Below are 72,089 nucleotides of genomic sequence, written 5' to 3'. Positions count from 1 at the left end.
TCTTGGAGGGACTGCTCTGGTTGGGTCTTAACTGTCTGTGCAAAGTGAAGGCCGTCAGCTCCTTGTCTTATTCTTCACCTTCTTCTCACAGACCCAACCTCTTCTTTATTTGGAGTCACGATGAACCCCCAAATGTGAGTCTTGTAAAATATTTTGGTAATGCACTTGTATGTGATGGACCCAGATGTGGCTGCAAAGCAGATTAAGGCAGCTGTTACTATATTTTGGACTATATGTTGTATAAGAGCCTCTAGCAGGGACTCTGAAGGAAAAGCCCTCTGACATGTAATAAAGCCATGCAGGGATCTTTACCTCTCAAACTACTAACTATTGGTGCAGGTGTATAACAGAAAAGAGGAAAGAAGTAGGTATGCCCCAGGAATATAATCAACCACACCAAGAAATGCCTCTGTTTAAATTATTTATCTGGTCTTTTAATAGCTCATTGCTCCAGAATGTATTTTTCTCTTATCAGCCTAATCCTGGAAGGTGCTAAATCACTTGGTTTTCACATGCCTGAGGGTATGGAGCCATAATGAAGCTTTTCTCTGCTTTAATAGCTTAAGATCTGGTTCTCTCTCCAGCAGTGGTACAATATAATACAAGGGCTTAGCCATGCATGGAAAGTTCTTTGAAGGGCAATATTACCTAAGTTGTGTTTTCCTTTAAGTGATCCTCTCAGAAGCATGCTCCTTCATGACACCAGGCTTCTCTCTCCAACTGTCTGAAATGTAATTTGTGTTGCCTGAAATATCAGATATTCATTTGGGGTGTAAATTTCATGGGACAGGAACTAGAGCAGTACTTTTGTGTATGGTTCCTCCATAGCCTTCAGTTGGATCAGAGGCTAAGTGTAAACCCCATGGAAGTACACCAAGACCCAGACTATCCAAAATTGATCTATTTTCTGGGATACTTTCTAGCCCATATGTTTAATTTTGGGAATGTTATGGATCAGATGAACCTACTGTGCAGTAATTGGCTTTCACAGTAGTTGTGACATTCAGAAGCAGGTTGTTTCAGTCAGTTACCAAACAGGGACCATATCCTTCACTGCAGGCACTCTGAAGAAAATAATGGGGAAAGAGGATGGTGACTGGGCAAGAAATCAGACATGAATTCTTGGTGTAATAGCCTAATATAAAAATACCACATAGTACCATAGTAAGAGACATGGTTAGAGTGTGTGATCAACTCTCAGGGAAGAAAAACACCAGGTTTAGAAGTCTCTTCTGTAGCAAAAGGTATAACAGAGAAGAACCAAGAGAAATTTAAATGATAATTTAAATTTAAATGATAATTGAAATTTAAGTGATAATTAGACAAGTGCTTTTAATAATGAAGAAGATTTGCACTGGAATGAGCTGTAAAGAACAGTAGGTCTGCCAAATCTTGGTACCCTCCAATACAAACAGATTGTCTTTGTAGGAGACAGACAGAAGCAGAGGAGAAGCCACTAGACAAAATTCAAAGGCATCCTGGAAGAAAAAGAAGTGTTTGGATGTGAGATGAGAAAGAAGGACATCTCCTAGCTTTAAACTGTATTAGTGCTGTAACATTCTAGGAAAGGGCTTCAACGTGGAGCGTTTTGGTCAACATCAAGTTTTCATATTAATGGTAAGTGCCAAAATAAACACCACGTGTACATCTGCTTTTTCTCTGTCACAGAATTGTCAGGGAATGGGTTAAAGATCTGATTTAGGGCAACCTGCCTTCATTATTGCTTCAGCTACGTGTCACTGTCTCACATGCCCTTTTTCTCACATTCAGCACTAATAAAGCAGATAATGTTGTAAGATCTAGAAGATTTGCAGAGCTGTAAGTTTCTAAATCAAACTTCTTACTTTTCCTTTTCTTCACCTCCATGAACAACTCCCTTCCTTCTCCCAGCTTCCAGACATGGGTGATAGGAACACCCTGAACTCAAGGTCTATCATGCTTCCATAGATGTTGATGGATCCATCCTTCAGGCATAGGTCCAGCTCATCTTGACTCCCTGAAATCCTGTGGCAATTAATTTCAACATTTAATGGGTGTTGAGAGGATGTGAGAAAAAGATCATTTCCCGTTCTAAGCCTCTGGCTTAAAAGCTTTTGGCACCTCTAGTTCTTGCTCTATGAAAACCAGCAGATAGTCTCTCTCAATTATTCTCTCCACATCTTCCATGGTTCTGTGCATTTTTGACCATTAAATTGTTTTATTCTATGCTGTTGATCATCTCTTTCGTGCTTCTCTGCATGCTTTATGGTTCTGCTGTCTGTTGTTGAGCTGTGATTACCAGAGACACAAACAACTCTGGACACACCAAAGGATTTGAACATAATGTCATAGTGATGTTTTGTTTAAGCTAGACTTTCTTCAGTGATTCAGTTTGCTTTTTTTAGAGTCAATGCATGAACTAGCACTACAAGATCACTTTTCTGTGTGGTAAAATCTTGTTTAGAGCCTATCACTGTATATAGATAGTTGTGTTTGTTTTTATTTATGTTCATTGGTTTGGATTTATCTAAGCTGAATTGCATCTGTTACGTTATCACTCAGCCACTTAGCATCTTATCATTCTTGCACAGTTCTTCCAGGGCTTATTAATTTTAACACATCACCATGTGAACAAAAGACATCCTGTTTGCAGTTAGCTTCTGTTCAACCGGGGCACAAAAGGTGTGCAGAAACTTGCAGCTACCTGTATCGCTCCATGCGCATGTACATTATAAGGCCTCTTAGTATACCTTGATGGTTACAGAACTGTTGGAGACAATGCCATCAGCTTGGGCATGGAAAGCAGCAGAAGAGGGAAAAGCCAAAACTTTTGTAAATAGTTCTCTGTCTCTAATTTTCCATCTTCCCAGGCAATCTGGCCCAGGCAGTAGATGTGCCTCTTTGAGGTTAACACCTATGATCTAGCTCCAGAAAGTGAATGGTTGAAGGATTACAGGGAACTCTGAACTGTACTCCACTAAATTCTACATCTTTAAGAAATATACCCTGTAGTTCATCAAATTCATCCACACAAGAGGCATGCTCGGGTTCTGCACTGTCCAGTTTTGGTTACTGCAGGTGAAACATGCATGTTCCCACCATGGCACCAGCAGGCTCCTCTGGCAGCATAGGGTGCTAAGAAAAGGCAAACAGACATCATTCCTTGTGTGACAGAACTGACAGGGTAGCTGTGCCCTCACTGTGCACATAAAGCTCATAGGATCTCAATTATTTGAATTCACAAGTCGCCCCAGCCTCTACAATGCCCAGATGATAAATGCAAATATAAATTAGCCAGTGAGAGAGAGGTCCTATTAGTCAGACAAGCCAGCTAAGCTAATGCTTGAAAATAGGACTATGCCTTATTAGCTTATTAGCAATGACAGTGACTGTAAGGTTAAAGTGTGTTCATCAGAACACTTTGGTAAAGAGCATCCTTGCCATTAGAGGGCACCAAATCACTTTAAAAACTCTGCCTGGCCTCCCATGAGCCTAGAATTTGTACCCAGCCCATGCAGAGCCTGAGCTCTGAACTGTCTAGCCACACCACAGCTGAAATGATTTTGCAGTCATACTTGCTGTATATCAGTGTCCTCCACTAGATTGCTACCGTTTTGGCCCCAAATCCCACCACTGTAGCTGGCAAGTTTTCATAACTGTCAGATTTCGAGTGGAAGACATGCGTCCACCTGTCTGCCAAGGGGAACACAGGGAAAATCTTATTTACATACATTTCTTCCCCTGTCAGGCATATAGCCTTTGGGGATGGAAGCTACACTGTGCAAACAGCAATAAGCTTGTGAGGTTTGAGGGACATGACAGTGAATGTCACCAATTAAAAGATAAATAGGCTGAAAAATATGGGAGTGGATGGAGTACAGCTGGAGGATGCCTTACTGCTGTTATCTGTAGAGTTACCCTTCTCATCTACTACTCATATTTGCTGCTATTTGTCTGTGGTTTACTTTGGTCACTTTACTCTAGGATGCATTTTTCTGTTTCTATTGCTTTGCTCATCTTATGCCTTTTTATTTCTTCCTGAATGAAAATCAGCTTCAGTTTGAGTGGTGCTGCAAGGGGACTGCCAAAGGAAGGGGTAGGCTGCACAGAGAAGTCTCCCATTAAAACTTTTCCATCCTGGCCATGCTGATGATCTTGGGCTAAGACTCAGTCAAAGCCTTGATTTGGGATTAGGTATAGGACAGAGACAAGGCCTAGAGCGGCAGCTGGGACTGGGCTGCAGAGGAGCTGCTGAAGGATGCTTAGTCCGTTAAGCATCTTCTGAGAAGTGATACATAGATATCTGTTAATATTTGATAGAAAAAAAAATGTATGCTTCAGTCTTTTGGGAAAGTGGAACGAGGCCAAGCAATTAGTTAGACTGCTGGGAACCTGGAGTAGCTCTGCTAAAATTAAATGAGTTGCTGTGGCTGTGATTTACTCTATTTCACAGCCTTTTAATTCTGTTGAGTTTGGCAGGGTTATCCCAGATCTATACCAGGGTGAAAGGTCTTTTGACTCTGCTCTGGGAGCAAAACCTGCTGCAGCTAAGCATAAGGAGAGCCATGTGTTTTACTGGGGAACTGAGTTGTACAACCTCTAAATTATGTCACCTGCTGCGGATCTTTTCTGTAAGGTCTTAAATATTTGAATAAAGAGATATTTCTGAAACATTTCTGGCTGGCTGTGAGGATCAAAGTGTGATGTTGACATTAGTATTCTTTGAAGGGGGGAACTCATCACAGTGTTTGGGAGCTTTTTCCCTTGCTTCCTTTCTTGTGGGTATGTGAGATAAAGCAGTGCCAACTTCTTTAAAGAGAGAAAAGAAGAAAGAACCAGCACTTGCATGAGCATCTCTGAGAAACTCTGAAGAACATAGGTTAACCCCAGCTGAATTTGTAATGCTGAAAAATATCTTTTTGGGGAAGGTCCAGCTTTCCTCTTAAAGCTGCAACGAACAACATGTAGAGGAGGTGAGAGAAGAATATGGGATAAAATTATGTTGGGACTGAGTTAAGTGTGTCCGAGTGCAAGGAATGATGGAAATTTACATTTTAGCTTTTAAAAACAAGAATGAAAATGACAAGCTTTTCCCTTGAGTTTAACAAACGATTTATCTAGAAAGTGGCCTTTCTTTTGTGTTTTAATGAAAGTGTGATCCTGAGGAAGGATTTGTATTTGCTAATTTTAGGTGTCTACAATGCATAATGTGTGTAGGTAAGGTATCTAAACTCCTCTGAAATTCAGTGGAGATTTAGTCAATAAAGTCAATTGCATTTAGGATGTGATTCACTGGACCAGATGTGAGAGTGTATTTTATTATGAAAGCATATCCTAAATTATGTAGAGTAACTCACCACTGACTAAAGCTGAACATAAATGTAGATGCTTACACTGTAAACACTCACAGCTAGTGTGATGAATCCTGCTTTTTAGCATCTCTGAATCTGCTTATTTGGAAGAAAAGCCAAACAATCAATGCTAGAAAATGTTTTCAGAATTCTTTATACATCGGTTTTACAACATAGTGTAAATAATAGTGTCAGAAACATAGCAGAGGAAGATCATTTCTGAGGATACTGTGGCTGGAGGCTGGAAGTTTCAAAAATATAATCTAAATTCTGGTGCTTGGACAGCATTCAAATCAAAGACAGACTGCCAAGGGACAGGGTCCTACTTGCATGGGTCTGGTAAGCTCTGAGATCTGAGTAGCAGCTATAGCCAAAATAAAAGAAACCTCTTGAACAAAGCATTTGATTTGGTAGATCTTGTTTTAGAGTCCAACATCTTCATTTTCTTTCCCACACAGTATCAAAATATGATGTGTGTTCAGTGGATCTAGTGGATTACCTGCTGAAAGTCAGGTCAATTCAACAGCCTAAACATCTTGCAAGGCCCAGAGTAGCCATATAACCGTTTTCGTGTACTGTACCAAATACCTTTCAAGATTAAGGAGTAGGAATTGAAGTCTTGGCATGTCGGAAGTCGTACAACATGAGGAGTTAAGCTCTGTGGCTTCAAAACCTTAGGCCACTAAATTACAACATCATACCTAGCAAAAAAACAAAAAAGCATGGTGCTAGTTAACTCCTAATATCAAGATAGAAAGTCAACCTGGTTTCATGACCCTTGTGTTCACAAAAAGGGTTCATTTCTTGGTAGAGCTTGTCTTTTCTCAAGGGTAGAAGAGCTCTACAAGCAGTCACTTGCCCAACTCGTCAGGCAGGCTAAGTTCTCTGTTTTGCTGCGTTTTTAACCTTCTGACTTTTCCAGTACTTTTCTCTGCCCACACAGATGCTGGTAATGGACATGACAGTTGGTTTCAGACAGGAAGATGATCTCTATCAGTTGGTATCTTGAAGCATTCCTTCTGAAGAAAATAAGATGACCTCTTTTCCTGGTATCTCAGGTTTACTTATTCCTGTGAGGATGATGGCTGCACTTTTGCTGATTGTGTGGATTCCACTTTGAGAAAAAAAATATGCTGAATATAAAAAAGCAGAATTGAACAATTTTGTAATGTCTCATCCCACATCAGGTAAATTAGTCTAGAGAAGAGGTATCAGTTGTCTTGTTCATGTGCAGATGCAGATAAAATTTCCTTTGACCAACTGACATCAATGGATTGGCTTGCTTTAGGGCTAAAAATCTCGTAACATGGCCTTTGGAGTTTATTTCTACACAAACGACTTTGGTGATAAGATAGAACAAGAGTTCAGGTGTGGTGGTACAAATTGGAGGCCAGTTCAAGGAGCTGTACTAAAAATGTGGGCCCAAAAGCAGCTTCTAAAATTTGACAGAATATGATGGGGCACATTTTCCAGACATGCTGAGTACCTTCAACTTTTACTGCCACTCTAGAAATTAATGTCTTGAGCTGCTTAACCAAAATGGATTTTCAACCACATTGTTGAAAATCTCCCTCTCACCAGTTCACCATCCTTAAACTTACAGACCATTCCTTGCTTCTGGATGGTATGTTGTGACTTCACCAAACAATGGTTTTGAGCTGGGACAATATTATGATATAAAGACAAATCCTATAAACTAGTGACTCCCAGTCCAAGCCCCACTAAGGTGAGGAAGGGCATGACAAACCGAGTTTTCAGGCACACTTCCTAAGATCTTGGTGCTAGAGAGCCTCCAGAATTAGCATGATGTTGGAAAAGGGCTTCATCCTCTTCTGACCCCCACAATACCTGGTCTTTCCTGACTCTTGCTACCTATATAAATGCTTTTGGTTATTTTTTTGATTCTCTGGAGTACATGCAAGAGGCTGAAGTATTTACAGTCCTCCTGCTCATAGAGTCAATATAGGCCTGGCAGAGGTCTTCCTTCTTATTATGCAGCAACTCTGAAATCAGGCTGATTTCAAGATTAAGAAAGGTGGGGGACAAATAAATGTATTTCTCCACCACATTCCACATAGACACTGTAATTTCAGAAGTGATAAAGAAATGAGCAGTCAAATAAAACAGTCCTCGCTTGTCGGTGGATAAAGAACTGGCTGGATGGCCGCACACAAAGAGTTGTGGTCAATGGCTCAATGTCCAGCTGGAGACCAGTAATGTGTGGTGTCCCTCAGGGACTGGTGTTGGGACCGGTCTTGTTCAACATCTTTGTCGCTGACATGGACAGTGGGATTGAGTGCGCCCTCAGCAAGTTTGCCGATGACACCAAGCTGTGTGGTTCGGTTGATACCCTGGAGGGAAGGAATGGCATCCAGAGGGACCTCAACAAGCTTGTGAGGTGGGCTGATGTCAACCTCATGAAGTTTAACCATGCCAAGTGCAAGGTCCTACACCTGGGTCAGAGCAATCCCAGGCACAGCTACAGGTTGGGCAGAGAAGAGATTGAGAGTAGCCCTGCAGAGAAGGACTTGGGGGTGTTGGTTGATGAGAAAATGAACATGAGCCTTCTTCAATGTGCGCTCACAGCCCAGAAAGCCAACTGTATCCTGGGCTGCATCAAAAGGATCGTGACCAGCAGGTCAAAGGAGGTGATCCTGCTCCTCTACTCTGCTCTTGTGAGACCTCACCTGGAGTATTGTGTGCAGTTCTGGTGTCCTCAACATAAAAAGGACATGGAACTGTTGGAATAATTCCAGAGGAGGGCCACGAGGATGATCAGGGGACTGGAGCACCTCCTGTATGAAGATAGGCTGAGAAAGTTGGGGCTGTTGAGTCTGGAGAAGAGAAGGCTGTGTGGAGACCTCATAGCAGCCTTCCAGTATCTGAAGGGGGCCTATAGGGATGCTGGGGAGGGACTCTTCATTAGGGACTGTAGTGACAGGACAAGGGGTGGTGGGTTCAGACTTAAACAGGGGAAGTTTAGACTGGGTATAAGGAAGAAGTTATTTACTGTGAGGTTGGTGAGTCATTGGAATGAGTTGCCCAAGGGAGTTGTGAATGCTCCATCCCTGGCAGTGCTCAAGGCCAGGTTGGACAGAGCTTTGGGTGGCATGGTTTAGTGTTCGGTGTCCCTGCCCATGGCAGGAGCGCTGAAACTTGATGATCTTAAGGTCCTTTCCACCCCCAACTATTCTATGAATCTATGGTTCTATATTAAATCAAGGAAGCCTTCCTGCATTTTATCTCTTTTTATCCAGATGTTTTATTGTGATTTTCCTGACAGAGGGTAAGGAGAAATTTAAAACAGTGCTAAAATGGATTCTTTAGTGCGATGCACTCCTGCACTGTGTTTAGGTACATTTGTTCCTATCACTTCCAACAGGCCACTGATTTTTGCTTAGACCTAGTGCGGGGCTAAACTGATCAGCAATGGAAGTGACCAGCCCTTCCAGAACATCCTGCAGGCAGGCTCCCTGGGAAAAGCCCTCCATTCTAGCTGGCCCAGTGTCTCCATAGACATGCATATTCATGACTGGCTATTCTTTAGGGCAAAAGAGAAAATTTCTTTAGCAAATTGCAACATCAGAACAGGGCTGCACTTTCAAGTATTTTGTCTTTCCCAAAAGAAAATAGCTGATGCCGTGAAAAGTTTTGTGAACTGAAAATGTGCTCAGCTGTGCTATAACGTTTCACGGAGGGGGAATTTTCTTTCCCAGCCCAGCTGCTGAATAGTTTGTGCCTCCAGGCTCCATGAGGAATTGAGAAATAGGACCAGGCATCACACTAATTTTTATCATTTTTCACCCCATTTGCAATAATCTGGGACACGGAAGTTCCCTGCGTGACAGAGCATTCCCCTCTTCCTCCAGTCTGAAATCATGTGTGCAGACACACGTACACACATGCACACAAACACACACTTTTGTAACTCATCTCCCCTTCAAGACATTCGTGTGAAGAAATATTTTGGAGGGAAGCCTGCACACCTAACTTCACATCACAATCTGATTGATTATTTATAAAGGGCATTGATGTCAGCTTGGAACTAGTGCTGACTACAGGAAGGTAACGCTATATAAATGAACATGCACCTGTTTAAGTTTCCAGTTTCTGCTTATACATACATTTAATATGTCTTTTTGTTTTCAGCAGCAAAATGCTTCATTCAGTAAAAATGGATCTGATAATGGGTATGGATATGGAAGTTGAGAGATTTGGGATTTTCCCCTTTTGACCAAGACATCTGAGGAGATGAGTGGAACATTCCAGAACTTAGATTCTGAAATGTTTGTATTGTCTGCTCTGATATTCAGCCATTGGCAATAGAAGGCAAAACCTTCTTGTGTTAGAAGCAAGTATAAAACTTTTGTAACAGGCAATTATTTAGGCATTTATGTGCAAATAAGTAAAGATAATTTTCCTGAATTCAGCTGAACTGTATTCCTTGGCCTTGAGGATAAAACTAGTTAAGTTTCCAACAATCTCTTCAACAATGAATCCTCCCATCTGTCTGTTCTCTTACTCTTTGTCATAGTTATACTTGGAGGCTCTGAGCTGCTCATTGTCTCTGGATGTGGAGGGACAGACTGGTGAAAGCCATCATGTTCCATGTTCATCTCATTCATGGCTGATGAGGTGGGGTGAATCAAAATGTTTATTTTTACCCTTTCTGTATTTTTCCTCATTTGCTGTGTTTATCTCCCTGTCCATTAGAGTCTGCAGGAAGGTGCTGTACCACAAAGCCAGGGAACTGCATCTGGTTCCTCACTTTCTTCCATCACCCAATGCATCCTTACCACTGGAAAGGGCCACAAAAGTGTCTCCTCCCTTTTTTGGCCTGTTTTGTGGAAAACAGTTTTGCATTCATACTGATTTTGAAACATTAGCTATGGCAGCTGATGTGGGTGATTTCTTATCTACCCGTCTGTGCTTTGCCCCAGGAGCTGACCTCTCTGTGCACTGTAAGAACACAGCTCACAGCTTCTCAAGGTCTTCAATGGGTTCATTACTTCACACGTGGCTTGTGGGGTGTGAGAAAGCTGTTTCACAGGCTTTTCCTTTAAACCACCAAGATCTCTTGTCTCCATCATCCAAATGACCTTGCAGCTCAAGGACACATTCCAGGGAAGGCTCCTGATGCTGAGGAACTTGTCTCTAATGAAAGGAAGGAATTTGTCATTGCCAAACTAAAGTCTCTTTTGCAAGTTGAGACGTACTTCTCTAGGATGGCATGTTCTAAGGCTTTCATATTCCCTTACTGATTTTCACACCTAAGAACAAGACAGAAGCAACTGTTTCTTGCCTCTGAGATTTCCATCTACAGCAGAAGGGTGATTGTATATGGGAAGGCTTTAAAAAAACCAGAGATTATGTCTTGAATATGATTGTCTGTGTGAAATTAAGTTGTGTTTTTCCACATGTTCTAGCACTGATCAAGGCAATTGTATTATAGAATCAAGCTTTAAGAAATAGGTCTAAGGAAAGAAACAGCTAGGGCTGAGAAGAATGTTATTTATCTGACTTGTAACATCTTGAACTCACATATTTATAATGGCATCAGTTATTATTGTAATTTACCAGAGAAGAAACACACTAAAATATTTCATAATACAAATGAGTCCCTTGCTACATCTACATCTGTTACTCACTGTCATTGGGACTATCTCTTTAACATGAACTGTGTGTGTCATTGCAGCAGCAACAAGAGGCTGCTGGCTGTGCTGCCTACAGGTCCATTTCTACTGAGCCATTGTAAGAAATATCCCAGTCCACTTCTCTGCCCTATATTGAACATGTGATGGTGCTTGCACAGGCTGATGTGGCACAGGAATGAAGGACTCAGCCAGGATGGCCATAGTTGTATTGGCACAGCTGACTCCAGGCTGGGGGAGTGTGAGAGCTTCTAATTTTCTCCTCTGGTTATTCTGCTTAGCAGGCTCCTTTTGAAACAGCATGTATGTGAGGTGAATATGAACTCAGATTGTGCTATGGAAAGGGCTTAAATGACAGCATCTTCATACCTTAAAGCCAGTGCTGGTATTCATTATCTGTCGACACAAAAGCTTTCCTGAAGGAAGGTTTGTCTGTGAATACTCAAGTTTGCAGAGTATTTCTAGGGTACATATGCAGGAGGAACATAAACATCTCCCTGAACAAACAGAAGTGACACATTTAGAACTTCTTCTAAAAAAAAAGAAAACCTGTTTTCAAATATAGATGTTTAATTGTTTGGTGGATGGAAATACTTCACCATTCTTGCTGTTGCAGGATGACAGGGGAACCAGCTTCATCAGGTCCTCTTCGGGTGTGAGAAGATGCTTTAAAAAATAGGTTCAAATATACAGAGAAAAAAAAACTATGCTGAAGACTGGCAAGGATGGATTTTGGCTGGATCAGACCTACATACAATGTAAGCATTGGAATTGAACAAATCCCTTAGCTTTCAGTTGTTGGGGAGCAGCCCCATGAAAAGGCTGTGATCCACAGCTAGTAAGATTAGCAGGAGCTGTGGCCATGTACTTGCAAGCCTAATGTTGTGTGCCTAATGTTACTTCAAGGAAGAGCACAGACATCTGTGCCAGTGGTCCTCTGAGTTCAAGGTTTACCCATGGACTGGAAGTTGTTGAGCTTTGGTGAAAGTTTTTATAAGTACAAGCATACATCATTAGAGTGCCATAGTGTAAAAATCATAGAATCACAGAGTGGTTTGGGTTGGAAAGGACCTTAAGATCATCCAGCTCCAACCCTCCTGAATGGGCAAGGACACCTTCCACAGATCATGCCCATGGCTCTGTCCAACCTGGCCTTGAACACCGCCAGGGTTGGAGCATTCAGAACTTCCCTGGGCAACCCATTCCAGTGCCTCACCACCCTCACAGTAAAGAATTTCTTCCTTGTATCTAACCTAAACTTCCTCTGTTTAACAGTTCAAACCCATTACCCCTTGTCCTATCACTACAGTCCCTGATGAAGAGCTCCTCTCCAGCATCCTTGTAGGCCCCCTTCAGATACTGGAAGGCTGCTCTGAGGACTCCACACAGCCTTCTCTTCTCCAGGATGAACATAGCCAATGTTCTTAGCCATGCAAGTGTCTATCATGCAAGTGTCACATATTTTCATTATTTTGTTTTTCCATGGAGTACTGTTTCCATCCAGTCTCTAGCTCAAAAGCTAGATTGCAATTAGAAGATCAAACAATCTTTGCATGACTCTTTTGTGCGTATTCCATCACTAGCGTAAAATGCCTGTCAGCTTGGTGGCAAGTGGATAAAAAAAGGAACTGGATAGCTCTCTCGTCAGAGCACTGTGAGGTTATCAAATGTTTTAAGACTACCAAAACTGCCTGATCCAACCTTTGATGTAATCAACAGAAAAACTGTTATTGGATTCTGTTGGAGAGAGTCCACAATTCATTTTTCTTATTTTCTTCATGTCTCCTTTTTCGCATTTCCACTTTGTCCCAGAGGGAGAACTGCTGAAAAGCCACAAGAAAAATTACTTTCCTGTTCTTTTAAGTACTTGTGGGGCAGGAATTTTCAGTAATTTGATGATTTCTTCCCTGTAGTCACAAACAACTCACCCCAAATGGTCCTTTACTAGTTTTCATCTATTTCTTTCTCCACTTAAAATGCACTCCAGGCTAATTTTACTCTCAAAAGTTCTGCTAGCAAACCATAGAATATGCACAGTTACAAAAGGAAGCTCTGCTGAGAGATGCTTGTGTGGCATTTCCAGGTACGTAGGCAAACTTCTTACAGCGCAGGGTCTAATGCATGGCTGGACAATATGTTTTAACAAGAATCCAGAGTTTCACAGAGGGAAACCATTCTGAAATAGTAACTGACACATACAGCAGCTGCACTCTGCTTTTCAGTCATTTTTTTTCCCCACTATTTTAATGAATGTTTTATGTTATCTTTTCTTGCTGCCTGATTGTCCCAGCTCCTGTTACTGAATACAAGGGCTGCCTTTCACAACCTGTATCACTCCAGACTGATATAATATACTTATAATTCTGGAAATTCCAAGGCACATATACACTTCGCAGTGACTCCCAGGCAACTAAGCCCTCTTGGAGTTAGTAATTTTACTGTATTTCATTCCACAAAGGAAATTCTACCCCCAAAGGAAGCAGTAAGCTTTGGCCACCCCTATAGCTGATAACAATCCAAGACTTTCATCACTTTTTTTTGACCCATTCTTGGCTTTCAGGAATAACAACAGCTGCTGAAAGCAATACAATTTTTAGTTGTGCTTCTTTACCTTCCCCCTAGCAAGCATCCTTATGAGAGGCCGAGAGATTGAATAGCCTTGGGGTAAATCAATCTCCAACAGCTGTTGCCTGCAGCATTCTTGACTGTCAGTGACTTCATTGAAAACATATGAGTGATCTTTCAGCATGTTCACAAGTGGAGAAACGTGTCAACTGGGAAATCACCCTCCCCCCAAACTCCATCTTCACAAATGTACATGGATGGTTGAGTAGCTGCTCAAAAATCCCAGTGGTTCCATGACATTTATTTCTTTATCTCCTTGGTTTTGTTTGCTAATCTTTTCTTTAATGCAAAGGATGAGCATGAGTTATGTTTAGTCAGCCTGAATTTTCCCTTTGAGAGCCGTTTGTTTGGATATGTAAATCAGTTTTCATAATGCAAGAGGCTGGGGCAGAACTGACTTGATGAGGACTGAAGTCAGGCATGTGAACTGAAAACCAAATACAAAGCTGGAGACCCCCACAGGCAGTCCCATTTCTCATTAGTGTAGGCAGCTTTTACCTTGACACTTGCTCTGTAACACCACCATTCCTGAACACCTAAGACACAGATGGTACATGCCCTTTTCTTTCCCCAAACACAACTTCCCATGCACCATGTCTACTCTACACCATGTTAAAGACCAAGGCCCATGGCTGTGGGAATATCTCCAACCCACAATCCAGCACTGCTTCCCTCACACTGAGGCACATTGGCGCAGTTGCTCCCACCCTGTTAGTAGGGACAGGAGAGGTCATGGAGGCAATTCACCAAGTAGATGGAATGAGGCTGTTCCTTAGCAAAGATGGGAGGTTTTGTATGTGTTTGAGTCTCCAAGGCACTCTGAAATAGTGATGTCTGGGGGAATCAACTCAGGTGTTTTTTGCTGCTCTAATCACTGTAGTACCCACCCTAGCAGCTGCATACTTTGTGTTTACCTCATCCCTGTGCTCCTGATCCCATTTATACCTTGATCAAACTCCATCTTCAGTTTATTCCCCTTTTTCATATTTAGGAGGCTGTTAAGCAAGCTTAATCCTTTGATAACAGAAACTTGCTTCTGCTTTCTGACTAAATATATCTGGGTACAATTTGCTTGTGGTTTTTGTTATGATAAACATTATCCATTGTCTTGATGTTATCTATCCCTTATTTTGGCTGCTGGTTTTTTTGCATCCCTGATTTTTGGTGCGTTAAAAATGGCTTTTGCTTTTTCTTGTCACCTTGTGACAACCCACTTTCAGTAGAGCTGCTATGGTAAATTAGATCTGCAGGCTGGGACTAAGTGGGACTTTTGATGGTGAATCTCTGGTTCAGTAAAGTGTTTCTTTGAACTTGAACTGCAACCCTAAGCTTCACTTTAAATTGACAATCTGAGAATTCATTCTTATGTTAAACTTTCTGGTTTCCTCTCTGTGGGAAATAGTGAAACACTCTTAAAGCAGCATAAACTGGATATGTTTCACTTCCTGAAGATTTTGAATTGGCAGAAAGATTCTTACTTGGTTATGGTTTTGCTTCTTCCTTTCTTTTGTTAAGGTGAAACTCACCTTGCTTGAAATGCTCACTTAGTCACTTGCTTTTACTAAAATTCAATATTCTGTTCTGAATCCAAGAGAAAGTAAAAGGATCTTTGGCTATGTCCCACTTATGCAGTGGCATAACTTGCCATTGATATTCTGTGCCTGAAATCCTGGTCTCACATCCATCGGCAGTGAAACACTGCTTAGCTTCAACAGAGTGAATATTTCATAATGCAGGTTTAACAGATGTGAACACTGCTAGGTAATTATATCTCTCATAAAAGTGACCTGTCTCTTTCACTAGAATCATAACTCAATTAAGTATTTGGAGGATGATTACCTTTTCTAAACCACTTTTTATGTCCAGGTATGTAAGTAGCTTGTAAAAGAGACCAGAGCATCATTTCTACCATTTTGGAGTCAGGGAACTTCTGTGGCTAGTTTTGGGGAGACTGTGCCAACCAGTCCTTCCATAACACTTGACCAAACCAAATTTCCAGTTGTGCAAAGTTACTGTCAATTTGGAAGTGTTTGGTGTGATTCTGTTGGAATTATTGGGTTATCACCTCGCACAGAAACATGGTGTATTCTTTGAATAAAGTGTGCTAAACCAGAGTCGATCTGCTCTTTCTTGGCTGAAGATTTATCAGGCTCTCAGGCTTATCCTGCTGCTGCACGGGAGTGAGATGAATCCTACAGGATTCAGATTTGTGAGCTGAGGAATTTCTCTTGAAATCACCTTTATTTTCTACTATACTGTGATGCTGAGATGAAAAATTACAAGCTCAATGAGAGAAACCTGCATGTACTGACTGCCCTTTATTAGGAGATATGAGGTTTTCAGAAACATTAATAAAGAAGGGTCAGCTTTGCTAATTTATACTTCCAGTTCACAAAACTGTCCAAGCATCTCCTATACAGTGATTCAAAAATATCCTGAAGGCTCTATATGAATTGCTGGGGAACTATTTTGACCTCTTGACTGAAAGAAAAAATCAAAAAAGAACAAGGAAAAGTGTAAACATTAATGAATAGATACCTTATGCCATGGGACAGAAGAATTATGCTGACTAAATGATGGAACAGAAGGAAAGGACAATTTTGTGCATTGATACAATACGACTGCAGTGAAATTTTGCAGCTAACAGTATTTATTATGCATAAGACTCCACTTGATACCCCTGCAGCAAAACTGTCATCCTTGACCATAAGGTACATATTGTGTGATATCACAATTACTGGGTAAAGTGGAGAGCTGAATTGCCTGTCTTGGGGTCATGCTGCTGATCAGTGGATGCTGGACTTATTTATAAGAAGCACAAAGAACTGCTCATTATGTTCCCACTACCACAAAGAGCTCCAAAAGGACTTGCAGCTTGCAAGTTTTACTCTTCATTTTGTTAAGCCAAGGGCTTGAAAATTTTGTCCTTAGGATATACATTTACTTTTCATTATTAAGGTGAGAACAGGAGGAGACATTTACAAACTTCAGAAAATATGTGCAAGGGCTTCTCACAATGGAGACTTTAATTTCTGTATTTGACACTAGTTAAAAGGCAAAGGCAAAGCCTTTGTGGAATAGAGCTATCTTACCTCCATGATTCAAATGAACTGACCGCAGTATATCAGCAAACAGTGCTCTTCCCAAGTACTTTCATGAATGTCAAGGTGACAATGTCTTTCACCCAATTAATCCCACAACTCCCATTTGTCTGTGCTCCCACTCTAAAGACCTTAGGCCAGCAGGTCAGATTTCTACTAGTAATTAGCCTTGAACCCTCCCAGTCTTTTTGCTTTTTCAGTTGCCACTGACTCAATGTCAGACAGGAGTTTTATGCTTTTCTTAAAGCGTATTTCACAATGGCTCTGGCTTGACCTTTAGAGTGTGTGCATTTATAAGGAAATCGTTTTAGAGAGACATTTTAACCCCTATTTAAGAAAGCAAGTGCTAGGACTCCCCTAGAAAGGTAATGTAATGCTTGCCTATTTCTCCAAGTGCAATTTTGTCCTCCTGACTACTTTTTATTTTGTTGTTTTCTTTATGAAGTGTAGAAAACTGTAAATCTGATTGTTATAATCAGTCTGTATATATTAGAAGCAAGTAGTGGTCATTTTGCAATTTTAGAGATAGCATAATGCTGTTTTTTAAGTTCATTACCATCTAGTCACTACTGTGTCCTCATCATAAATTAACTTGTGTGTGTGAAGAGCCTTCTTCTGTCTTGGACAGAATCAGAACAATTCAGCTATGTATCCTGCACACTCCATCAGTAATGGTTCCCTTTATATATCAATGACCAGTAACAGAAGTGGACTTTTAGACAGCCATTAATTTCAATGGTGGATAAAAATCTTTACTCAGACATCCCAGTGTCATTCAGGTCAACACCAAAGAAACCCATTTTGAAGCAATTCCAGAATGATAATCTAGCTTTAGGTTTTTATTTCATTTGACAGGGTCTTCTCCAACTCTAGATGCAGTTCTGAAGGTTGCTGACTGAAGCTGCTGAATCTAGAGTTGGATCCAAGTTCCCAGAAAGATGGTGGAGATCCCTGGGCACCCAGTTGAACTGGACTTATTTTGAATATGGGGAGCTGATGACACTTAGATGGTTTCTGGGACTGTCATACCTCCCTGTATATTCTATTTCCCTAGATGAGATAGATAAGGGTCAAAATAATTACAAGAATGTATGAAGACCAAAAGGCTTTACAATCTTGGAGCTTCTATGGGAATACTCAAATAAGATTTTTTTAAGTCACTGAAAATTTCATCACTCTTGAATTCAGGTTTCACAGAAACTTCCACGAGTGATATGGGGGCTCCTGTAGGAAGAACTCTGGACCTCCTGGTCTGCTGTCAGATGCCTTCTCCACGAGGGCTGGTAGGATACCTGAAGGCAGCTAATTGTGCCAAGCACAGAGGAGCAGGACTCAGGCACACATTTAGTGTACACCTGCATGTGTCCTGATGATTTGGTGTACTCTTCTACAGGTTGCTTCAGAGCTGGTCCTGAAACCACTGAAACAAGGAACTAGTGTGGTTCAAGGTCACTGGTAAACTACAGTGGGGATGTAGCTCCTGCTTAATTTAAGGAATCCTCTGTTGTACAAAGATGGATAGATCATTCAGTCTTAAATTTCACAGCCAGGTACACTTCTGTTCTTGATGTACTTCCCTAGAGCAGGGAGGATAATCTGGAAGGAAGAAGGACTAATGAGTGTAATGCTACATAGAGCTAAAGGCCAAGTCTTCTCAAGATAGACGGTACCCAGGAGCTCCAATTCATAGGTCATAGGATCACAGGAAAATTCAGGTTGGATGAGCCCTCTGTGGGTCATCTAGACTAATCTCCTGTTTAAAGCAGGGTCAGCTACAAGGTCAGGTTGAGTTGTTTGGGGCTTTATCTGGCCTGTTCTTGAAAACCTCCAGGAGAAACCTGCACAGGCTTTCTAGGCAATCTGCTCCCCACAAAAAATGAAAGATTTTTTGTGGTTTATATTGTCTCTTTTTTCAACCTATCCCTGTTGTCTCTTATATTTCCACCATTAACTATTGATGACCTTCTAAGCTCTAGAAAGCTGCTGTTAAATACTCTCGATGAACAAGATTCTTTTCACAGGTCAAGAACTCCAGCTTGTGACTATATGGATTTGCCCAAAAGCTCACGGCTTCTTCTCATGATAGTGTCCTCACTGCAGATCAACTCCATGGTAAGCTATCTGTTTTCCCCAATCCAGAAGAACTGTGTTGGTGACTGTAGGTGACTACATAAAGGATTTTTCTCCCAGACAATCCACAACCACAAGTAGATATCAATGGCATTATGATATTGATCTGACATGAGATTCTGATCCTGAAAAATCAGAGCTGGTCTCCAAAGGGAAGACATAACTAAAGAAAGTCATGCACAATGCAACTGTGCATTTGTCCTTTAAGTCTTTAGGTTGCAATCAACCATTAGCCATTAGTCATGAAGCAAATTAAATTGGTTAGCACATACTTATTTTGTTCTGAATGGCAGCTAAGCTTACCTAACAATGTAATAATAATGAAAAATAAAACCAGTCTTCCTAACTGCTAATATCACTCACAGAAAGATTCAAAATGGGCTGCACAGTCCTGGAAATTAATTCACTCCCTGAAGCATTTGAAATGGAGCTGGGCAAAATCTATACTGTGTTTTGTGAAGGAATAGCTGAAATTAAACTACTGAAAAATGGTGGTAAGCAAGAAGTAAATTAAGTCCTGTAGCTGCAGATAAGTCTTTAGCATAAGTCTTTTTGATAACTTCAAAGATCACTAATTTCCTTAGCTAGTGTGCTTGCTTTTAAAGACTTTGTTTCAAAGTAATGCTAAAATCATATATACCAGTGTTTTAAATGATTTTTTCCTTTAAGTCCAGTGAAAAATATGCATAAATAACATTAAATTTGCTTACAATTACATTTGTTGTCCCTGAGCTTGTCTTCATTAATACCATTTCAGTCTTTTGCAGAGTATCGCTAGACACATTTGTCTCTGTAATAGGCAAGCTCTTCAGAGTTTAGTGTTGTCCATTTGATAAAATGCACTTATCTTAGATAAATCTATTTTTGTGCAACTTAATTTATCAAAATACTCCAGTTCCAAATGCATATTCCTGGATATTTAGGATGAAGATGAAGCTGTCATATATTCAGAAAACTCGCTTGCTTTTTTGTTCTCTGAGTGCTGTATTTCTTCTCCTACTGTAGGGCAGGCAAAGGAAGGAGAATAGATGAGGCAGTGTCTCAAATTGAAAATCCCTCCCGTAAATAAGTTTTTCTCTATTCTTTGTTTCACCAGTAATGGAATTTAGCGGAGTTATTTACAAGGTGCCTAGTTCACCTCAATATAACCACAGACATTATTTAGACAGCAGCATAATTGTGAATAGCATTTTCAGAGACATAAAGGCCACTGTCTCTAGCAAAGAGCTTCTCACCTAAATTAAGATGCAAAAAGAGAAGTTATCAGCCTTCAGTCATTCCATAAGTGACTAGAGAAGTAAAGATATACGTACACTCTCACAGCTCCTGCCTCTAGTTTTAAAGGAAAAACTGGGAGAAGGAAATGCATTTTGGAGAAGGAACAATGCATGGCAAATTGAAAAAAATGGGGAGTGGAGATGCTAAGGCACAGATGAAGCAGAGGCAATTTAGCATGTTGACAACTGGTAAACTCTGTGTGATTGCAGTGTAGGGAAGCCTGAGCTGAAGAGCCCTGTTGCTACATCAGGGCAAGGCACCTTTCCTCATTTTGGAGCTGGGTGCTAGAAGCCTGTGGTAAACCCAGTGGTACGCACAGCTCCACTGCTGTGGATAAGCAAGCTGGTCTGTTTGCCTAGGGCTTCTTAAGAGCAGTGGTCCTGAAAGCACTGTGTGCCAATCTGTTTCTCTTTAACTGGCACATCTTTCCAAAGACTATTCAGATCAACATCATCACTTCCAGGAAGTTTATTTTCTTTCCTGAGTAATTGTTAATGCCTAGAATGGCATAATGGTCCTTTATAGTTATTAGCTTATGAATCAATACAATCAGGATATTGAGGCCAAAATCTTCCTTAATTTGCAAACAACAAAATCTCATTAAAGCCAATGAATTTCCATGGGGAATCTATCAGGAGCTGCTTTGGCCTTGAGTTGTCATATTAAGTAGAAAGCAGTGCCTAGAGCAATGCCTCTTGGCAGAGTCCGACATTCCATCAAAGAGACAGACAATTAGTAAATGATTAGTACTCAGGAACAATGATAAGAAGCCAAAAATTCTTTTGAAATAGGATACAATGACCTTATTGGAGTAGATTTTTGCTGGACTGACAGTTCCAGTGGTCAGGTTGGTTGCGCTGGGGACCATCTCCTGCTGATTTGTCAGAGACAAATCCTTTGCAGGAGGGTTATTGTGCCTTTGGTCATGTCAGCAAGAGGCACTGAAGGGTTGGGTGCTGTGACAGTGGGCATGGGAAGTTGCCTAGGACCCAAATACTCTCCTGTTGTGTGGTCTATAAGCTGGACCCTTCTGTAGAGGCATCTTTAGGGACTGAATGACTCCATTTTTCCACTAATTAAAAGGTTCCTTATATAACATAAAGTGCAGACTAGACTGTAGAGGTGACGTAGGCGCTGCAAGACTTGGCAAAGTGATTAGTCTAGGTAGTGACTTCTGGACTACAGAACTTGCTCCATGAGTTTATCTATGCAGTTTGCACTGAATATGCCACTGAAAACAAACCCATTAATAATCCCTAAAAGAAAAGGCTGGAACTTAGGACTCCTCTGCCAAGTGAGTGATCTCAGAAGGCTGTGGAGCCAGGCTTATTTCTGCTTCTTTTACCTCACCCAAGAGTCTTGAATTATCTTCCATGCAGTGGGACAGCTTCAACAGGAAGTGTGAATAATATGTCAACTTCAAAATAACCTTTATCCTGAAGGCTACAGAGATCTGTTGTCCTCAGAAGAACTATGCCCTAAAAACTAGGGTGAGGAGTACTTCTTCTCTGGTGGGACTTAGTCTTGAAGCAGAGGCCGTACTGCACAACTCCAACACAACCAAAATCCTTCTGGACCCCAGGGCTCCATTGACATGAGTCTATGAAGGAAAGACAATTAATGTACCAAGGCACTGGGACTTGAATCTCCACAGCAGTCCTCTGTATGGTTTAGATGCTGCTACTCTGCTCTGCAGCTTGTGAGAGCTGGCACAAGGCCTCTTATGTGCCAATTGGCCTCAACAATATAGGGACCCTGAAAGATGTAATTATATGTACATCTGATTTTGATGCTGAAGATGAACAAGCTGACTAAACCACTGAAAGTTTTCTATTGGCTGTCAAAAGCATAATGGGTCAGCTGAGATCAGAGAGCTAAGTTTTAGATTGATAAAGTCAGATGAGAAGCTCCCATCGATTATTGCGGAGGCTGATTAGGTATCATGAGATGATTGGTGGGCAGCAGCCACCGTGCTGTCAGCTCTGTGTTCAATCACAGATCAAAACTCTGGCAAGAACTGTTAGTCTGCCATGGAGCACTTACATTTTCTCTACAGCAGTTCCCTAGAGGCACACAGCGTTCAGTGGCAGAAGCCCATGGCCACTCAAGTGTAAGACAACAATGCAGCAATGCAGAAATCTTGAGCAGCTATCAGAAAGCAGTTGGAGCGGGGCAGCCAGGAGGGAGATGTGCAGGATATAAAGAGCTAATGGAGAAACCCGAATAACATTATGTAAATAGGGTCTAACACGAACACATAGCAACAGAAGTCAAAACATTTACACTCAGCTCCTCCCTGAAGTCAGTTGAGCTTTCCCAGGAAGCTAAAAGCAAAGAAGTTACTCTGTTTGGTAGCTCAATTGCTTTGAAAGGGTGGCATGGCGGAATCAGTTTTCTTAAAAGTCCCATGGGTAAAACAGAAGATGGGCACTTTGAGGATGCCACAAGCACATGTCCAGAGACCATTAGCTTGAAGAAAGTAGCCTTGGCTTGCTCATGTATCACCTTCCCTCACTGACTGGTAGCTAAAAACCAAGCCAGTGGAAAGCAACAGCATGGAAGAGAGCAGAAATTATTACAGGAAATACTGCTTCCTCACCTGGAAGTGTACATCCAGCAGTAAGTGAGACCTGGCAAAAGATGGAGAGGGGGAGAGGCAAGGTAGGTTTCAGAAAGGCGTGGAAAATAATCAACACAGAGGAATGGAAGCACAGATTAACAAAGAGTATCTTACTATAGACTTTAAAAGAGCACATATGGACTTTTGGAGAAAGAAATCCAGAATAACATATATGCAATTAATGTAGGGAATAAAATGAGAATAAGTATTGCATATTGCCACTATTATCAGTTAACAGTATACAGACTTTCAACAGCATGGAATGACTGACTTTGCAGCTGAAAAAAGAGCATTTTCCTAAGTTATATTGAATTCTACAGAGACAGCATCAGCATTGTGTGACAGCAATGGCACTACCAAAATTGAAATAAATACATACATAAATAAGCTTTTTAAAAAATCCTTTGTGTTAGAAATTATTCACCTGAATTCATGCTCAGGCATTGGCATCAACTGGAGTTTTTGACATCCACATTCAAAAATAGTAGTCTAAAAATAATTTGATAGGAGATGATTTTAAAGATTGGACTTGATGATCTTAAAGGTCTTTTCCAACCTATTTGATTCTGTAATTCTGGATAATTGGCAATTCTGCTACAAGAGACAAGAGTTGTTATTGAGATGTTGAACCAGCAGGTTCTGGGTTAAGGAGGAATTTATTTAGGGACAGGACTGGCTACACATGAGGCTGTATTCTCTGACACCTATAGCAAAGCATCACCGCACTCTCCTTGCTATTAGGTTGTTCCCTCTTAGTGCTCTGTTACCAGCATGGTGTTTCTGCCTTGCTAGCTGGCTGGGGCATGTGGAGTCATCCCCAGTCACACATCAGCTGTCTGAGCTTCAGGGAATTCAAGTATTAAGCAGAGAATGGGAAGCACTTGAAGTTTACTGATAAGAAGCACTATATAAATGTAAGGTATTAGCAGAAAGATGGAGACTATCTGTCCTGGGTTCAGCAGTAGCAGTCATTTTTTCTCCTTCTTGGTAGCTAGTGTAGTGCAGTGTTTTGACTTTCAGCTCAGGAACAGAGCTGATAACAATGATGTTTTGGTTTGGCCAAGGACTTTGTGAGCCTCATGCTCTGCCAGGGAGGAGGGGAAGCCAGGAGGAAGCAGAGACAGGACACCTGACCCAAACTGACCAAAGAGGTATTCCATACCACAGCACGTCATGCCCAGGATGTAACTGGGAGTTAGCCGGAAGGGCTGGGAGACTGCAGGGTTGGAGGAGGTATCGGTCAGAGCTTGGTCGGGCTTGGGGGGCCAGTTATCAGTCGGCTGGTGGTGAGGTGTTGTATTCTCTTCCCTTGTTATTTCCTTTATCATTATTATCATTGATGGTAGCAGTAGTGATTTGTGTTATACCTTAGTTACTAAACTGTTCTTATCTCAACCCGTGGGAGTTGCATTCTTTTCGATTCTCCTCTCTGTCCCTCCGAGAGCAGGGGGAGGGCAAGAAAGGGGGGGGGAGTGAGCGAACGAATTACCTGACTGGGTTTAAACCACGACACTATCAAAACACTGACTAACTGGTGCCAGGGCTAGAGCAGCTGTTGGGCTGTGCAAGTACTGTCCCTCTGCATGTTTCCAGAAGCAAGGGACTCATTAACAGACTTGAGGATAAGCTTCCTTTTGCTGTTCAGTGACCTTACCCAGCAATTCAAAGGGATCCTGAAATATCTATACTATTCTTTATGCAAAGTATTTATATCCTTCCTAATTACTGATCTATTCCCACAAGCACCTTAACTTCCTTTCCTTAACAGCCTTCTAGATCATTTCTCGTTACAGCAAATAGACACTGAAACAATGACTGCTGTCACTTTGTGCCAGGTGTAGTATAAAAATAAGAGGCAAACCTTTCTTGGAAGGCAACAGCATCTAAACAGATTACAATAAATTGTGGAAGGGAAAACACTGGGGAGGAGGATGAAGGTACTTGCTTAATTTCAAAATCATCAGTGGCAGAGAAAGGAAAAGGATGTGCAGATTCCTACCCTTCGGTATCAAGTATAGCTTATCATTTAACTTGCTTTGTTTCTGTCACTCATTCTGATGAACACATTTTCCCTTCTTTCCCCAGAACAAGTGCACCTACCCAATGTGCCAACGATTCCTCAGTATTTTCCTCCTGAGGAAAAGACCGACTCTTCCTACTTCCCCCTCAGGTTATGCCGTGCAGCTGTGATACCAGATCTTTAATCATAGTGACAAGCAGAGATGCTGTATGCAGTATAAGCAAATAGCATTTGACATTTGTATGAAGATGATAAAGACAAACGTTGGGGGCTGTTTTGAGGGCGGAGAATGTTTACACGATTAGTACAAGGGAACATGAAGATTAAACCAAGCTATACTCCCAAGTCTGAGCTGACATGAGTTCAAAGATGGAGAAACCTTGCTGGCTAAGTGGATGCTCCACAGGCTGTTAAATATATTAAAACTGAAGAGCAACATCTGGCTTAATATCACTCCTTTCAGGGTACACCTGCTTTTGTCCTCCTTCTTCCACCATCTTTCCTAACAGATCTTCTGCATCATGCTAAACCTTGTATTGGTATTTTTGTTTGTCAGTTCTCCCCATGTGAATTTAAAGAGAGAGACAGAAAGGAGTTGTGAATAACTTCTGTTCGGAAACTTCAGGATACCTATGGCTTAATCTAAATTCTATCAAAGCATCTTTCTGTTGACTTCAGCAGGACTATCTTATCCTATTTGTACAGCATCTAACACAGTTGTAGACAAATCTCTGAGGAAATATACGAGCACTCCTGTAACACAATAGCAACAATAAAATAATAATATCCTCTCTGAATTAATTATATTTAAACAGCATTAGCTACATCGGCATGGGTTGTCCAGATGCTCTTTTTCTGTGGAAGTTACTGGTTGCTGCATTTCTATTTGTAACCTGCATTGAAAGCAGAGAAACTGAATACTAAAAGGATGTCTGCACAAGTCTTTTTGATGCATCATACCTCTCCATCACCACCCCTTTCTGCTTCAATCATTCTTCAGAGATGGCTGCAGTACATACCCCTGCATTTGTTATATTGTCCTCCAACTGGTGAAGAGTGGAGAAGGCACAAAGATTAGGCTTAAACCAAGATTGTCTTAGTTTTGTGAAACCTGCAGGGTTTGTGTCCTGTATGTACAAAAATAAGTCTAAGATGACTCAGTTCAGGGAAGTGACTTTATTACACTTTGTAGCAATTGACTAGAATTAGCCTAGATTGTTTTATTTCTGTTGTCACAGATGAGAAGAGTTTAGTCATGAATCCTTGTGTTCCTTGAATAGGAGAAATAGAGACAGTGTACGCAGCTAGAAAGCAACTGAATGGTTTAAACAACACCCTAATATGCACTTGAGGGCAATAACATGACAATGACTCATGGTCCAAAGTTAACATCAAGGCTGTATGTTAATAGATTGAAGGACTATAAAGAGATAAAAGCAACTGAAGATACAAAGGCAGGCATTCATTCCAAGGCAGCACTTTTCTAATAGAAATACACTTCCAGAAAGCAATTAAGCCCATCCTGGAGAAGGCAGGTGAAATGAATCACTCCGTAGATATTCCTCACTTTTTCTTTAAAATAGTGGGAGCTTTGACAATTAGCTTTGATTAGACAACCACCTTCAAGGTATTAGATCTCATGAGAAAGGATGATAAAAAACCACTGATTGGTATTTGAAGAATATTCAATATGAAGAAAGGGCAGTAACCTATTTAACTGGAACACACATAAATTTAAGAAAAGTAATGATTACCACCAAAGGTAGTCCACTAAATTCACCTTTTTGCTGTGGCTGTATGACTAAAGGATATTCTTTCAAGGTTACAGTTAGAGATGCTTTTTTAGATCACTGACCCAGAAGAGCTTTGCAATGCCTCTAAAGTAGCTGTTAGAATCTATTACAGTAGATAACTTAAGGAAACTTTAGTTCACAAATCAATGCCCCAATAAAATCAAACAGCTCCGTTCTTAGTTGTCATAGTTTATTGTATCAAGGCCCTGCCTAATGTAGTTTTAGTCGGTGTGTCATTGATCCAATTGATTGGAATGACTTCTCTTGGGCTATTATTATACACTAGATCTTTGTGGAGGAGAGGCATTCAGCCTGAGCACTGGAAGATACAGTAAAGAGTAATTCTAGTTCTTCAGGAAAGTGATTTATTTGGTGGGTTTTATGTCTGATTTCAATGACTGTGAGATCACATATATGGTTTAAAAACAGTTGCAGCTTCACTGAAGGTAAAAGTAGACAAATATAAATAAGGTCAGAAGAAAGTATTGAGTCTCATGTGCAGAAAAAGGTTCTATTAACCGTGACTTCCCTTACAGAGGGATCCATACATCAGATACAGACCCTAATTGTTCTGCCCTGCTCTGATGGGCAAAAGCAGCTGCAAAAGAAGTGTATCCAGTTCCCTAAAGTAGGGAGGGAACTTGCAGTGATGCTGGCTTTAACTTACATTGCTAGGAAAAAGACTGGAGCTAGGAGGTGGGAAAGTGACCCTCAGCTGTTTTGTCCTTGTATATCTAAGGTACACCTTAGATATGGGTTGTGGCTGGAGTGGCAGGAGGATGTAATAAGCTGTTTATAACAAACTTGTTCTTAGCTGTATTAATTTACACAATCTAACCATAGATTAGTCAGTGAAAGCAAAATCCTTAGGGCTTTAGGAGTGCTCTGGGTTTCATTGACTTACTGCTGTCATGTACACCTGCAGAACTTCAGAAGCAGATGAAAGATCTAGGAAAGGTCTCACAAATGGTTTTACTTCCATCAGTCCACAGCTGAAGAAAAATGCTACATGCATATAGGTGTGAACAGTTTCTTGTATTACTCCTAATATTGAGCTATTTTTTGAACAGTTAAAAAGCTGGATGTGTGGAAGTGAGTATAGCCTAAATTGGATTTAGGTATGAGCTATAGACACTCTAGGAAACTCTTATGATATGACTCATATCATCTGATTTAAGCCATCTGCAAGTTAAACATCTAGTTTGTTAGTCATTTAAACTCCCTGCAGACCTTCCGAGATAGGTAGGTATGGCTGGTGACAAGAACCTCTCTCTGGAGGTTTCTGTTCTCTGCACTGATGACAGAGATTAGGCATCTGGCTTTTAGCCTTCATTCAAAACTGTATGAAAGATTTTAGTAACTTAAACCAAAGAGATGTTCCCACAACCTGATAGAAGCATACTGCATTTAAAATAATTTGCTTTTTGTTCTGTGATGGAAAAGGGTGGGATGAAGCAGAAGAAATATGTTTAAGCACAAGCCTATAAAATATCTTCAGGCAAATTCCAGATAACTTTCAAGCACAGGCAAGCCAAAATATTGGAAAATCCAGCATTTCTTACAGCTTTGTGGCCCAGATAGTGAAAATTTTTTAAAGTTTACTTCTTTTTAGATTTTGAATTTTGTATTTCAATTGGCCAAATTCCGTGCACCAATTTGAGGGCCTGGATGTAAGTCAGGCTGCTTCAAAGACTGCTTAGACTGCCTTAACTTTTGTTCTGTGAAACTTTAATCAATAACTTAGAAATTCTTTCTGCTCAGTAGCAGCAGAAGGTCAGAAAAGCAAAAGCTGCAGCAAAAGCTGTATCCTCTAGGGATGGCCCAGTGCTGACAGGGGTAGATTTGTTTCAGGTGGCAAACAAACATGAAATCAAATCAACTGCATGTGTTAAGTGCTTGGCTAGTTCCATCACTGTCCTGAGAACAGTGTGAGAAAGGACAGTGGGAAATAGGTAACAGATTCTTCTTTCATATAATTAATAATCCGTGGGGAAAAATAAGAAAAACTTATGAAGAACATTTTCTTTATAGAAACTTCTTCATGAAGTGTTCCTAGCACTTACTGAAATAGTGAGGGGGTGACACAGAACAGACAGCATTCATTCAGGACCCTACCCCTCAAAGTATGCCAAGCATGGAATAGCTTGAACAATAGACTTGTTCCTAAAATGCATCAGCCATTACTGGCTGACAATCAGAAACCTGAACTCAGTAGACATCTTTGTGCTCTAGAATGTTCCCTATTTTGATTCTCATGCCTATGTGATACCAGGTTACCAGGAACAATAAGGTTCAAACAATATGGTTCTGAAATCCTGCAAGATATAGGACTTCATGACATGCTTTTTCTGGAGGGGAAAAAGAAGCAGAGAAAACCTTGAGAGGTTGATTTGGCTGCCTTTCTGAAGCCAATTCAGCTGCCAGACTTTTGTTGTTGCTCAACTGACATTTCAGCAAGGATTATATTTATTGCAAATATATGAAGTGGATGAAGGCAATGACTCTTGGACTAGTTTGGATCAGAAAAAAATAGAAGGTCTTGTCATCCAGATAGCTCTGTTCACACAAGACAGTTGTTAGCAGTATTTTTTTGATTATGCAATTTTAAAAGTAATTTTTTTCTTTAGTAAATAAATCCAGGGGACAAAAAAGCTCATAAGAAAACAGACATAGTGGACATATATGTGGAAGAATGTTATGATAAAAGAAAACTACACAGTTCTGGAAAGGCAATTGTTGGACCTTTTCCTTTACAGGTTTTGGAGAGCCAGCAAGAAAAACATTGAAGATTTACACTAGTGAAGGCCAGAATTTCCTTAGCCTTTTAGTCCTGGTCATTAATGAACTTGACTTTCATGTTTATTCCATGGTTTTATCTGAACAGTAGACTCATGGAACACAGACCCATGTTTTTAGGGCAGAGACTGACTTTGCTTTATACAGGACTTACCAAATCAGACATGTTTACTGCAATAGTAGTATTTACATAGCATGTGCCAACTTGCTTTCCCAAATTCATAGCATTTTTTTAAGTTCTAGACAAATTTAAATCAAATTCTAGAAGATCTTTTAATTTATTTCAGAATTTGACCCTTTAGGTTTTCATTCTGTTGATATTTTCCAGATTTCTGTAATAATTTCAAGAGCAATAAATTGTGTTTCTTTCACTTTATTTTACTAATGACAACTACGATTCTTAACGTGCTCACAAGACTCCAAGATCTATGGTTTTAAATAAAAGGCCAATATATCATCATGAAATGTCAAATACTGTTAATTATGTGTTAGGAAAGCAGAAGATGAGGACTCCCCACCTTCATATTGCTGCATACAAATGTACATTGCATAGAGGAAGTGTAAACTGCTTCTAAACACCAAGATGAGTTGAACACTGTGATTTTGTGTCAGCCTTAAAGGCAAGATCCACTCACTGCTGTATATAACATTTAATCAAGTACGAATGGTTTCATGCTACTCCTTCTTCCTAGCTCTCTGTCTCTTTGCTTTACGCCTTGGGGATACTTCCCCTCCTCTGCAGGAATATTAAAGTAAATACATATTCTCAGATTTCAGAGAGCAGTAATTACAGAATAGAGAGATCAAATTTCCACAGCTAGTAATTTTCATTACTTCATCCCTTGCTCAGTGATGTGAACAGACAAGCTCTGAAAAACAGCTGAAGCCTAGTGCAGGGGGCTGATCTTACCATGAGAAGAGGAGGGGGGATTAAGTGAGGTGGAAAGGGCTTGCGAATGGATTCAGATACACAGAAAAGGTGAGGAGAGGCACAGGGATGTGGGGTTTTTGACATGAACCCAGAGAATTAACTTCTCTTTTGATCACAAGTCCCATCAATACCTCAGCTAAACTGGTTGGAGGAGAAAAAATTGGTGGTGAAACAGCCCTCTCCCTATGCCTTTTTGAGGAGGTGTAGGATATCCTGTTCTGTAACCAAATGTGACAGCATTATTCCTCAGGGAAAAAATTGATATAACTAAGATCAGCAGATTTTTAGACACATGCATTTCAAAATGAGTAGAAATTAAAAGGTAATCATCACCCATCTGCATGCTGCTGAAATCCCACAGCCCTCACTCTTCATTTCACCAGCTAGAGCTTTTCATATATTTCTGTGTGGTTTTCCCCAAGGATCAGATGGGATTAGATGGTGAGGAGACATTTAAACCCTTAGTTCCTTCATTCCTACCAACACTGTGAAGAGAAATGGTCCCACCAGATCTCTGCTTGCTTCGAGGCATTCCCCACTTTCTCTCTAAAAGTCCTGCTCTGCCCAGAGTAGTAGGACTCTGCACATAGGAGAATTGCTAGAGGAAGATGAGTCTAGTTCTGCCACTGTGAATATGGTCTTCCTGTGGCCTTAATCTTCCCCAGTCATTTGGGAGTCCTAAAGGACATTTAAGCTCCTCTGGATATTGTGGAGAGGGGCAGTAGTTTTAAGGGTTCTTATCAAGAAAATGGACAAATAATACTTCAGCCTAGCTGAAAACTCTCCATACAAATTTGTACTGCATTTTGAAGTGCTTGCAGATCCTTAGTCCTACATCTCAAAGCCCCTCATCCTCAAGCACTGACAAGCAAAGAAAAATGCAGAACAAAAAGACTGTCTCAGTCTGCAGCTCAATGAGTCCTTTAATGCAGAAAAACCCAGTGTTTGGACAACTGAGTCTTGCAGAGGAGGCAGTCACAGTTCCTTCCTGACAAAGGGTTTGAAACATAAGGAACAATTTCCTGGACTGGGGAGCGTTCCTCCTGTGTAGGGCTACACGATACCCATCTGGAATTTGGAATGAGCATAGCTTGCCCCCAGCAAATTCCACTCCATGAAAACACCAGTGGGCCCCCCAGCACAACTGATGGCCCCAAATGCCCTTGTCCCATCTTCCCCCTTACTCCCCTCAATGGAGGCTTCCTTCTCTTTGTGTTTCATTGGGTTTACTACTTGGTGTGTTGGCTAGCCTGGGTGAGGCACACTTTGTTTTCCTCCCTCATATACACACACACAAAGATTTGCAGGATGGAGTCTGCCAGCATATCAGCTGGAGTTTGCAGTTATGGTTTGTCACTCTCTCCAGGTTCAGTCTTGCTCAGAAAACTGTTTGGAGTTTCCATATTGGGGAAAAAAAAAACCAAACCTTTGCTTTATTTATTAATGACAAAAAATCCCTGACCTCAGTTACCCGCACCTTGCATTTCATTTGAGATCTTTGCCCATCAAGAACAATGTTTTCATGTGTTTGTAGTTACAGGTGAAGCTGACACCTATCATGTCATGAAGGACTGTCAGGCCTCTTGCGATGGACATGCAAGATCCATTTGACTGTTGCCTCCCACTTGCAGGTAAGGCAACACCTCACATCTTCCCAGCAGAGCAATAGGGAATCTCCTTCTATGGTCCTATGCTATGCTACATTGGACAGCAAGTTGGATCATAAAGTTGCAGATAGGCCAAGGTACTGAGCTGTTTGCAGGTGTCTTCCAGTACTTGTACCTCGAGTCCATGTTCTTGTCCCTGTTGTAGGGCACCATCCTAACTCACCATACCTCACTGCAACCTCCCATGTAAGCCAATGTAGCACACGCATTCTTGACACCAAACGTATCAGGATGCAGTTTGATTCCTGCCCTTATACACCTCATTGTCTGTTCAGTCAAGCTGGCATTGCTTGCAGTGCTGTTACCTGGTACCCAGATTCAGGAAGAAAGCTGTTTGAAAATACACCAGACTGACACACCTCAGGGTCAAACTGCAGACAGGGAAGCAGAAATGGCTGGATTGACAGGTGGAGGGCAGGATGGGGTAGGAATAGTTGAGTTGGTATCACCAACTCCATCCAGTGCTGGGATGTATGTGATACCATGGTGTCAGGCTTGTCCTGCGTAGTGACCTCTATTCTGTAGGAGAGACATGAACAAGGAGAGTGGTTGTGGATGAATGTTCAGGGTTCTGCTTTCTCAGGTATTTAATCTAAATGCACCAGCTTTGCTGAGCCCTCACTGGTTTGGGAGCAACAGCAGCTTTGAAAAGCAGAGGTAACGTTAGGTACCATGGGTGGCACCACTTAAAAATGTTCTAAAATTCTTAAAAATCTTTAAAACTCCTTTGTCCATCCTTGCCAAGTGGAGGGGGAGGAGCAGAAAGAAGCAGGAAAGGGATATAAAAGGGAAAGGCAACGCTCCCCTTTCCCTCCTGGGATCCCCTTTGCGGCCAGAGGAGCCGGGGGCACCGCACCCCAACGCGGCCGGGGCGGGGCGGGCTGGGGGCAGGCTCCGCTCTTTGCCCCCGGAGCATCCTTCGTGCTCCGAGGAGAGCGGCGAGGGGGAGCGGGCGGGGAGCGGGGCCGCTGCCGCTGGATGGCAGCATGTCCCCGCCGAGCGGGCAGCCCGGAGGCCCTTCGCATCCTCCTCCTCCTTCTGACACCGCCCGGCGGAGGGGAGGAGCGGGGCGGGGTAACACAGGCAAAAGTTGGTGTTTTCCTTTGCCAAGGTCCTCTTTAAAAGCAGAAATAAAGGGTTTTATATATATATAAGTGTGTGTGTGTGTGTGTGTGTATGTATATATTCAGTGTTAAATGCTATGAAACAAAAACGACAACGCATATCACTGGTTTTTTTTGGACGTTGCACTGGTTTGGGTCTGTTGTGGCTGCTTCCCCACTGCTCACAGACCCTGACCTGGAGTTGGGTGGCGGGATCCTGACACACAGGCAGCTCTGCCATGATAAGCAGGCGAGAGAATCATAGACATATTAGAATGGTTTGGGTTGGAAGTGAACTTAAAAGATCGTCCAGCTCCAACCCCCTGCCATGGGCAGGGACACCTTCCACTAGTCCAGGTTCCCCCAAGCCCTGTCCAGTCTGGCCTTGAACACTGCCAGGGATGGGGCAGCCACAACTTCAGGGCAACCTCTTCCAGTGTCTCACCACCCTCACAGTAAACAATTTCTTCCTAATATATAATGTAAAGCTACCCTCTGTCAGTTTAAAGCTATTCCCCTTTGTCCTACCCCTACATTTCCTTGTCAAAAGCCCCCTCCAGTGTTCTTGTAGCTCCCTTTAGCTGCTGGAAGACTGCTATAAGGTCTCCCTGAAGGGAAAAGTATGGCTTTTCTCTGAAAATGTGCTATGGAGCAGAGAGCCAGGGTTTCTTCTGAAGAAACGTGCCCTGATTGTAGCAACCCAGCAGGCCTGAGTCTGCTCCTTATGCTTGGGGCAAGAAAGAAGGAAGAGGACACACAGGCCTTTCTATAACCTTTCCTCTTCCCCTTGCTCTTAGGCAGCCTGAGGCTGTCCAATCTTAGAGCAGCTTTGAGGAGAGATTAGCCAGAGCACTCCGGTCTGCAGCTGCAGCTTCCTCCACCCCCAGCCTGCCTCCAGGCTTATGGGGCTAGAAGTAAAACTGCCCTACATCATCTCTGTCATTGGATTACACTGCACCCTGCAGCAGGAGCACCGTGCCAGCAAGACCTGCATCAGGACACATTTCCAACCTTATCCTAGCTGTCACTGGCACCTTTTGCTCACCAATGACCACTCAACCTGTCATCCCAGGTCACACAGCAAACCTGTTGTGCTGCAGGGAGAGAGCAGCAGCCAGCAGGACTTGTATGTATTTGTCCTGCCCCTGCCCTTTAAACAGGCATTGAGAGGATCAGCATATTCTTCCTTGCCCATGCTCTTGTCACAATCAACTTATTATGAGCTGTTTCTGTCCCCTCAGCAGCATCACCCTATGTTGCCAAAGCTGCGGACAAGGGTTTTAGTGCAGTTTGAAAGCCAATCCAAGTTATCCTGTAATTACCATTTGTGCTTATAACAACATGAAGGAATGCACTCCTTTGCCCCTGGGCAGTAGTCCAGCCTGCCCCTTTCTTCCTCATCTGCTGCCACCCTCCAGTCTATCAAAAGTAGCTGCCAAAAGCAGGATCACACAGGAGCCATCCCAAATTCCTCCCTGAAGTCTGAGTGCTGAGGGATGTGTTTTACAGCAGCTGCTTAGATCCAAGGGCATGAAACTTAATTAACTGCAATCTCAGAGGACAGAAGCTGGAGGGATGGGAGCAATGGATCAGCCTGTACTCTGCTGACACCTCTCCATGGTCAAATCACCTGATCTATATGGTTCCCTTTTTACTTCTTGCACAGACAGACTTGTGACAGTGCTGAATGAGGAAATGACCACATGAATTTCTATGTCTTGCATCATTCAGGTTAGATCTGATGACCAGAGCCACCCCTCTGGCCTTAAATTTGCACAGTGATTTGGGATGTGAGGCTCACTGAAAGGGGCTCTGAGTCCCTTGCACACCTTAGCTTCACCCATAAAGCTTGTGACTCATGCTATGAGAGCTGAAGTTGACAAAATTGGCCAAATATTGAATGAAATGGGATTAGTAACAGCACACATGGAAAAAGCCGTCATTCAGCTGCTGTCATGCCAGCCATCATCTCCTGCAACCAAAAGCAGACTTTGCCTTTGACGCACGAGGCAATGTTATCTGTTGTCAAATCACAGGGAGAGGCTCACTGATGAGTGAGTGACTACTCAGAGTGGGAAAAAAAAGAAATAAATCACTTCAGCACTTGTACTCCAAGAGTGGGGCCCCATGGTCGAGATGGAGCAGCCCAGATAGTCCACAAACTGGACTAACCAGGTCCCAAAGCAGGAGAGAGGCAGTGGAAGAGAAGGGGCTGAGCTGTAAATGCAGGAAGCATGGATGGAGATGCCAGGAGGCAGCAGTATCTGGGGGAAGGGGTTTTGGCTGTGTGAATCTCACACTTGGCACATGAGTCTTGGCAGGTCTCGAATGTTGCCTACGTAGAAATATCTGAAGGCAGTCCTTGGCTCTAGTGAAAATCTTCTGGGGTGTGGTTCAAGCACTCTTCTCCTGTAAAAATGCAAGAGCACTCAAAAACGCTTCGTATGGGTGCTCTGCAGTTCCTTTTGCCCCCAGAATGGCAGGAGTAGCATCAAGGGATAGTGAAAACTGAAAGGAAAATGTTGCAGCTTTTCTTAAAATACCAGCTGAAGTCTGGAGCGGCAGCTACTGCACACACCCAGTGGTGTAAGGTGCCTGTGTGCTTGTTATATAAAGCAGCTGTAAAGTCATGGAAGAGTGAACAGACAAACAGACAAGAGAGGGAGCATGTTAGACTCCAGGACAGCAAGCTCCAACACGTTCCCAGCCCAGCAAGTCAGCTTGCTGAACAAGGGATATTCAAAGTTTCAGTCTTCTCGGCACCCTTCTTGCAGTTGTTTCAAATGAAAGACTTGTGCTTTTAAAGCTGTGAGACATTTGCTATTTGTAGAGGCTCCTTCTCCTTCTTTCCTGACCCACTGTGGCCTTATAAAGTGACAGGCTCAGTGTTAAGTGGACCTTAGCTGCTCTATGGCTCTGCCCCTCTCATGGCAACCGAGCTGGCTGCATTAAAAATAGCTCTCCAAGTATAACAGGTACTTTGACATCTGCACCCCAAAATTTCCTTGCCATCAGTATTTCTAAATAAACTTGTCTAAATTTATTTTCTAAATAAAATTGCCTAAAAAAAAGCATTCTAGAGCCTCTTACCTTTGACATCATGTTCCTGGGGAGAGAATAACTGGGGATCAGAGCTGAGAGTTGCCTTAAGCCTGTACTATAACAGCTATAAGTTAAGAAGCATTAAAAGAAAGAGTCTGGGAGGGAGGAAAATGGGTGGTTTTGCATGACTGCCAGTGTCAACTATTAACTACTGACTTGAACTACTACTTTGTACTGTTTCAACCCCAGCATATTAGAGACACTGCTTATATTGACATTGTCACCCAACTTCTTGAATGCCGTTGTCTCACCCATCAACACGAAAGCTCAGCATCCCACAGGAGTGAGCCTTACAAGAATATATGGTCATTACTTCATTCTGGTCACTGAGTGAGGTTCTTTACTCACATGAGAATCAACTAATTTCTGAAGTATTTAACTTTTGATTATGACCCCTCACCCCTTATCTCTCGATGGAAAAGTGCATTTCTGTATGTATAAAGGCAGATTTTAGGTGACTTCCTGGGTCAAACTTGAGTCATGTGTATAGTTTTACATGCTTCTAGGTGCATAACAGCTGAGCGGAGGGTGCAAACTATAATCTGTGATCTGGATCCCTAGGTGGGATCCAGGCATGAGTATCCTTTAGTGGTTGTGATGCAGGGTTATTTGCCATTCCTATGGCAAACGTTTGAGCATTGCAGAATGCAGTGACAAGGATGAGAGCAAGAGCTGAGTGCTGATTCCTGTGTCCTCCTCAATTATTTTTGTTTTCTGTGTATCTGTATTGTTTATGATCGTTTTCAAGAGGAAGATTTTCTGACACTTCCACTGATGTCAGCTGAGTAAGGGGATAAATGATGATTGAGAATGAAAACCAGGCAAAAATCCAGCCCTAGCTTTTTTCTTGTCCTATTTGGAAAAGAAACAAAAAACAAATTACATGCGTCAAAATTAACTACATCCTCTTGGAACCTCAGCCCAGCATACCGAGTTAAATTCCCCCAGGTATAATACATTAAAGTACATACTGATTTGCTTATCAAAACAAAGAATGAGTATGCACACGCCAGGGGTGGGGTGCTGAGTGGTGAAGGTGTCTTGCTGTGGAATGGAAACTCTGAATTTGACTCTTGCAGCAGGCTCATGCCAAAGGCCACTCGTTTCTTCTCCCCAGCAGCCCCTGGTCTTGCAGAGTGGGAAAGTTAAAACAAGCCAGGTGCTGCACTAGTCACAAAGTTCCCTTGGCTCCTCTTGATTTACATTAACACTTCTAGCCTGTGCTGTATATAGGCTTGAGAGCTTTATCATGGAGGCTGAGCTAACATGAATGAAAGGCCTTGAATTGCTCAGAGCTGTAGCTTCCCTCCTTCCTGTAGTGTGAAGTTATTCCTGCTTGTCCCTTGTACACCTTGATCTCAAGCCCTTGCTCTTCCTTGACGCAGACTCGTTCCTTAGCTGCATACCTCCTCCTTTTTTCATTTCCTCTGCTTCTGCTCCTGTGCCTGGCCCTGGTGAAGCACAGAACAGGCACAGAGCTGTGAACAGCCTTCTGGGGAGATACCACTGGAAGTTTAAACCAGAGAAACTTATGCTCCTGAATCTCCGTTGGATTTCTGCATGTGTGGCACTTGTAACGTAGGCCATTCAATTCACTGTAATGCATGGGATGAGATTGTTCCTATTCACCCTTTTCCATGTAATGGAATTTTACAGGATGAAATGCTGTTCCTCCATGAAGTGATTCCTTGTACACAAACCTGGGCTGTTGCTACTCTCATGTTTTGTTCTGATCACAGATAATCCAAGGAGTTGTTGTTATAACAGTCCCCACTTTCTACTTCACCACTGACCCAGTTTGGTAATTACAACACTTCTGAGTCTCTCTTGGGTTTGGCAATGGATGTCATGTGCTTGAGTGATGAGTAGCCCCAGCTGTTGTGTTTTGCTTTATTTATTTAACGTGAACTCATGTGAATTCAATAACATCTAATCTGCCGAGCACTGAATGAATCATGCAGAACAGTTTGTAAAAACCCTGGATACAGCCTCAGAGTATGCAAGCTATTTTCCTGGAAGAAGTTGCGTAGAATTTCATTAGTGGCATGAATCTGGTAGGAAGCTCTTCATGTATGATGGATTGTTTCTCTGGGATTTTTAATGTGTTGTGAAAGTCTGCTGATGCAATGCTCATCCTTTCATTTGACATTATTAAAAAAATAGAAGTTATTTTTATCCTGAATGATTTTATTTGGAAAATATTATCACCAACTTATTATTCTTGTATAGCATCTATGGATGATTTTATGTTGCTAAACACTTCTTTGAATATACTTTGACATCAGAGTTTATATATTCAGCCGTTGCAGGATGAGTTACAGATGCCCCGAGAGGATCTTTTGGAGGAGAGGGGTGGCTTATGGAAAAATATTTCAACCTCCACAACACGAGTTTGCCTTAATAGAGACTATAGAGAACTCAGAGTGAGAAAACTAACCAGGATAATTCAAACATTTTATGTCTCAGCATAGGACAGTGGCCCATTTCCTGCACTGTGCTGTAGATGTTCAGCGTTGACTACGCACAGTAAATGTAATTTATTTGGGTTTTTTTTTCCTGATGATTCAGTGTTCAGTGCTGTTCTTCCTTTAAATTGTTCTATAACTAACTCTGATTGATGATTGATTGATTGATGTTAAAATCATCCCTCACAAAAATACTTCTTAGAATCCCAGGGTCACAGGATGGTTTCGGTTGGAAGGGACCTTAAAGCACATCCAGTTCCAGCCCCCTGACAAAAGCAGGGACACTTTCCATTAGAAGTGCTCCAAGGCCTTTCCAGCCTGGCCTTGAACACTGCCAGGGATGGGGCAGTCACAGCTTCTCTGGGCATCCTGTGCCGGTGCCTCATAGTGAACAATTTCTTTCTCGTGTCTAATATAAATCCACCCTTTTTGATTTTAAAGCCATTTCCCCTTCTCCTGTCACTACATACCCTTGTAAAATGTCCCTCTCCAGATTTTTTTGTAAGCCACCTTTAGGTACTGGAAGCTGCTCTAAGGTCTCCCCAGAGTTCAGAGGAGGCCATGAAGAGGATCAGAGGTCTGGAGCACCTCTGCTATGAAGACAGGATGATAGAGTTGGGGTTGTTCAGCCTGGAGAAGAGAAGGTTCTGGGTAGACCTTACTGTAGCCTTTTAATACTTAAAGGAGTCTTATAAGAAAGGTGGGACAAACTTTTTAGTAGGGTCTATAGTGGTAGGACAAGGGTAATTGTTTTAAACTAACAGAGGGTAAATTTAGTCTAGAGATAAGGAAGAAACTCTTTCCTGTAGGAGTGGTGAAACACTGGCACAGGCTGCCCAGAGAAGCTGTGAATGCCCCATCCCTGGAAAAATTCAAGGCCAGGCTGGATGTGGTTCTGAGAAACCTGATCTAGTTGAACATGTCTCTGATCATTGCAGTGAAGTTGGACTAGATGAGCTTTGAAGAGCCTTTTCAAACCAAACTATTCAATCATTTTATGATGCTGTTTTTATTAAAGAGGAAGTCGAAGGACAGGTAGTCCTGTAATCAACATTGAGCCTATAGGCCAGTTTCTCCTTCAGCTACACAACACTGGTACATGCTTGAACATTTGGCTGGAAAAACAAGTCTTTTAGAGGTGGCAAGGAAGGAACTGATTCTTACCTATGTAACAAGGGATGTTTTCTTAATAACAATACTTTTTTAAATACCCAAGAAACATAGGAAACATAAATAGAACATCTGTCAGGGACAAAGTTTGTCTGCAAGGTACCAGACTGGAAAGTTGGCACATTAGTGCTAGGTTCTATCTCAGCTTTCAAACAGTTTCTGTCATAAATGTTTAATTTAGTTTTTTTTCTTCGATTACATTCTTGCATGGATAGACAAAGAAATAATGTCAGACTTCCAACATATTTTGACATACTAATTTCCATGGGATAAAAATCTTGCAGAAGTCCTCTCTGAAGTGTCTTCAGTAACTAACTAAACTAGTGGGCTTTTAAAGAATTAATGCTGTCATGAACCTATTTTTCTGCGGGTGGGTTTTGATGTCTTGTTCGGATGTCTAATGTCTTTTTATTTTCCAAACATCCTAGGTTTAAAACCAGAGAAATGTAAAAATTTTTAAAGATACTTCAGAATACTTTACAGATATTATGTGCTTACCTTTTAGAGACACTTTGTCCTTGTTACTGAGGACATGAAAGGCACAAAAAAATGTATGGAATGGAAAGTCAATAACATAGTATGATAGAGAACACCAAGTAGGTGTTAAGTTGAACACCTTTGTCTATACCAGACTTCTCTAGAAAATGTATAGGATTTCATGAATTTTGAATACCTAACACTTCTTCCAAAAGACCTCTCCAAACCCTTCTGTCCAAGAAAAGATTTGGGACTGTAATGAATTATATTTTCTAAACGCACATCTGTAATTTACTCTGCTTATCCGGGTTTCAATCTGCCTCACAATAAGGTGGTAACTCTATGACACTGAAAGCAGTCTATTCTGTAGCAATGAATGGCTCATCCATTTGATGCTTTTTGATCCATCCAACCACGAGAATAGACTGAAAATTCACAGAAATACTTGGAGGAGCAACAGTTTTACATCTTATCACCAGCTATTCTTTTTCTGTGAAGCATGGAAAGGTCTTCCTGTGTTCTGGTTTCCAAAAAGCTAACAGCCCGCCCCTCACCTTTGCCAGTACCTAACTGCTATGCAGTATAGACAGACTGAACTGCTGTCACATCTCCAGTTCACTGTACAGAAACAAAATCACCTTTGCTCCAGAAAACCATCATTCTAGGTGGTAAAAGGCCTCAGGGAATAATAGAAATTTTGATATTCAGAAATGGAAGAACTTGAAAATATGTATCCATGCTTCAGCTAAACTCATATCACCTTTTTCTTTTTTTGCAAGTCTCATGTCCTCTTTAATCCATCTTTAAACCCAGATGACAAGGAGATTGCATAGTTTGGGTGCTGTGCCATCTAGTCTAGTTCATGCTTTGCCAAGAGAAGTTGGACCATATGATCCTTGAGGTCCCTTCCAACCTGGTATTCTATGATTCTATGATAATTTGATTGTTTCATTCTCTCTAAACTTTTTGATTTAATAGAATGAAGTATGAATGAAATACAAGAAGTCAGACAGGTTTCAGCTGTGTTTCTCCCTGGTGTTCCGGGGATATCTTCTGTGTATTATACTTCTTCTGCTGAATGCTAAGTTTTCTTGCATTTTCTACTCAAAGTAGCACAATTTACTTTCAAAGCACTCAGTGACAAGGACAGGTCATGAGGACAGCTGTGCTTTGTAAAGACAATTCAGCTACGTAAGAAATGGAAACTTTGAAACAGCTGCACTTAGAACTACATCCTACAACACAGTAAATGAGTGCAGAATCTGGGCCTTCTTATGACTATTCTTTTGAAGAATTCTGTTCAGCTCAAATTTTGGACCTAGAAGGGAAAAAAGAAGCCATGATATAATATTTTCTCATAACTGAAGTCTGTGTTGAAAAGGGAAGTACAGAGAGAAAAGAGAAAAAAGTTCTCATTTAGTACACCAGAGTCATCATTATGCATGTTTTGGTGAACGAAACAATGACCATTTCAGAAATCAATGAGGTAATGACCACTGCAAAGAAAGCAGACAAGACTTAGATCTAGGTTTTTCTGTGGGTTGAGCCAACTCGCTTCGCAAGTGAGCCATACTAAAAGTGTACACAACCAGCTCCCATTCCTCAGCTCTTGAATGATAATCTTTAATCAATAAACCACAAATCAGTTGTTTTCATGCGTTGATTTTTTAACATTTTCCCAATCCATTCCCATAGCCAGGCATAGAAAAAAGAGTGGTTGCATTAATTTCTCATTTGAGGGTTTTCCCTTGGGCAAAGTTGAGGGGCAGAAGGTAGATAATCTCATAGTTTCCATGCTCCTTGAACAATACTGCACTTAAATCTCTAATGTAAATCATTTTTTCTAGAAATGTATTCCAGTTGTACATGATGCAACAGATCAGGCTTTGGATCTCGCCCGATTGCTGGCTGTCTGATTGCACAAGTAAGCAAATCTTTTTTACCCTTCTCTATATACATATTTCCACTAATGTGAAGCAGCAAGTTAGGGCTAAACTGGGGAGAAAAAGAAGTTCTTCTGACATGGTCTAGTTCAATAAGAAGACATTATTTTGCTGCAGTAGTTCTTCTGTGAAGGTTTATGGTGTATGTGATCCAAGAGGTCACAGTCTGTAGTGGTCCTTTCTAACCTTAATAGTCTGTGAATCCCTCCTCTACTCAGTCACTCAGTCCTTATGGGAATGTCTTAATCTCTTACTGTATTTAACAGTCAAGAAATTGATGGAATTCAATCCTTCTGTCTCAAGATGCAAATTTATATATATATATCTCATGTATGATTTATGCACAAAAATCACACTCTAGATAACATAAAGCTAAGTGTAGACATTGATCATTTTTTTTCAAGCAACTGCTTATAAATTTAGTAAGCTGTCTGCCTTTTTATACTTTACAGTCTGTTCTCATTACAGACATTGCATCAGGCTTTGTAGTAAATTTGGAATTTGCTGAGTGAGAAAATGAAGATTTATACAAAGCTAAATTGAACAAATGGTGAATAATTGATTTAACTGACCTGACAGCTCACACTGTGCTAGTAAATAATACATAACTTTGTGCTATACTGATAATTTAGTATTCTGTGCTTCTAGATTCCTTTTGGTAAGTTACTGCAAGGAGAAAATTATCTTTGACCACCCTAAAAAGGCAAAAATATGCTTACCAAGCATATTCTGGTACCCCAGTTTTAGAGTGCAACGGTCTGATACCATGCTGATAAAACATCTTCTTAAAGACTCTTTGCCCTTTTGTCTTTTGTCTCTAAAATATTGTTGGAGGGATTACATCAATATAAATATTTCACACTATTCTGCTAGCCACAAGTTCCCAGAGTCAGATAGTCTCTGTATAAATTTACCTAGCATCTCTGCAGTGAACAGAATCACAGTGACTTGTAACAGCAAATGCTTGTCCTTTTCTTTCAACATATACATTTGAACTCTTAATCAAATGCATAATCACAGGTTATTCTTAAACTGTTTCTTGAAGTATGCATACAGCCCTCAGCTGATATATATGTTGGATAGCTTCATTGCCTTGTAACTACTGTAATAACCTATATAATAAAGGCTTGAAAATCAACCACTAGGATCTGGCAGACTTCCATACCCATCTTTGCAGGAGAGCAATTGGTTACAGAAAAGCACAGAGAAGTGAAGAGTTTCACCAGCATTGTGTTGAGATTCTTTCTCTCACCACTGAAATACATCCACTCAGAGAAAGCAAACAGCATCTGTTTAAGGCAGAAGGCGACATAAGGACTTAAGTTACAGTGATTCTGCATCACATACGAAAATGCAAACCACTGTCAGAGTGACCAGCAGAAGGGCCTGAGAGCTGTGCTGTCTATGGATTCAAAAGGAAAGTTCTCCATAAAGCCAGTGGGAAGCACATACAGGTCTTGCTCCGGAAGATAGAGTTTATACTGTTACTTTGCTGAATCGTTTCTAACAACCTTATCTGTGGAAAGTCACTGTTAATACATTGTGGCCGCGAGCTGAAGCGTACACATAGCAAAGAAATGTGAAATTGAGATTCCCAGTGCAATTTTAACCCAACTACTGCACTTCTTTCATTTTAACACTGTATCATTTTTACAGTACTCAGTGTGCAGTGTGGTTGAGTTGTGATAGCTGCAGAAAAAATTCTGGGCTTATTCCAGCTGCTTTCTCTGAAAGCAGAAGACATGATTATTCTCTTTGTCAGGTGGTGTTTAACTAAAGATCTACCTACTGTCCTTAAAGCTCATTCTGCCCTCTGACTTCTCAAATTTATCCTATCTTAGCATGTGAAAGTCCCAAAGTAGACTGCACATCTGGCATATGTCTAGGTAAGGAGCCTGGCACTGGGTGCAGCAGAGGAACATGGCTTTGAGAACTGGGTCCCATGAACAGGGAGATGCTGACTTGCTGCATTCCAGTGCTGCAACATCTCTCCTTGTTGTCCCCAGGGAAATTAGGATCTGACAGATAAGTCATGGAGCAGAAGAGGGGCTGCAGCATGGTTTCATATAACCACATGAACTCTAGTCTGAAGCACAGGTGGAAGGTGCTCATTGCTCTCGTCTCATCTTCAGTGCTCAAGATGCATCACTTGGCCATTCTTTGTTGTTTTTTTTGTGTTCCTGGCTTGTCAGATATTTTCTTCCCTATCCAGCTTGGGTGAAGTTTTCCTTTAAACACCCCAAGAGATGTATAAGAAAATTAGTGCTTACAGACCTAGTCAATACCTAGACTCAGGGACACCAATGTGATGCTGGTAAAAGATGGAGCAGCCAAAATTAGAATGACCAGGTTTATGATGAGTCAGATCACTGCAAAAACTTTTGATTAAATGAGGCTTAAAAGCCTCACAGACTGGATCTGCAAAGCAATGGATAAGGAAAAGAAGAAATGAATAGAGAAACTTGCAGAAAGGAGAACTGTATATGTCTGTGCTCCCTCTGTGAACCCCACAGACACCTGGCTGCAGAGCTTTACTGAGCCAGACCTTCCCCCTCTGGCAACAGGTTCATCAAGGGAAAGTCCATCAGAAATTAGTATCTTTTTTGCCTTTCCTTTATCATGGGCTGGGTCAAGCAGATTGGGCAACAGACATGACAGGACCAGCTGACTTAGAAATGATGAATTTTTCATGCTGATTTCTCAGCAAAGATTAGCAAAATAGTCTGTGTTTGTTGCAACAACCCTTTATTTTATGTACATACCTGACATTCTCTAGTACACCCCATCATATAAAGATTCCTGCTCTTCTCACAGTAAAACAGCACTGGTTTTTTTTTTCCCCATATACTTCCTTGTGCCTGATTTCATGACTGATTTTTAGGCTCTGCTGTAAAGGCAGCTCTTAACGTGGTAGGTCCTTTCCTCCACAGTAGCATCAGCATCAGCAGCTGGTGCTAGACATCAGTGGAAGTTGCATGAGTCTAACTCAGAGTTAGATTAATGCTGCATGTTTCTCTAGGGTTGGTTTTGCTTTTGCCTTGTAGGTGTTTATGGTTCCTTATTCCCTGTTTGCAGGCCAGAGAGAATAAACAAAGTCCAGATTCTCTGGACTTTGACCCCAGAGGAATCACTGCTTCTCCTTTATATAGAGAGTTTGCAGTAGCCCAATATTCCCTTCTTTCCCCAGCTCTAAGGATGGTGTGTGCTACTCTAACAAAACAGATGTTTTATCTAAAAAATTTTGAACCTCACAAATGAATCCCAAAAGCTTCATCTACCTCAACTATCCAGAGGAGCTAAAGCATAACAAGAGTCCCAAAGGGGGCAATGCACCACTTTTATACTGCTGTGAGAATGACAGGGAAAAGGGTCCAACACTATTTTAAGATCACAGAGGAAACGAGAGAACCTGCAGAGTTTTTCTGGTCAACTTGGAAAGAGAAAATAAGGATTTTTAAAAACTAAAAAAAGTCTTCTTGCTCTTTCTAGAATCCTTCTAGAACAAGACACCTGTTTGGTAAACACCTACTACCTTTTCTGTTTGCATACAGGGAAACTGAGGCAAAGCACAAGCAGCAGACTAAAGCTTTGGTGTAGACAAACACTCCTGCACATATGCATTGGTGGCAGCAGCATCCACACTGAAAGCCTGTTTCCAGGGTCAATAATTATATTCCTTCCTCCTGTTGTAGGTGGGGAGATGCTTGACATGCAGACCCAGCAAAAATCCCCTTTCAGGTGCTTGTGTCCTTCATATTTCCCAGGGACGTTTGTATCTGAGTCTAGTTGTATTGAAATAACTTAACCTGGTTCAAGCTGGGACACAGCCAGTCTCCATTTTCTGCCATGCAGAATTTTGGGGCAAGTTGGTGATCTGGCTCAGTCTGCCAGCTCCAGGACAAGTATACAGCCCCCCAAATCAAGACGCTGTTGTCTGCCTTTCTTCATTAAATTGTGTCACTCCCTTGGAGGCTATCAATCTTCTCTCAAAGCTCTGAGAGATTTTTGTCCAGTTGCTTCCTCTAATTCCAGCTGCCTTCAACCTATTTACTAATTCACGGGCAGGGGAATGTTTCTCTTCCTCCCTGCTTGCAGGGGAAGCTTCCTTACCCCATTCTTGCTCTGGGGTCACCTCTGCCTTGAGAGCTGATCTTTGTATGGGAAAGACAGCAGTGAGGTTCTCTTCTATTCAGTTGGGGACCATTCTGTTTCACTGCACCTAAAATGCTTTCCTTCCTCACTAGGTTTCCCTAGGTTTCCAGACATTTCCACTTAATTACAGGCCTCTTCATGCATGGGATTTCATTCTGTCTTGATAGGGTGAGATTACTTCCCAGAACTCCATTTTTCACTTCTAAAGAGATAGATTATTAATTAGTATAATTTAATATTTATACAGCCTTCTGGTGATTTGGAAACATAAAAAGGGCGGTCCCTGATCTTAAATGCTTGCAGTATGTTTTAGGTGATACTGAAAGAGATTAAAAAAGGCCAAGGCACAATCTGAAGTAGGAAAATACACAAACATGGAGATATTAGATGCTCAAGGTATATGCCCTCCTGGTCTTATTCTTTGTGATATAGATCTCTGATTTATAGAAAAGTATTTTTAATGTGCATACATCACTCGGGAATAGTTGAACACGAGAAATGTGTCACCAGAGCAAAATAAAACAAGGCCAGTATCAAACTGTCAGAGGCTCTAGCACAACAGAGGAAGTAATTCCTTTAGAAAGAAAAATCCAGATGACCTAAAGAGTAAATATGTTTTCACAGATCCTGAAGTCTTTTTAAAAATTGTAAGCTTAAAAACCATGTATCTTTTGAGTACTTTTTATTTGCACTGGGTTTTCTGAGGCAGTGTTACATTTTATAGCTTTACTGGAAAAGCTTGAAGTGCGATAACCTTGGGGTTTTTTTCCTCTGCAAATAGGAGTGGTAATACTACAGTTTACATGTTAATCCAACCTTCAGGCTGTAAGGAAAACATAAAGTTGCAATGCTGAACACAACATTCTGGGAAAGGAAGAGGTGTCTGTTACACGTAAATGAGTGAATAAAAAAGTAAAACTAAGTCAAGTGGGAGCCTGAGTTAATCGGGGGTAAGTCATCAGGAGAAACAAAGCAAGTAAAACAAGTGGCAGCTGTGGAAGAGTTAGCAAAAGAAGTAGTTTTGTTGCAAACAAGTGGCAAAGATGGGACAAAATTAGATGAGCTGCAGAATTCCTGGGGTTCATCTGAAAATCATGTTAGAAGGTATTCAGAGTGCACAGCCAGAATGGAGCAGGAAAGAGCTCTGCATGCTTTAAGAATTTTAAATGAATAAGGTATTCAAAGGCTTATGGGCTACCATTGAAAATGTAATACAAATTGTGCAGAAAATATTTCCTGAAGGAGAAATCAGGGGTCATTAAAAGGTTACTTTGAACTAATGCTCCTTGATTGGTTGTTAGTGTTCAGCTTCCTCTGAAGTGACAACGCGTTAGGGTGACCGTTGCCCTCTTCCAGCAATTATTGGTGCTCTGGCAATTGCACTCAGTTTTAATCAATTTGAGTCATGAATGGTGCTTTTCTTGGTTTCAAACAAAAAAGCCAACTGTTGGGCCAGAGATGTCCACTTCTTTTTGGCAGCTTCCTGTTTTCTTTCGGAAACTTTTTGAAGACCCTGTCAGGTCTGAGACTGATCATGATGAATCCCTTCTCTGCCTGTATGGCACTCATTAAGTGATCCGCATTCCAGCAGAAATCCATATAGCTAACAGAAAGCAAGAAGGCAAGAACTGCTCCTGGAGCAGCACAAAGGTCTGTGTAGCATCTGGTTCCAAATCTCCACCTAGGTGTGGGGATGGCTGTCTTAGAGAAAGGTATATGATTCTCGTAGCTTGGAGGTAAGGGATAATATTTCTCATTTTCTCCCCTCTCTTACTCTAGTAAGTCTATTTTGTATCTGTAATAATTAGGTTTTTGCTTAAGCTCTGAAGAATGAAGCTGAGCAACCAGGATGTATCTGTTAGCAATATTTATAACTCTGGATATTCTTGCTATCTGTAGGAATATAAATCTTATCATAACCCCACTTATTCACCTCTGGCAGGAGTTGCCAGGTTCAGGTGCACATGTCGTTAATGATGCATAAGCTATCGCAAAGAAAGAACAAATGCTGGCTCAACAGCTGAATGTCCCCATGGAAAACATCCATGGGCAACCTTGGATGGACGTGGTAGTGCTGCACCATTACCTGTGTCAAGTGGAGAGTCAGGAGACTCCTTATCAGAGCCAAACACTTTGCAACACTAGTTTCAGAATACAATTTTCACCACCTGGATCAGCATGAAGTATTCTTATTTACCTACTGTGTGTTCTTGGCCCATTTTTTAGCATGACATGCTCAGCTATGACAATGCAGCAGCTTCTGTATTTCTGTCTCTGGGAACTGCTGCAGCTTGAGAGGACCAGGCTTGGAAAAGCTGGATTACTTCCCCATTCCAGTTCAGAGCATAGCCAAGCAAACAGTTGTGCCTGGACAACTAGCTGACACTAGATGGCTAACTTCACTGCTGTTGTTTCATGATATGAATCTCCTGTTTTTCCCTCTACTCACCCATCCATATCTATCTACTGTTGAATTTAGAGTAGAAAAGGGCCTATTCTGTTTATGTCCATAGCAACTTGAGGACTGTAATGTTTGGTTCGTGCTTGAAACTCCTCAATTCTTGCATTAATAGCTGCAGCTGATGACTTACCCAAAGCTCATTGTAAGGCCATGCATTTTAAAACCAAATCCTTCTGTAAAAGTATTTTTATTCTTACGTTTATTAAGCTAAATACTGTTTTCTGTGTAAATCTCCAAGTGAAGATATATGTATATATTCTTTCATATGAAAAAACAATACTTTTATGTGCTGGTGATTTTACCTTGATTTGTCTTTTTTTTTGAGTCCTGTTTCCTTCCTAATCCATGATCATATGAAAGATTTGGTAAGTAGCTGCAAGAATATTCAGCTTTGTGCACTGAATATTTAAGAAGCAGTGATCTGTATTTCAGGGAAGCCTTTAATTAGCAAATGAGTCATTAGAGAGCTCTCTATTGACACCTGGCATCAGCAGGAGCACACCTGAGCCTGACCTGGACACTCTATCTTCAAGGTGAACTGTGAAGTAGTAAAGAGTTCTTTTTTGTTGCTTTATAGCACACAAGGAGGTCTTGGTACCTGCAGTGTCATAACTTGTTCTTCAAAAAAAGTCTTCTAGGGAAAAGAGGACAAAAGAATGTCTAATTGAAAAATAAATAAAAATAAAATAAAATGCAACCGCAAAAAAAAAAAAAATGGTTAATTTTTGTAAGAGAAGAGGTGGCTGGAATTTAAGATAATCAGATACATCAGCATTTTTGTGACACTAAGACAGTTCTTATGTTATCAGTAAAATATGGGAGCCTCCTTCCAGAAAAGCATACAGTCGAAACACAGAGTGGGATGTCTGCAATACTAACTCGTTAGTGCTGCATTGCAGGAGCAGATCTAGGCAGCATAACAGGTTGCATCAAGGACTCAGTGCCCACACCATCTTCATCTGGTGGCATTACTTTAGATTATCTAGAGTCTGTGGACTGAGTCACTGTATTTAATATCTGGATAAATTTTCCTTAGCTTTTGGTTCAACAATGGTTTCATATCCCATGCTTAAGGCTAGAAGGCATGCTCAACTGCAGAAAAGTAACACACTTAAGTATTTCCTTCCTGTGATGGTTTCCCAATCAAGATATCTGTGTTTAAAAATTCCGAAAAGAAAAGAAAAGAAAAGAAAAGAAAAAATAAAAGAAAAGAAAAAAAAAAGAAAAGTTATTTTGATAAATAATGTACCCTTTAGCAGGATAGAAGAGGGAAGTCTTTTGAGGATTGACAAAGAGGTTTCTCTCTGCTGCGTAATAGGAATTATCTGTAGGAGACATGGAAATCCTCTAACTTCCATACAATATTTCAGCAGGCTTACCTTTTCCCCACAGATGCTTGGTTTTTATTCCACAAAAAATCACTAGGTCAGATCCTGAGGCAATCACTACAAATTAGCAGACCCAAGATTCTGTCTACTCTACTTGTGCATGAAAGTATTTTTACCTTACAGCTTATGATGCCATGTGACTACTTTTGATAATGAAAATCATAAGTATTTTTACTTATGATTTTCATTATTTAAGGCCCAATTCTCTTTTCAGCTTTGGTGGCATAAATCTAAAATGGAATTACTTTACGCTTACAGCCTCTCTCCTGTGTCCTGAACTTGCCTCTCTGTGTTTGCGTGAAGAATGTCTGCTATATGCTTCTTCAAATCCCCTTTTCCTCCCTTGATAACGTACACAGGAACAGTGTGAGAATTTCAGTGGAGCTGTTCTGGTTTGCACTATGATGCTGAGTGGAAGCTCCTCCGTCTGCAAGAGTGGGCTTTGCACAAGCGGTGAGCTCTGCATGTCAAGGATGAACAGTGCGAATTGTGAGACCCTCCCTCACACATGAAGACTCAGACCAACAGTTTAACATTTAATAATGAGTTTTAATAAACTTTTTTCTTTTCCCTTGTGGGAATCTGGAATATTGCAGAGTGAATCAGGAGCTAGGAGGAAAACATCAAATAGCAAATCCATAGGAGAGGCTGAGTCGGAGTCAGTTACTAAAGCCGTGCTGATGCTCAGTTTGCTGCATAGCTCAGTTTTCAGAGTCAGAGTAGAAAAGGTCTCCCTTGCCATACACTCATGCTGTGAAACCCCTGGAGAGGATTTCCCTTTGCGTTTTTGTTGTCTTCTCAGGGCTTTGGATCATGCCATAGCTTACCATGTCCTGGGGAAGAAATGGAGAAAGACAGCACCAGCTTGACTGCACTGCTTGACAGTCACCTTTGTGAGACCCCGTCTCTTGAAAATCAGTGAGAAGCTGCTGGCGTGACCCGCTGGTGAACTACAACAAGGGGGGAAAGAGCAAATATTCCAAAGGGATAAAGCAGGACACGCACTTGCATCTGATCCAAAATAGCTGCTCTACAAAGGAAAAGTGAATGCAGGCAGCATAGCCAAGCTGGTATTTCATGACCTTCAGTTTGCAGAGTTCAAGATATCTTAATTTCTTTTTGCTGGAGGCTTCTAAGCTGGGGGAGGAGGAGTTAGTGGTGAAGCAGGAGAGAGTAAATTTCCTTTCTAAAGAATATTCTTCTTCCGGTGGAAGCAGCGTATTGTTTCTCGAAATGGGCACAGTTATTTTCTAACTTCCCTGTATCCTGTCACCTGGCCCTTCCTTCCTCCTCGTGATACCACAGTAAAACACACAAACATACGAGCTATGCATTATTTGCATCATGACAGGATTTATATTCTGATGGAGGGTGGTGATTTATACTTGTCGGATTTTCTACACACCACATTCCAGATGTGGAATGAATTTTACTGGCATTTATTAGTCATTCGGGGTGTTTGAGGATGGCTTCCTTTATACCCCTGACATTTATGCTCCTGTGTAGCTTCCCTTTTCCTTTCAGTGATGTTTTTCCTTTAAAAAGAGTAAAAACAAAAGGCAAACAAAAGGAAAATAATTCCATTCTATAGCAGTGCAGACCCGATGGGATAGATTATATTTATGGAGAAGGACATTCAGAACAGAAATCCCATTTTTCTAGTAAGGAAAGAATGAAAAAAGAGTGATTATCTTTATTAACAAGCTGTTGTTGATTCTTCCAAGGTTTCAATCACCTTTACAAATGTTGTGGTGTCAGCACTGACTTTTTAAGCTTGTCTGTTCTAAAAACTGAGCTTTAAGTCATTGTGATAATAGTGAATCCCTAACTATTCCTTGATGAATTAAGAGCTAGGTGAAAATTTTAAGTTAAAGGAAAGGTGTGAGATAAGTCTTCCTGAAAGGACAAGAAGTTGCACATTATTGAGTATTTTTTACACACAGACTATCAAAAGGTTGATTTTCTGGCCAAAGCAAAAGAAACTTAGGCTTAAGGCATTCCACAAGGTGCATGAAGCAGGCACCATGCTCAGACTGCCTGTTGTGGGGAATGCAAGTAGCGTAAGATCAAGGGAACCGTAACTTACATATAGGTTTCTTGAGGCTCATGGGTATCAGAAGGAAACTGCTCTCTCCTTTGTGATGTGTTCTTAGCCTGTGGTCTTAAAGGGTGTAAAAACTGATGGGTGCCACGCAACCCAAAATTTATAAAGCAACAGAGGGAGCGATCATGGAGAAAGTGGGTGGGAGAAGTGGGAAGAACTCCTGAGAGAGGAATTATTTTTTGTAAAATCAATGAGTTTCGATAGATAGAGGGGGATTACAAAGCCAACCTGCTTTACATGGGGGTTAATCTCCCCACTTCTGTTCCTCCCAAATGAAAAGCTGATTCCCACATTGCAGCAGCTCTTGAAGTCCTGCCGGAGAAGTTCTTCTGCTTGCTCAAACCTGGCATGCACAGGCTAAGAGGGGTCTGTCACTGGGTTGAACACTGTGTTTGGATTTGGTAGGGGAGGTCTAATACAAGTTTTGCTCTCAAATGAAAATCAAACTGTATAAAAGTTCTGATATAAATTGGGTGCTTGCCGACAGCTAGCAGACGCTTGACTTTCTGCTTGATTCTGCTCTGCTCGTACTGCCTTCTTTCTCAGGTTGCCTTTCAGCAGGGACATGAGTGGCTGCCACAAGCATAATTCCCAGTGAAATGGGTAAGAGGGTTTCCATGAACATGGATGAGGGTTTGGGTCTGGCTCTTGTGCCACTGACAGAGCCCAGAAATGGTGACCACAGGAGACAGGTCGACCTAATTTATGGTATGGCTTCTTTAAGAACATACCATCAGATTAGGTGGGGTAAACCCTGTGGAAGCAGAAAACAGCTCGCTGAAGTTTTTCAGGGATGAACTCAGTGTGAGAGCACGGGATAAGTATAAACAAATAAGTAAGTGAAGTAGCGGCTGGAACAGATAAGAACAGATCAGGGAATTATTTATAAGACATGAGAAAGCAGACAGTGTACATGATGGGTTTAGCTCTGATGGACCTATTAGCTATAGGCAGCACTAAGTTTAAAGAGCCCAAAATCCCTGTGACATCTGAGATCAATGGGAATCTGTCCCCTTTGGTACTTATTAGATGAAGGTAAGGTTAATGGATTAACTTGTCAGGTGGATTTGGTAGTTAGTTCATTCAGTAAATACTAGCTCTTCCAGGAAAATATTGCTCTTTTGACTATGATGTAGCACATTAAAATAGGGCAGCTCTTGCCCTGTGTTGCTTTCGAGAAAAATAAACATATTGTTTAAGTGGGTGTAAGTCTGAGGCATATGTTTGTGTTTTGGATGAGATTATTTTTCATGGCAAATAACCAAAACAATAACAATAAACAGAAAAACCCAAAGCAGCTGACACTGTGATTTACCCTTAGAGGGGTGGACTCAAAACAAGCATGTTGCCACATGGGGATTGACTCAATGATCTGCCAAGACCAGCATGAATCCTTGTTATGGTTTCAACATGCGCTAGATCAAACCTCATCTTCTCAGCCACTGTACTTTGGCTCATCTGGTGAAGTTGCTTTTCCCATTACAGTCTGTGGGTCAGAGTCAGGGTCAGTGTCAGGCACTCCACAAAGTAGACACCTGATTGCCTCTTGACACAGCCCTGAATCCCTGCTCAGCCTCTTCACTATCATACCCACCACCTGCAACTGGGGCAGCTACTTCTCACCCCTTTCTGATGGAGCAACACAAGTCTGTTTTGCCTCTGAAAAATCTTGAGCAGACCTGGGTGGGAAGCCACTGTGCTAAAATCAAGCCAGAACAGTAATGTTTATCTAATGATGCTTCTCATCACTTTCATTTAAAATAAGAGGTCAGTGGTGTGCAGTCAGTGATGAATTATTTCTTTGTTTCTGGACCAACAACCCATGTCACAAATGTTGAGAATCCCACGTCCATTAACAGCTGGGTCAAGGTGTTGAACATTTTAGTCCTGCGTGCTTTGTGTATTAGCTCTATCACAGTCTGCAATGCTGCAGTTGTGTTTGCAGCCATGTGTATACCTGGTGTGTTTCCCTCCAGTGTGCCATGGTAGTCAAGATAATGCTTTAAAAACATGCTTTTGAGATGCTAAGATCTTCAAGTCCCAAAAATGAGCAATCACTAGTAGGGACTGACCTTTCATGGGAAAATTGCAACAAGCCAAATGCTCTTAGTCATCCCCAGAGGACATTTCCAAGGCAGGAAGAACAGCAACTGGACAGCCCCCTAGAAGACCACTGGGAGCAGACAGATAAAGAGCCTAGGGAGAATTTAAGGTCCACATGTGAACAGAAATGAGGCAATGCCTGCCTATGGCACACCACGGCAGTGATGACCTGTCTGCTGTCATGATGCAGGTTGAGGCTCTTGAGATCGATCTATCATTAGGAGGCTTACAGGGGATTGTGCTGGATCCCAAAATGCAGGAGAAGCAAACTAATAAAGTCTGCTGGAGTTTGCTTGTGAGATACTCCCAGAGCTCCTGTTCACCTCACCTCTCCAAGCTCTTGTGTCTGTGTCTAAGCCGTTTGCTGTTGGGTTTGCATGGCAAAGTTTTGGTAACAAAAGGGCTACAGGGGTGACTTCTGTGAGAAGCTGCTAGAAACTTCCCCCATGTCCGACAGAGCCAAGACTCCAAGAGGGACCCACCACTGTCCAAGGCTGTGATAGTGGTAGCACCTCTGGGATAACATAGTTAAGAAGGGGGAAAAAACTGCTGCACAACATCAGCTGGGAGACAGGAGTGAGAATATGTGAGAGTAACAGCCCTATAGAATGTAGAGAAAATCAAGAATGAAGCTGAGCCAGCGAAGAAGCTGGGGTGTGTGTGTGGTGGGGAGAAGGCTGTTTGGGATTTAGTTTCATTTCTTCTTATCCTATTCTGATTTGATTGTTAATAGATTAAACTGATTTCCCCAAGTTGGGTCAGTTTTGCCCATGATGGTTATTGGTGAGTGATCTCTCCCTGCCCTTATCTCAACCCACAAGTCTTTCAATATATTTTCTCTCCCCTGTCCAGCTGTGAAGGGTGAGTGATGGAGTGGCTTTGGTGGGCATCTTTTTTCCAGCCATGGTCATCCCACCATAGCTATTCAGAAACCTTTGTGTATAGATCTCAGAGCTTTGAAAGCTGTTCACACATGAACTGAATTAAGGGTATTTTTGAAGGAAAACAACCTGGGGAAAGCAGTGGGATTTTGTTGTAAGCAAAAAGAAAATAGCAATACCTGAGGCTGTGATTTGTAAAGAAATGCTAGCAGTAGCATAAAAAAAGAACACAGAAAGCTGAGCATTCCTGATGAAAAGCTCAGGGCCTATGTAGACCTTTCTGTATCTCATGCAGGACATGGCAATGGATGTAGCTTTGATCTTCTTGTTTGAAAGATTTACTGCCTACATCTCCAAGCACAGGATGGAAGGACCCCAGTCTGCAAGGGGCTGTGCAAACACGTAAACATCCCTGTACCAGGAGATTGCTACAGCAGTGGTATGTCTAAGCAGACAAGCAAAGCAGTGCTTTATCCACTCAGATTGCCCTCAGAGTTGGCTGACTTGTGGCACACCTTAAGTCAACTTTTTACAGCATGTTGCATCTCTTATTGTCATCAGAGGCAGAGCAGGTATAAAACACAGCCCTGTCTTCTTTTGCTAGACTTTCCCAGGCTTCCTTCACAAAGATAAGTAGGGCCCTCAGGGTATAAGCAGAAGTGGTAGAGTGTATTTCCCCCTTAGCATATACAGCCAGAAGTCAGCCAGCATCTGTCCTGGAGGCGAGTTAGAAAAGGATTGTGACAGAGGAAGATGCAGAGGCATGACCCAGAAGAGATGACTAATAAAAAATGACTTAAGAGCTCTTCTCCAAGGATCAAAGGTTAAGTCTAGGTCAATTGTAATAACTGCAATACTTCACCAGTCAGGACATGTGCAGTCTCCTAGAGGAACATCTAAAGCGTGCTCTCAAATGGCATTAAAGTGGCTGCCATTTGCAAAATGTTTGCCTCCCCCCATGTTTGGCAGGTATAGTTTTGCACCAGCCCGAAGCTTCCCAGTTTACAGGGTCACAGGATAGTTTCTTTTCTCAAAACCTTCCAAGTGCACATGGAAGTTTTCTCTGGGTAAAGCCAAGACCACTGAGTTCCCTCCAAGCACCATCTCCTTCAGCTGCACGCCTTGCTAAACATGGCAAGAGAAATAGGGAAATGTTCCCACTCCCATGGCTTAGACTATTATTGCTGCTCAATAGGAGCTAAGCAGTGTTTCATTACTTATCCTAAAAATGGGTAAAAGAGTGCAGGAATACCAAAATGGAGGGAGAAAAAGTGAATAAAGAAAGTAGGAGTCTGTCTGTCTGCTCTATATAGAGTAGTGCTGTGAAGAGATACCCAAGCCGATGCAACACAAGCTACCCAAAGAATCAGAAGTAGGGCAGCATCCTATACAGCAAGTTTTTAAACACTAGGATCCAATTCAACTCCCAGGCATCCTTTGTTCTCTTCTGCAAAACTTGGCAATGCTGCTGCATGTTTCAGTTTCACACACTGGTTTGGGAAGTGCTGATTCAATGAGATGTTTTTCCTGCCAGTGCCTGAGCTTGCTGCCTTGCTGTAAATGGGAGTTTAGTCACAGCGTTTTGCCTGACACATACCTTCCCACCCCGTTGTCATTATCAGTTTAAGTATTTCCGTCTCACACAGGGGCACACGGTAAAAATATATTGCAATGGCTAAAAAGATTTAGTCATCATCAGTAGTTCAGTTAAGCCTACATAGTTGACTGCTCAGAAGAAATGAGATTCTTAATTGGATAGTTTTCTATTCGAAAAAGCAGTATAGCTTAATGTGGAGCTTCTCCTAATGAAACAACTGCCCAGAAGCATCAGTGGGCAGCACAGGGGGTGGCTAAATAGTCACTACAAAACCCTTCTGTCCATCAGCTACTTACCATTATCTTTTTACACATGCTTTTCTTCCTGTTCAACAGTGATTAACACTATTATCCACCACACATTTGCACATTAATAGGAGAATGTTTCCTTTTGGTCTGACTGGATGATAGCCATGTTCAATATAGCATTTTCAAGGTGAGCTAGTTGCAAGGCTTCTTCCATTGTTTGACAAAGAAGATGGGTTAATAGCTAGATGGAGCTATAACATGGACAATTCTTCTGAGTTCTGCTTAGCACACTTATTTCTTATGCCCATTTGACTTTGAACAACCTCTTATTCAGAAATTGCTCCAGCTATGTTTGCGTAGTGTGTGCTAAATGCTATGTGCAGGGCGAAGGAGAAACACAGGTTATTCTTACTGAAAGCACTGTGGACAGTATGAAGGACCTCACTGGAAGCAACTCTATTTCATTGTGAAACTGTGGTAATTAAAATGCCACTTAAGCTTAATTCTCCTCACAGAACTATTAGTCAAGACTTTTTAGACCTTATATGGAGTATTTTTGTTCCATTTGCTCCAGTAGAACAGTATTTTGCCAGTGCTGAGTGCTTCTGGTAATCTCCCTATAAATACCTGAAAGAAAGAGTCAAGAGTTGTTGGCAATTTCTTCACTATGTGCGGCATTCATGGGATTATTCCAGATTTAAAAGCAAATTAAAACTTGGCTTTAGACATTATGATGAATGGTGTAAAGAATGAATGATGTAGAGAACCGAGACCATTACATTTTTCCTGGTTAGTCTGGGAAAAAGCAGGTATTTAGATCTCTGTTATTTGAATTTATTCAATAAGAATATTTTACTGTGCAAGTGAATGCCAGACCGACTGTTATCAATTATGTATGGCGCACACTTGCCACAGACATTGTAATCAAAGTCAGTGTGTATATTGTTTTTCCTGCTTACCGGAAAGATGTATAAATTTTATTTTTTTTTAATTGTAAAATTTCATAAAATTTTATAAACTAGCAGAATCCTTCAGCAACTTACTGTGAGAAATTGTCTGCTCATGGAGGAGGAGGAGGAAGCATGTGTGTGTAGGATGTAACAAACACCAAAAAATTTGAAGACATATAAGCCCTGTTCTTTGTTCTTTTGCAAAAGGAAATAGAGAATCTAAAGATAAACTCTGTGTCTGCTTAAGTTGTATCAGTTGCAGAAGTCCTTCCTGCTTCACAAAGGGATGGTGTGGAAAAGCTAAAGCACATTATTTACTGGTTACCAGATTTTATATGTATATATTTTGCATAACAGCCTTTTCCCATAATTTCCTCTGCATGTCTAAGTGCAGTATGGTTTCTGATACCTTTTATCATGTATAACTGTCATCACATTTGTAGGTGAAAACCCTGACATTTCATTTCCCCAGCTAGTATTATGTTTGATGTATCAGTAGCTCCCAAACTGTTATGCTATAGGTCATGAGAGCTTATTTCACTCCCTATGTATTGTCTGAAATGTGTTTGCCATGTGATTGGTATTTTCTACATGTGATTGAGTTTAGGCTTGCAATTTGCAAGTGTTTAATGCTCAGTAAAGGCTTCTCTACCTCAGTGGAAGTAGCTGTCTTTCTCCTTGATCAATGACATGTAGTCTTACTCATTGCTTCTTGTGTCTGATCTCCACATGCTGAGATTTTTTCCACACTTTTCCACTGTATGCCACTCAGTAATGTCCTGGAACTCAAACTTCAGGAGACTGAATGGGCTGAGGGTCATGGCCACTGCCTCAGACCCCACTCAGGAAACACTGCCTGTGGTCTTGAGTCTCATCTGAGTTAAGCAAGGGAATCTGATTGTAAATTTCTGCTGGCTGAAGTGGCTTGATCAGGGCTTCAAGATCATGAGGTCGTCCTGGAAACTTTCCTGCATTCTGATGAGCTTCATGCTAAGAATAATATCTAAAGAGCCTGATTAATTTATTTCTCTGTTCAGTTCCACAACTCTTAAACAAGGTTATAGGGAACTAACACTAATGGTAGCAGCTTTGGGCTCACACGTTACCTAGTATGTACAGATATCCAAAGCTGGATCCCCTATACCCAGGTCACTCCTGATAGATGTGTGTCTGACCTGGTTTTAAAGACCTCCAGTACAAAGGTTTCACAGCATCCTCAGGCAATTCCTGTGCTTTGCTATTCTTATCTTTAAACAGTATTTCCTAATGTCTGACGTAAATCTTCCTTGCCACAAGCAGAACGTATTGTTCCTATCCTGCTCACTACAACTAGAAGCTACTTCAGTAGTTACCTGAATGGATTTTGTCCTTTAATTCTGATGTAAAGGTAGACAGTGACTGTATCTACAGGAGTGAAACAGACATGTTTATAAGCATTCCTCAAAGCTTTACTCTTTCTTGGCATTAGTGACCAAGACCATCAACACTAGTGCTTTTGTGTCCAAAATGCCGTTGTCTTCACATGTATAGGGATCAGAAGAGATGCTAAGGTTATTGCAGACTTAGACAGGTAGAATAGCAATAATTTAGTTAGGCAATGACAAAAAATTAGAGTCATTTTATTTTGACTGGTTGTGTCCATCTTGTATCTGAACAAAAAGCTACTGAACATAATGAGGGCATTTGTAATTTGCCACTTAAGCCTGTGCCAACACATCTTTCAGGATTTACCTGCAACTTTAAGCCTTCATCAAACCAAACTTGCCTCTTGGAACAGCAAATTCTAGGTCTGTTCAATACCTTAACATGAGTTCAAGCTCTTTTTCATGCAGCCTGGACTTGAGCAGTCTTGAACCGTTATAGACCCATCTGCTATTAGGTGCCTGTCTTGACACTTCCTAGCCTAGCACAGAGGCTCTGGAAGGGTTCCATCTCTTCTAGCATTAGGCTACAACAGTGTAGTTCCTATATCTGAGATACTTATCATAGAATCAAAAAATGGTTTGAGTTAGAAGGGACTTTCAAAGGTCATCTATCCCCCTGCCATGGGCAGCAACACCTTCTGCTAGACCAGGTTGCTCAAAGCTCCATCCAAGATGACTTTGAACATTTCCAGGGTTGGGGCATCCACAGCATCTCTGAGTGACTTGTGCCAGTGTGTTACCACCCCCGTAGTGAAGAACTTCTTCCTAATATCCAATCTAAATTTACCCTCTGTCAGTTTAAAACCACTACCCCTTGTCCTTTCACTACAGGCCCCAGTAACAGGTATCACCCCATCTTTCTTATAAGACCCCTTTATGTATAAAAAGGCTACAAGAAAGTCTCTCCAAAGTCTTCCCTTTTCCAGGCTGAAAACCCCAATTCTCCGTCTTTCTTCACAGAAGTGCTCTGTCCTAATCTTTTCTGTGGCCCTGCTCTGTACCCCCTCCAACAGACCCATGTCCTTCCTGTACTGGAAACCTGAGCTGGATGCAACACTCCAGGTGGGGTCTCATGAGAGTGGAGCAGTGGGGTAGAATCACCTCCTTTGCCCTGTTGGCCACACTTTATGAAGCCCAGGATACAGTTGATTTCCTGGGCTGCGAGCACACATTGCCAGGTCATATCTAATTATTCACCTACCAATATCCCTAGGTCCTTCTCTTCAGGGATGCTCTCAATCCAGGCATTACCCTGCCTGTACTCATACTGAGGATTGTCCCAACCCTTGTGCAAGCAAGACCAGTGTTTGACTGTTGAATTTTATGAGGTTTGCACAGCTTCACTCTTCAAGCCTGTCAAGATCCCTCTGGATGGCATCCCTTCCCTCAAGCCTTTAGTCAGGGGATGTATCACTACAGTCAGTCACGTTCACGTGACCAGACATAGTCATCTCCCTGAGATGCGTTACATGTAGTCTGTGCTAATTGCATTGACTAATTCTCTGTTCTCTGTTAAAGCAGCCCAAGGTGACTTGTGCAGTTATAGGTGCCTTCACATGAGACACCTACAGTTAGTCATATATTATCCCTTATGTAAAATGAAGCCACAAGTACTCAGTGTCAACTCAGAGCCAGCAGTACTGAAAGAAAGTGTAGGAGTGATAAGGTTTGCTATGATTTCACATGATCTTGGTTCACTTAATAGAACAGATACAGATAAAGAACCTTCCCATCCATTTCAGAAGGTTTTGCATAGACGCTGGTTCACAAAATTCAGATGTCAGAAAGTCCATTTGTCTTTGAATGAAAAAGAAATATTGCTTTGTGGAATAACTTAGAGTAATAGGGTACCTCAGAGTCCCGGTTCAAATCTGCTGGACAGGGACAAAATAAGCTCACAGGTGCAACGAGAACCTGTGATGTGCAGGTTTGAGGGCTTTGTTTTGCAGAAAGGCAAACTTCACTAGCAGCTTCATTCATAAGTTTGAGCAGTTTCCACATTGTAAATTTATCCAGCATTCCATGTGGTAGGTCTTCCTTGTCATCTCACTTTGTTTAGACCATGATATGGGACTGAAGACTGCTAGACTGAAGACTGCCCAGCTATTTTTGCAGGTCTGTTCAAGTCAAGCATTAACTTTCAGCAACACAATGACTGTGTTTTTGCAACCATTCAGTAAGTCATGGATGTTTCCTGGAAGAGTGAGATGGTTCGTATCTGGTGCTTGTTTAAATGAAAGTTTTGTTGTTGCTGTTGTATTTTTCTATCATCTCTATTTCTCTACTTGTCTAAAAACAGTTAGTTTGGGTCCTGTGCACCAGAATTCACTGGTTTTCTTCATTTTGTTTCAAATCTTATGTTTTGCAGCACACTAAAACTACCACAGAAGCTTCTCCACTGTGAGGCAGAGATCACCATCCACATCCAGGAATGCAGATGAAAACTTTAAATCAAAGAGTTAAACAGAGCCAGGCAGAAAATCTCTGTGATTTCTGCTTTATTGCATGCAGAGCCTGGGTACACTATCATTTTGTTAATGTTGCTGTTTAGATAGATCTCGTTGGCTGTACTTGAAGCATTAAGTATCTCGATTCACAGATATTTTCCAAGCAAGGCTATTTCTGTGACATTGAGTTGAACTTGAAATTGAAAGTGTCATGAAATATTTCACTGTTTTTTATCTAGCTGGCTGCGATTTACCTCTATGAAATCTTATCTGATCATCTAAGGTCCCTAACTGGAGTAAATGAAACATTTTATCACCAGGAATCACTTGAGATGACTTCCCAGAAGGTGTAAAAGACTGATATGATGGGCTGTCCTCCATGTACTTGTAGATGAGATATTTTTTGCTACAGCCTGCAGTATTAAGGTGAATGTCTGTCTTTTCTTTCTCTGTCCAGCCCTGTGGGTTTCTCTTAGGAGATGAAAGCTCCTCATTGCACCTATGATCTTATTTTTTCCCTGTCCAGCAGCTTCCAACCACTTCAGACTATGAAAGAGTGAGATATGATCCTTTGACCAGTTCACAGCATGCTGCTGCCCTCTTTGGCTCTGTTAAGAAGAGGGCAGAGCCGGCTCTGGAGCTCCAAAGTCCTTCCTGTCTTCGTACTGAGAAATCCCAGAAGCTGCTGCAAATTGTCCCTCATCTCATGCATCTTCTGCTGTTACTTGACTCATGTTTTGGCCTGACATCCAAAACTTTGTCAAGTCTTCAACTGTCCCAGCTCAAAACCAGCTCTCTGCCTCCCTTGTCCCCTGCCTCTTCCCAACCAGGTTGCACAGGAGAAGTCTGGGCATGGTTTCCAGCTGGAGATGGTGTTGCTATCTGGTTGCATCTCCTTTATCAGTGAGTGGGCACAATGGAGGTCACAGTCTGTTGTCATTAGCCTGGCACACAGCTGTGCCTTTTCTGTCTGCCCCTATATTGCCTCCCAAGAATGACACCCACAATAAAGCCTAAACCACGGTCCTGTGGGGAGGGGGAAGCGGGGTAGATTGGTATCTAAACACCTGAATTTTGTTCATTCTCTCAGGAAGAGCAGTTTTGAAGTTCTGAGGGGAGTCAGTCCTCCTGGCCACTCCTCATTGCTGTTGCTTCATGTTTGCACTCTGGCAAATAGTGAGCAGATTAAAGTGATAGTCCCCATCACGTGCTCGCCTTGGAATTAAGCTGATTACTTCAATCTCATCCCCAGTGCTGGAAAAGGGCCTCAATCATGACTTCAGGTGAGAGGAGAACAGCTTCAAACCTGCCTTCATGATGCTAAGCTCAATGAAAGCAACATTAAACCACAAAACAGAGTAAGGTTCATGTTGCTTCTCAGCTGGAAACTCTGGATAGACAGTAAACACAAAGCCTGCTGCTGCCAGGGAGTTGTTTGTGTTTTCCCTTAATGTAGCAGTTCTTCAGACTGGAGTCCTGCACTCCCCATCGCTCAATACAGCCTTAACCACAGTCCTTGTTGTAATCAAAACAGTGCTGCGATAAGAGCAGGATGTGGCAGTCACCATACCTTTGACTGTGTATTTTTAAACACCAATAAATAGATGCTTTTCAGGGGAAAAGGGGTGTGAACAGCACCATCCACAATGCCTTCCCTCGAGGGCAGGCAGCTGCTCCTGGCTTTGGTTGGCCACTGCAGACACAGCACAGCACAAGGGGAACTGTAGCAGCCCTCTTCGGCAGTGGTGGTCAGGTGTTTCTGGCTCCCAGGTCTTGTGTGTTTCCTACAAAGCATCTTGCTTATTTAAGAGCCCGGGTCTGTCAAGTTCATGCTCTGTTCCTGCCTCCTGTCGAAGTCCTCAGCTCTGTGTGGGGTCAAAACTTCACCTCTTTAAAAGGCAGCTGATGGGATCCTTGACATGCTTTCATGGCAGCAATTAAAATCTCCTATTAGGGATGAGAGCCAGGGGCTGCTTCTGAGGTCAGCAAGGTCCCCCGGAATAGTTTTCTCCACCTTTAGCATCGGTAAAGAGCAATGAATTTTTTTTAACCCTTACCCCAAATCTCTCTATGCCAGAAAATAAAGAAGTTAATTTTCTTCCTGACATTCCTGCATGTCACACCCTCATTACAGCATCCTCCTCTAGGAACATTCCTGTGCGTGAGAAAGAAAAAAGTGAATCTGAAGTGACTTTACTTGGTCTAACTCTGGCCAAAATTTCTGCCAGCAGCTACTCCCACACATAACCATCACTCATAGGTAGATGGGAAACTAGAGTTGAAGTTTATCTTCCCCTGTCAAAAGGGCTCAAAACGTCAGAATCAAAAAACTGTGGGTAAGAGAGGAACACAGTGTGTGACAGTGAGTTTGCTCAATTCACAAGTCAACAGCAGAAATCATTCCTATGCCAGGCACATAAAAACCTTTCGTAAACCACCCCAGTGATTAATACACTGGAGAACATGTCAGTGACAGCTGGAGATGTTGCAGTGTTATAGTGAGGTATCATCTCTGGTCATGATCTTAGGGGATATTTCTCAACTCTGCTTTCCCTAGAGGTGGGCTTACACAGCCTCCTGCCACAGGCATGCCTACCCGAGTACTCAGCTCCCTGTGTGTAAAAGGATGCTCGTGCTCTCTTCGGGAAGGAAACCTCCAGCACAAGGCTGCAGTGCTGGCCTCTCAGCATGTTAAATATGTGGTGGCTGGAGTTTCACAGATATTCTGTCATTTTTGTCAGTCTGAGATGTTGAATAACTACTGTGACGGATGCTAGATTTTAAAAGAGGGCTGTGCTTTCATTCCAGCTATATCATCTCGGGAAGTATGAAAATCATGCTCTGCAATCTTGGCAGGAAAATTCAACAATTTGGTGGAGATATTACGTGCCTTCCCTGAAATAAATACTGGAAGCAGAAAGGCAGGTGAACTCTGATCTTTACCAATGGCTGAAAGCTGAGTATGTTGTACCCCTGAAAAGGGGACTGTTAGATACATCAAGGGACTAGCACACACATAGAAGCATATGATGGCACAAAATATTCCAGACTGACCGTTTTCCTTCAGAGGTAATACTTTTCCAAGATGTCATTTTCAGGCTGCGCAAGGAGCAGGAATCTCACACGTAATGGGGAGAAAGCTGCCTCTTTAAAAATCAGCCTCGTGATGCTGCTTGTCATGTGAAAGTTTCAGCTGAATGCTAATGAGGAAAATCTGTTTTCAGTTAAGCCAATGTAAACTCAGGGAAACTTAACCGGGATTGGTGAAGTCACTTCAGATTTGCACCATAGCATAAATTTGATTGGAACATTTGCTTTCATGTAACTTCTGTGGCTTTATTCCATTCATTATATATGACCATAATTTATGGAGGTTCCACATGCACATGCAAGTTAAGGCGCTTTGGTTTCTTTTATTAAGCTATGAGTCTGTTTTATAATCAAAGTAAATCAGGCTCATTTGCACACCAAAAAATCTTGCTGTGGATTTCTGTCTGTGGGAGTGGAGACTAAGTATCTTGCTTGCTGACTCTAGCCAAGCTATGCATTTAGCTTACCCAGTCAATTTTCATGGTGACTCAGTGCAATTCATTTGCTCTAGTGAGATATGCAAATGCTAATTTTTAAGAGCTGTACTCGGATTTAATTCTTACCAATGCACATATGAATTAATACGAAGGACTTCAGTAGTGTTACACCATGATAATTAGGGAGTAAATATGGCTTGACATAGGGTAGAGGAGAAGCCATAAAGTAGATCACATCACGAAGCTGTAAATTTCCACATTAGCTTTGTCCTGGCTGTTTTTTAGCACACTGAATAGCTGACTGCTCCAGAGCAGAGACGCCAAGTGAAGGTGTCTCCATCAGTACCACTTGGCCTCCTTCCCCCAAGGTCTGAGTACTTACATGCATGACAGGAAGCCTGAGGTCCTATCGCATCTCTGACCCTTTAAATGCTGCATTGACAAAAGGCATAAACTGTTCTTTTGAGTCTGCTGTGTGAGCTAAAACACAATAGCTCCAAGCTAGTTGCAGACTCATTGTGGTTCTGACCAAAAACTGAGTTTTGCTGCATTAAGGACTGAGTTATTCCTTAAAGCATGGATTCTGCTAGGAATAGTAGGAATTTCATTACTGAGGAGGTGAGTCCATCTAACTTTTAACTGAAGGGAGACTGCCTGCATCCTTATAACTCCTCTACACACAGGGAAAAGTTGTGCTCTTCTTGCTATGTGTTGCATTCTGTTCACTGCACCCAGACCTGCCCCACATATCTCCCAGATGGGAAGGAGTGGAGCAATCCTGTTTTTCTCCTAAGCAGTAAGGTGAAGGGCTTCTGGTTCTAAACGGCTTGGTTGGATTTAGCAGATCCATGTCAGCAGAACTGTGCACACATTTCTGTGAATATTGTAGAAAACAGTCTCACAGAGGTCTCTGAAACCTCTTTTTCAGTGACACATTATCCTATATAAATTCAAGAATTGGTAAGCTATCTGTAGACCTGATGTCAGATTCCTATCGCATCAAGGATGTTCAAACAGAGGTGGTGTACTTCTTTCCAGGCTCTGAGGTCTGCAGTACCTTCCCTTCTTTATCAGAAACTTTAACCCTTGATGGTCTCTGGGTCCCCCATAAGGAATAACTTTGGCACAGAGGCCTCTCTGGAGCTGTTTGTCCTACCTCTGTGTGGCAAAATGGGTTATTTCTTTCCCCTTTCTGATTAGTATTATAGAGCCTTCATTACACAAAATCTCAACCCTCTTCCTAGAATAGCAAGGAGAGGTTAAAAGACAACCATATTCAAATGTTAGAGACAGAAGAGAGATTTCTATTAGTGAGGCCTTTTAATTCCTTGGGTACTCTCCAGAGTGGGGTCAACAGCTGACCATTACTGCAGATTGCATCTGAAAAAGCTATTTAGTAATGGAAAGGCATCTTTCCACAAAAATCATTCAGAGATAGCACTGTCTTTCAAAACAATGAATATGTGAACAGATAATAACAAAACACCATAAATAAAACATGCACCATCTTATTTCAGCTTGCCACAGGTCAGCCTAAAAGAGTTGACAGCTCTTGGAAAGGCTTTGCAAAATATTTCAGCATTAAACAACTGTAGTTTCAGGTCCTAAATGCCTCTGTTTGTGTGGGCCAACGTCCAGAACACATACAAAACAATTATCTACCAACACAGAGACTGTTTTCATGCAAACTAGACATTCACATCACCATATCAGATCATTATTACTTAGAACTGGCCTGTAAAGATGACTGTTGCCTTTGACAAGGTTAATGAATGCTTGATCCTGAAGCTAATGGCAACTCCATACTTGAGCTAGGATATTTCAGACACAGCACCTTATTTTATTACTGAGAAACAGGTCAGAAGATATTTACAAATTCTTACAACTTGACATTACCCCACTGATCCTTACCTTTGGAATCAATATTTTGAAGTGTATGATGGAGCGATAGAGAGTATGTTGCATTATTTGTTGCTTTCTGGTACTCCTGCTACATTGATTCTAATGTGTCTTTATAATAACAATAGTCAATACTGAGTAGCTCTCATCCTCTTCCAAGTGTCTGTGACTAATATTCTGCAGAAGAATTATGCACTGGGAAACTTACATTTTTCCCTGTGTTTTTTAGCTTACTATTTGGAAAAACCAAGGACTTTTAAGTACAAACTGGATAAGACATCCTTCATTCCTAACATGCCACACTTTTTTATGCAGCCATGCTGCGTTTCAGGGATGACATGAGAAATGCTTACAGTATAGATGTAGCCATACACGCAGCACATAGGGATCTGGAAACCATCCTGAAAGGTGCAGAAAGACAGTGCAACACAGTGTGTATGCTATTACCATGTCAAGGATGTTCAAACAGAAGCAGTGTACACTTCTAGATCCCACTGGAGTAGGATCGAGGAAACCTGGCTTTTATTCTTGACTGACACAAATGTCCCATGTGACTTTAGACAGCCACTTCACATATCAGCCTCTGTCTATTCCATTTAGGATATAGATTGGTTTAAGAACTCTGATACTTAGCACAGTACTTAAAATCATATGTCACCTTTTCAGATGGGTCCTCTGTACATGGCATAACTAATAAAAATCTCTTAGGGGTCCATAATCATGCTGATTGCTCATTCCTTGAATTTAATACACCATTATCATAATAATTATCACTGCTAAATTTTAGACTGAGATTTTCCTTAGAGATATTGCTCCAATTTCATTGCTTTTTACTCAGGAAAAAGATCTCTTTTGAAAAGCACCAATTATTATCAGTAAGACAGCAACTGCCCTTGATGAAGAAGATACACCATCTGAAAATACCATCAATACTGAATTCCCCATCAAATAAATGCAATAACTGCACTGTTGATGCAAAAGACATAATGTAAATAAGAAATGAGAAATAAAACCAGCTGCAGCATACTGTGTAGTAAAGATAAGTGTCACTACAACATTGAAATATCATAATTTTCTGTGGCAAGAACATGGTGAAGTGCTGCCCTGCATTTCACTTCACACACATACAAATGGCATGCTGAGCAGAAGAAAGTCATATGTGAATCATGCGAGAAAAATTTTAGAAGCCCAACTAATTGGCAAGACAATTAAAACAGGGGGAAAACAGGTCAGAACTAGTCTGAGCTACTATTCGTTCGAACTATCAGAAGGCGGGTTTAAGAAGAGAATAAGCTACCTTCAGGGCAAGGGCAGGATGGATTTAGGTGTGCTCAGAATGCATGTCATTCTCTGTAAAAGGAATCACTAATAGGGCTGTAGCTAATAATGAGCCAAATCCTTGGCCTGGATTTCAAGGCGCACATAAATACACAGGGATGGGGAGAGCCTTTGAATTTCATTTCTCATTTTCTCTTCTGTGAGAGCTGTGGTGGTTCCTACAGATGTTTCATTCACCTGGATAATCAATACCATGGGGAAGCCCTGTCTCAGGGATAAGACTTTCAAGATACAGCCTCAGTGTGCAAATGAGTTAGAGTGACAGACTACTCTTAGAATGGGATTTGAGACCATCTCATATAGGTCCTACTTAGTGACTAGGCAATTCAGCCCCTTTCCTGGCATGATTTTCACTGAGTCAAGTAATAGGGCACATACTGTGATGGCTGTTGAGGTCATATTTGAGTAAGATTTGCAAGACTTGATCCAGGAGCAACAATGAAACACATCCCATCAAATGGACATAGTACAAAGCTTACACTGATATCAGTGGTTTTATTCTGTAAAAATTCCTTCCATCTTGAAAGCTTCAAAAGTTTGCCGTGACTTTGTGGAAACTGGAATAATTGGAATTAGTCCAAGGTTTGTGTCAAAACCACATAATGTTTGTGGTGTTTTCTGTTTGAACAGAAAACTCTCGGAATGTAATTGTAAGTCTGAATTTTTCAGAGCTCATTCAAAATTTAAATTAAGCAAATGTCTGAAGATCCATGTAGCAAGTTATTTTTTTCAGGTTTTGCCTGAGTAGGGCCCCACTGCTGTACAAACAGTCACAGTGCACTGACACCAAGGTAGATCAGAATGAGGTAAAGACATAGGAATGAAACCTGGAGGTATTCTTCAGATCCTAGCATGGTACGTCTCAGTTAAATACATGTCAAAGATGCATCAAATGGATCTTTAGTAATAATAAGCTTCAAAACCTGCTTTGTCTAGAAAGGAAACTTGCTGATTTATTGTGCTGAGATATACTCTTTACCAAGAGTAGAAAGAAAACATCTCTCCAAATCCAGTAATTTTCTTATTTAGATGTGGTTGAAATCAACCAAGAGACCCAAGCTTGCTGTGCCACATGAGTACTCGGGCAAAGCATTTACTGCACATTCCACACAAAAAACTTAGAAGTCATTAATTTAACAGCATAAAGACATAAATATCAGTTGCAGAAAGTATTTTAAATTATGTGGAATGGTAAAAAGCAATCTAACATATTCCCAGTTTATTTCTGTGATTATCATGTTAACTGATGACAATCTTTAGCTCTATCGCTCACTAACTTTTGTGGCTTTTGAATGCAAAAGTCAGCTGATTATGATACTATGGCAAGAAGGGAGAAAGAGGCAAATCAAGGACACAGTTTTGCACTGGATTACGAAGTTAGTCTTTATCAATAAGAAGGTACAGCATAAGTTTCCATATATAATCAAGATTTACTTATTTCTAAATTATCAATTGCTAAAGATAGAGCACTTCAATCAGTTTAGTCCATCAAACCAAGCCATGGTCCATGTATGGGGTAGACTTTTTAACATAAGTCTAGTAGGGACAAGAAGAACAGAAAGGTGTATTTTCAGTCCTCCTTTTAGCAAAATTTTAGTTCAGTACCTCCATAATACTACTTGGAAAAAAAAATCTCTGAAAATGTGGCTTGGGATGTAAGTCTCTATATGAAGGCAATGGGTGCTAATTTTGAATATTCGGGGTTGTTGTCATTTAATCCCAGCCAGCAACTCATAGCAACTTGCTCACTCCCCCTCCAGTGGGATGGGAATGAGAATCAGAAGGGTCGAAGACCTATAAAACTGTCTTTATCTCACTGCACAAGAGATAAAGACAGTTTAATAAGTACAGCAAAAGCTGTGTGTGCAAGTAAAGCAATATAAGGAATTAATTCCCTACTTCCCATTCCAGGCAGGTGTTTAGCCATCTCCAGGACAGCAGGGCTCCATGACACGTAACAGTTACTTGGAAAGACAAATGCCATCACTACAAATGTCCCCCACTTCCTTCTTCTACCTCCAGGTTTTTATTGCTGATCATGATGCCATGGGTCAGTTGTCCTGGCTGTGCCCCTCCCACTCCTTGGGCACCCCCAGCCTGCTCGCTGTGGGATGGCATGAGGAGCAGAAAAGGCCTTGACTCTGTGTAAGCACTGCTCAGAAATGAGGAAAACATCTTTGTATTATCAACACTGTTTCCAGCACAAAGCCAAAACACAGCCTCATACTAGCTACTACGGAGAAAATTAAGTCTATCCCAGCCAAAACCTGCACAGGTCTTTTTTCACTGAAGATTAAATGTCTTAGTAGGAAGGATCATCGACATGCAAGAAAATATTTGTATTGTGGACTACCTGGGATTTTATTTTATAAAAGCTTATATAATGACCTTCCTCCTAACCTTTTTTGCTAATTTAATTCTAAATTCTTTATTAGTAAGTGCTGAATAATATTGAATATGAAAAGAGAACAGATTCTTATGAAGAGCACGTTTGAAAACCTAGCTTATTCACTTGTCTGAAACCAAACACAGTTATGGAGTTTCACATCTGTGCTTCATTGCTGGACAGTGATTTGGGGCCACCGATGATCAAAGGTTATACTGGACTCAAACTTTGATTTGATGTGCCAAACCCCTGTAACACGAAAGTCAGTGAAGCTCTTCTTGTTTCCGGGCTGCCCTAATCTGAAATCAGAGGCTGATTTAAATCACACTGTGTCAAAAATGCGAAGTGACATATTTTGAAGAGAGTGGAAAGTTGACTGGTAGTTTGTTTTTTATTAGAAAATTCCAATTTCTAGAACCAATGGAGCCACAGGCAAGGGTAACACTGATAAACGAGTCACTATAAAAATATTTAGAAAGAAAATAGTTGTGTTATTTTATTTCAGCATTTCCAAGTGTCATTGACAGAAAGAGGAATTTCCAGTGGGAAACATTAGAAATATTTATATTCTAGTCTTGGCTTAGAATAATAACAAAAAAAGATATTACAAATTTTGGTTTAGAGTCCAGAATACCCTATTTCTTGTCTAGCTGAGTAGAAATGACATGTTGTTGTTTTTTTTTAATATCAGTTAATTTTTATTTAGGATCTAAATGAAGTTCAAATTGGAATCAATAGAGATACAGATTATTTATTTATTTATTTGATACAAATTATTCAACAGCTCTCCTTTAATTCTGTCTGTTCTGTGATGTTATTAGATGACACATTTAAGTTCAGTGAAATGTCCTGGGATGATATCAGAAAGGGCTGCATGTCAAAATGCAGTCTGTAGCTCAGCAAGTGTGAACAGCTGATGGTGATAAAGACTGACATTTCAACAATATTTATGTCCTTTGTGTGAGAGAGAGATAAAAAGAAA

At 41.3% G+C, this 72,089-nt stretch overlaps 1 long non-coding RNA gene across 1 annotated transcript; it reads left to right on the top strand.

The window, feature by feature from the left end:
• Positions 1-38,085: 38,085 nt before the first annotated feature.
• On the top strand, positions 38,086-48,443 carry LOC130610176 (uncharacterized). The gene is made up of 3 exons (XR_008974978.1): positions 38,086-38,201; positions 46,447-46,522; positions 47,834-48,443. It is a non-coding gene; the product is annotated as an uncharacterized LOC130610176 (long non-coding RNA).
• Positions 48,444-72,089: the final 23,646 nt, after the last annotated feature.

This window comes from Pezoporus wallicus, unplaced genomic scaffold (assembly GCF_028554395.1).
Source record: "Pezoporus wallicus isolate ANWC-B61680 ecotype Strahan unplaced genomic scaffold, APGP_CSIRO_Pwel_v1 contig_7545, whole genome shotgun sequence".
In the NCBI taxonomy this organism is placed as follows: domain Eukaryota; kingdom Metazoa; phylum Chordata; class Aves; order Psittaciformes; family Psittacidae; genus Pezoporus; species Pezoporus wallicus.
The sequence above is the reverse complement of the archived record's forward strand: the minus strand, read 5'-3'. Positions and strand labels throughout refer to the sequence as shown.